Source organism: Cyprinus carpio, chromosome B7 (genome assembly GCF_018340385.1).
Source record: "Cyprinus carpio isolate SPL01 chromosome B7, ASM1834038v1, whole genome shotgun sequence".
NCBI classification, from domain to species: domain Eukaryota; kingdom Metazoa; phylum Chordata; class Actinopteri; order Cypriniformes; family Cyprinidae; genus Cyprinus; species Cyprinus carpio.
Window position 1 is genome coordinate 39,357,631 of NC_056603.1, and position 63,020 is coordinate 39,420,650.

General features: G+C 36.2%; 2 protein-coding genes across 6 annotated transcripts; both read left to right on the forward strand.

Annotated features, from left to right (window-relative positions):
* Window positions 1–932: 932 nt before the first annotated feature.
* On the forward strand, window positions 933–36,728 carry LOC109092875 (inositol 1,4,5-triphosphate receptor associated 1-like). 5 transcript variants are annotated; one of them, XM_042728610.1, is made up of 22 exons: window positions 2,794–2,914; window positions 9,429–9,636; window positions 19,131–19,237; window positions 19,442–19,506; window positions 19,784–19,957; window positions 22,042–22,119; window positions 22,206–22,252; window positions 22,350–22,406; window positions 23,620–23,664; window positions 23,734–24,102; window positions 24,265–24,343; window positions 25,365–25,488; window positions 25,574–25,604; window positions 26,482–26,622; window positions 26,710–26,841; window positions 31,484–31,637; window positions 31,730–31,779; window positions 32,350–32,469; window positions 32,668–32,735; window positions 34,135–34,254; window positions 35,699–35,830; window positions 35,903–36,728. In XM_042728610.1, exons 2-22 carry the CDS (start codon window positions 9,565–9,567, stop codon window positions 36,129–36,131), a joined length of 2,394 nt encoding a protein of 797 aa, XP_042584544.1. In that variant the 5' UTR covers window positions 2,794–2,914; window positions 9,429–9,564; the 3' UTR covers window positions 36,132–36,728. The 5 variants fall into 5 exon arrangements, with proteins under 5 accessions (XP_042584541.1, XP_042584544.1, XP_042584540.1 ...); XM_042728607.1 differs by lacking the exon at window positions 2,794–2,914 and adding an exon at window positions 933–1,381 and having other exon boundaries at window positions 23,620–24,102; XM_042728606.1 differs by having other exon boundaries at window positions 23,620–24,102.
* Window positions 36,729–39,815: 3,087 nt separating this feature from the next.
* Window positions 39,816–42,736, forward strand: LOC109071178 (lymphatic vessel endothelial hyaluronic acid receptor 1-like). Its single transcript, XM_019087652.2, has 6 exons — window positions 39,816–39,976; window positions 40,164–40,326; window positions 40,462–40,601; window positions 41,795–42,040; window positions 42,146–42,224; window positions 42,388–42,736. Exons 1-6 carry the CDS (start codon window positions 39,886–39,888, stop codon window positions 42,551–42,553), a joined length of 885 nt encoding a protein of 294 aa, XP_018943197.2. The 5' UTR covers window positions 39,816–39,885; the 3' UTR covers window positions 42,554–42,736.
* The last annotated feature ends 20,284 nt before the right edge of the window (window positions 42,737–63,020 follow it).

Here is a 63,020-nt window from a genome sequence, read left to right on the forward strand (position 1 = left end):
TGTGTGTGTGTGTGTGTGTAATTTTCTTATACATTTTAGATACAATATTATACGCCATTTAAAAGTAACTGCCGTTACTGTATATAGGAAAAGGGTTAGGGTTAGTCTGTGTTTTTGGACAGTAATGTTGTTCCAGGATCAACAAAAGATGTTGATTCAGGAACATGTCTCGCCCACCAGTCCTCGCCCACCTTTTTTGCATATTCTGTGGGTGGGAATTATTTAAATGAGTGACTCTATAATGTCACAATATCTGGAAGGAGTGTGTTGTAGCCGTTTGTTGTAGTTTATGAAAAGTGTTTTCTGATGAAGAGAATATATTCTTTTAGAGTGGAGTTTTTTTGTAACCTTGCAGATCTTTTTTTTCTTTTCTCAAATAGCAACATCACACACCCTTTTAGGACCCTTTTAATACCTACTAAGCAACCACCGGGACACCTCAATACATATTTTCAGACCCTAAAACTCCACCAGGACACCCTAATGACCACCTACTACTCACCCAAACATCTTAGGAACCATCCAGATATCAAAATATGCACCTAATTAAAAGGATTCTAGTTAAAGGGATACTCCACCCTCAAGTTGTTTCAAACTTGCATGAGTTTCTTTCTTCTGTTGAGCTTAAAATAAGATATTTTGAAGAATGTTGGTTACCAAATAGCTCCTGATTCCCATTGACCTCCAAGGTATGGAAAAAGTACTGTGGAAGTCAGTGGGCCTGGTTTCATTGTGCCAAGTTTGGCATGGGCAAACACCACTCACATTTTCTTTCATATAATGTAAAAATCTGGTTCTATTGTATTAATAAGCAGTATATTGGTATGCTACATTGTTCTAGATTGTGCATAGGTTATGGAAAGTGAGTGAGTTGTTTTGATCTTTGTTTTCCTTTAGGTTAGGCCGGACAGCAAGCAATGACATCTTCCTCTCAGAGTCGGAGGCTATTACGAACACCTTAAATGTAAACGAGGAAACGTGCAGGAGTCTAAATATAGTAGAGACTGGATGTGCAGGAACTGAGCTAGAAAACAGCAGAGGACAAACAGAGAGTTCTGGGAAGTGCCACAAATCAGAAAATAGCAGCAGGACAGAGGCCTTAAAACTTCTGAACCAAGGGCAGCCTTCCAAGTCAGCGGACGTCTGGGATATTCAAGGATTCAATTCATCAGGGGAGACCCAAGTAGAGGATACTGGGAGTTGTCAAGAGGGAAGAGAGGATTCAGATTGCACTGGGTGGAGTCAAGAGGAATCTGAGAGCAGTGGACAGAGTCAAGCAAGGACAGGGAACAGTGAAACTCAAGAGGAACCCAAAACAAGTGACTCAGAAACATCAAAGAATCCGAGTGTCCAAGGTGAAGATCTAACTGACATTCCAGGGGTGAGTTAAATCCATTATCAAACAGTTTGTTGAACCATATTTCATTTGGTACGATTCACCGTCCACAATGAGCCATGCACCTTGGATATATTTATTGATAAAACATTGTTTACTGAGAATTCCTTCATTCAATTCTCTGTATGTCTCTGTAATCAATTGCCTTTTTTAAAAAAAAAAAAAAAAAAAAAAAAACCTTGAGGTAGGATCTGGAGCAACTTTACCACTCATAAGGTGCATGAAAACAACTGGCTGCAAGAATGAGGAAAGATTCCAGCACTGCTTGTGATAATGAGATTTTAATTATTTTAACATACCGATGTGTTTTAGCCTAAAGGCCTTCCTCAGGGTATTAAATACACATATCTCCATATTGGATTGCACATTCACAAATTAGCAACAGCTGACAAGCTTAATTCAAGTCATCACACTAATTAATAGGCGTTAACTATGCACAGATAATAATCACCCAATCAGAGCAGGTTCATATCAGATCAACACACACACCCAATCAGAGCAGGTTTATGTTAGATAAACACACATGAAACTAAGAAAAGTTAAGGTTCAGAAAATATCCTTACAGATCAGGTTTCATTGGGTTATTTTGTGTGTTGAAATTGTGTTTATTGTTAATTTTAAAAAAAAAATAAAAAAATAAAAAATGATATTATAATTATATTTTTTTTTTTTTTTTTTTTTAAGAGTTTTGTAAGAATTATGAGGTTTATTTTGTTTTGTGTAATTGTGTTTAAATGTGTTTTGGTGAAACACCCTGTTCATTAAAGGAAAGGATTACAGAACATAGAAGTGCAATGAATAGAAAGGATCTAAAGAGTCCTGTTGCAAGACATTTTTGTGAATGTAACCATAAAATGTCATCTTTCTTTTTTTCTTGGAATTGAAAAGATTAAGCAGGTGGTAACATTAATTGCATAAGAAAGAAGCGGGAAGCTTTTTCAAAAAGGCTGTTTCCAAAAGGTATGAATGAGGATTTTTCTTTTACTGTAGGCTACGTCCACATGAAGCCAGAGCTTTCCCTATCCAATCTTTTTTTTCCCCCTCGTCTCAAGAAATATCTGCGTCCACACAAAACCGACATGTGGGCTGATGATATCATCGTTTCAGAAAATGCAAGGGTGGCATTTTCAGATTGATCCACTCGGGGAATTCAAAAAATATCAGTTTCATTCTCCCAAAACGCCAAATCTGTCTGGATGAAATGCCTATATGATATAAAATGTATGTGTGTACAGCTAAACGCATCTCCGTGTGGACTGGGCCTTAAAGAGTTTCTGTGATGGCGGTATTACATGTGTTTCTGCAGTGTATGTTTTCTGATGTGAATCTGCTCTGATTGGGTGATTATTATCTGTGGATAGTTAACTCCTATTAATTAGTGTGATGACTTGAGTTAAGCTTGTCAGCTGCTTCTAATTTGTGAATGTGCAATCCAATATGGAGATATACCTTGAAAAAATTCAGTAATATTATATCCTTCTTTTTAACCTGGACTCGAGAATGTTTTTCCCATTTAAGGTATGCATCCTTCCCAGTGTTTTGGTTCTAATATAACCCCAATTGGGGGAGGGTTGTTGAGTATTTTTGTATCATCTAGGATGGGGTAGGTCATTCTGTTCTTGCAGGTCCACCTTCCTGCAGAGTTTATGGCAAGCTCCCACTACAGGATTTTTGGCTGGATTATTATTTATTTTATTTTTTTGGACGTTTCATTGTATTGTTTAATTATCTCGAACTCTTTCTGCAGTACTGACAGTCCTTGTTGTCCATGTCTTCCAAGCCATTGTTTCTGCCATTTTCTCTTTTGTCGTGGTTTGTTCTTCCTTTTGGATAAAATAACTGCACAGACCAATTAAAGGGCCAGTTGATTGTCCATGCTTGAGGAGATGGCCTATAATCGTTGTAATTTCTCACGAGAATTTATGTGAGAAAACATTTTCGCTGATGGTCGGGAACGCCTCTTCACTGAATGTTTTGTAGTGTGTACACCTCGTTAAAATTGTGTTGTGTAGTATGCGTGCAGCTATGACAAGACAACGACAGATGAGAAGAAATCTTGCTGCGTAGTGTGAGCAACACAGTGATTCACTAGTCTTTCAATCATGAAGTGTGAGCTTGCCATTAGCTGCAACCTATTTAGGCATAGCTGAACCAGCCAATCAAAGTCCTCAGGATGAATCAAAACTTCCAAGCAGGTGTATTAGGGTGGGTTGAAGCTAAATTCTGCAGGATTTAAATTCCTTCAGGACCATGATTAGACCTCCCTGAGGTAGGAGCAAGAATAGCACATCTCAGACTGGCTTGTGCTTCCATTGATGCCATTTTAAACATTTAATGATGCTTGTTTGATCAAAATCAGTTTTACTAATAATTTTAAGTGTTAAAATGAAATGAAATAATATCCCATTTGTGCTACAAACATGATTGACGCCTCAAAATGTGCACCTGGCTGAAATGAGGTACTCGCTTTAAAAAAATAAATAATTAAAAGCAAAGCATCCTAAACCATTTTAAGGACCAGGATCAATTAGTTATGTCATCATTTCAGTGCAGCTTTTGGGATATTGTTAGTTGGAAACCTGTGAGATGTGAATAAAAGATGTGAATAAAATATCCAAAATGCATTAAAACATAAGCTCGTTTGACAGAATTTTATATTCTGTGGTAAGATGTACATAAACTATGGACTCACATTTACAGAAAAATAAATCCTTGATGCGCATGAAAACGTTATGTGACTGAATCATTTGTTAGAGATAACGGGAGTCCAATCCTGGTCCTAGAGGGCCAATGTCCTGCAGACTTCAGCTCCAACTGGTCCCAACATACCTTCCTGGAAGATTCTAGTAATCTTGAAAACCATGATTACTTTGGCTCAGGTGTGTTTAATTGGGGTTGGAGTCAGGGTCAGAAATGAATTTTCCATTAAGGGGCTAATTTTACCCCCTAGAATTGATTTCCAGGGGCATTTTTTACAATCGTTAGGGCAATTTTATAACCACCTTAATAATTGTATTTGTGTTGTCTTTAATGTCAAATACTTGAATTTAACCAATTACTTCAATCAAAAATACTTAAAACTGTTGCCAATAACAAGTGACTGTTTAAAATTGTATCTAAATTAGATATTTAAAAACAGGAGCTAATATGGCTGCAGTATTATGACTGAAATCATTTTTGCCTATTTTTGTGCTTGATATTGTAATTAGAGGTCAACCGCTAGTGGATTTTACCGATAGCTAGGTTGAACCACACTGGCCAATACGATTAATCAGCCAATATTTTTTTTTTTTCAAATGGATAATAAACAAAAACAAAAATAGTGTTTTACTATTTAAAAAAAAAATGTACTGAACCATACTTTGTAAATGAATACAAATATTTATATTAATTATATACTGATCATTAAATTTAGTTCATGGTTTATTAATGTTAACAAAAGTAACTTCAAAATTTAAAAATATATCAGTAAATGTTGAAATTCATGCACTCCTATTCTACTGCTTTTATCAATCTTAGTTAATGTTACAGATGGACTCCTGTTGTAAAATGTTAACATTTCATATCAACATGCTAAATATGGCCATCTTTAAATATGTACACAAAAGACAGAGTATTGCAATTATATGGACATTGTATGTATACTCTTACAGTTTAACTGCTTCTATTCTAGAACAATTGATGATTATCTTGCTTTCTCACGCCATTAGCTTTAAAGGCATACTCCACCCCAAAATGAAAATTGTCATTAATCGCTTACCCCCATGTCGTTCCAAACCCATAAAAGCTTTGTTCATCTTCGGAACACAATAAGATATTTTGGATGAAAACTGGGAGGCTTCTGACTGTCCCATAGACTGCCAAGTAAACTTAGAATACTGTGTTTAACACAAACAAGAGCGATGATCAGGTCAACCCACAGAAGTATAGAAATTCTACATTGATTTAAAAAAAAAAAAACTGCTCTGGGATCGGATCGGAATTGGCCGATACTCAGAATTTTTGGGATTGGATTGGTTCTGAAAAATGGTATCGTTGCATCCCTAAGTGTGAGCGAATCAAAATGTGATTTCATGAACTGACACTTTGCATTTATTTTCACATTTCTGTTCAGTTGCGACAGCTGTAATTGATTGTTTAAATGTGCAGGGGCACACATTTGTAGCCCCTTTTTTGCCCCTTTAACTTGAATATGTGGGTCATTTTTGTTCATTTTGGTAGCATTTTTCCACAAGCCCCCGTTAAATTCTGACCCTGGTTGGAGCTAAATTGCAGGTCAGTAGCCTTCCAGGATCAGGAATGGACACCCATGAGAGATACCCTGAAAATATCAGATGACCAATATCTTTGCATAGCGTCCCAAACATATGGAACTGTTGCTGATTGCTTGCAAACTCAAGGTTCATGACAACATTTTGTGTGTGAGCTCCAAGTTGCAACAAAATCATAAAAGCAGTTTATTATATTGAACAATTGAATATTTTACTATCCGGATATGATGGTTCTGTTCTCTTGACCCCATTGAATGGGAAGGCTATTTTATCTGCAAATAGCTTTGCAAAATTTCAGTAGTTCACATAAATAAAATTCACAGCTTTAGAGGAAACCCGTCCATTTGGTACTTGTGGATAGGATCTTTTGACTGAATACCCTACCGACTACCCAGAACAAATTAGCAACCACAAAACCACTCAGAACCACATAGTAACACCCTGGCAACATCCACTCACCCTAGCATTGTGGTGGTGAGCACATTTTCGTGATGCAGCTGTAAATCCAGTGACATTTCCAGCCAATATTTCAGTAGTCATTTAGTTGATTCTTACGTGATAGAGGTGTGTGGGATGAGTGATGAAGGGTTTATTTGTGCTCGTTACTTGTGAGGAGTCTGTTTTCTTCTGTACAATCAAGGTCCAGTTTATAATGACTCCAATGTGAATTTGCTGCTGTGTGAACACTCTTGAGTTTCTCTTCCCTTATAAGACATTCACTATAATAGGATTTGTCTCTGAAATTGTATCTTATTTTGTTTGGGTGTACAGGAAGCCAAAGATGGCCTTTGTAGCATTCAGATGAGATTTAATGGAAATTGAAATGCATTCCTTTTGGGAGAATGCAGGTTTCTCCTTTCTCCTCGATCTGTATCTTGAGACCAAGCCGTGTTTATACCACAACTCGACAGACAAATGGTTTTACACAAGTGAAACAGCCCCATTACGATTTGCTGCATTAATGACTCATGTATATTTTTAGACATTTGTTTATGATAGAGATAAGCTGTTAGAGGTAATATAAATAGGCAAATACTCCACTGTCATTGGCTGTTGATGTTGGTCCCATATTTATTCTGCAAATAAGAGATTTTCTTCTCCTGATGATGACACTTTCAGATGATGTTTTTGTTGGCAGTTCTCATCACTGTAGCAGTATTTCTGTATATGAGATGCCATCAGTAACTGTTATTTTGCTGTAGGGAAACATTTCCTCTTGAACCTCTCTGAGAGGCAGGAACATGAGATGGGTTTTGTGATAGGAAAAATACCAGTGGGGGGAAACATGAATATATTTTGCCAAGCAAATTTCAGGAATAGAGGTTCCTATTCCTATATATATTGTTTGCTTGCTTCTATTGTCCTCATTTGTTAGTCGCTTTGGACAAAAGCATCTGCTATAAACGATTAAATATAATTTGTAAATGCGATTTGCTGCACTTTCTGGTATTCTTCCCCCCGAAGAATTCCAATGTTAAAGACTTTTTTTATTTATTTATTTATTTTTTTTTTTTTTTTTTTTTTTTTTTTAAATAAGTTGAAATAATGCAAAGAGTAGGCTTCAACAAAAGTATGTCATCGAACAACCTGGAAACTCGCAACAGGTCTGTCTTTAAGGTTTTTTATACTTATCATTTCCCTATGAAGATTTTATAATTTTACATGACATTTCCAGGTCTTGAACACTTTTAAAATTGGGCTACCTCCTATATCCAGGGTTTTCTAGACAGTGAGAATCCTAGTTCTTTAGAGAAAATAAAACAGTTGTTAAGGGGATAAATTTAAAATAAGTTTCTTGATTTTTATTTTGTTTGGACTTATTTCAATGCTTGTTTTGTTATATTGTAAACCATTTTAAGTAATCTCGAGGCCTTCTTGGAAGCATGGCTTGAAAACGAAAAAAAAAAAAAATCCAATCTGCAGCCAATACAGCATCTTTTCTAGATTTTGGCCAAATTATATTTAGACTACTAAACAAACGAAAAAAAAAAATGTTAATGATTTAAAGAGATTAAAGTACTTTAAGATATTTAAAAATGTTAGCTGTATTGTTAAAAAATGCTACTCGTATAAAAAAAGTTGCGTAGGCTCACATCGCATTTTATTATTAGGCTACATTCAGAAATAATGTGCTAAAATGAGGGTAAAGAAAAATTGTTTACAAACATTATAAACACTACACACACACACACACACACACACACACACACACACACACACACACACACATAGGCTATCTATGATAAACAGTTATTAGTTTTCTTCTCTCCACAACAAATCCTCTAGAGTTAAGGCTATGTGTTTAGGCTACAAAAACGTCAATCCAAAAACAAATTAATTTAAGGTGAAACTGATGCCTACCTCGATAAGTACGAATCCAAATGTTTCCATATTTGCAACGTATCTGCATGCTAAAATATTATTTATGTAGGCTAATAGGCTTTGTACTTCACTTGCATCAACATCATCTTTCACATCGGCTATATCAGCACAGTGAGGCAGTGGTCACGCTGAACGCAACAGATTGTACACGGAAGCAGTGCAAATTTTTATGTTTCTTTAACTGTATTTTATTTTGATAATGAACAGGCTGCAGTGTCACAAAATATGTTGTGGCTTTGTACATGTGAGGCGTCGGCGCGATATGATCATACCATCGCTGGTTGGTTATAAAGATAGAAGCAAAACATCATTCAAAATTGTCAAGATTTGCAAAATAAATGAAACTCTAAAGCTTTTGCAAAATAAAGAAAACTCTTTCCTGCCGTCTCGTTTTCCTTTCCCTGAACTTTGGCTCGCATCACAATAAACAAACTCAGTACATATATTTTTTTTTGTTGTTGTTGTTGTTTTTTTTCTTTGTCAATGATTTAAGTGAAATACATTTTGTGTATAGGCCAATATAGGCTATTCCTTTTTATGTAAGCCTATAGTTTGATTCTGTTTTTTTCATTCACAAGTGCTGCAGGTGTGCGTGATCTTTTGAATCCATCTATCCTCGGTTAAACTGCAATTGTGACTTACCTATGATGAATTTACAGCTGAGCGCTGGCATTTTACTGGCTGGATGCATCAGCTTCACATTTGCATAGGCCATACTACTTGAATTCCTGATTGGTTGATAGCAAATTTCAAATATTAAATGAAACGATAGAATAAAGTTATTAACTGGTTAATGGTCATTTCAAATTTTCAATTCTGTTCGCAACTATAAAATTTATTTTGTTTCTGGTTCTGTTCTTGTCAGTTTTTTTTTTTTTTTTTTTTTTTTTTTTCATTCATTGAACCGGTTCAGAGCCCTGCTTGGAAGTTTTTCAGCCCCTCTGTTTGAGAACCACTGATCTAGTGAGAAGCATGATAGCAAAATGCCAGAATTTGTATAATACAATTTTAAAAACAGCAACTTGAGTTGAACGCTTATTTTACGTATTATATTTATTCAATTATCACATCAAAAATTCTACAGAAATGGGTTATTTTCCATGAAAAATTCTGATGAAGCTGAATCACTATCAGAAGGGTCTTTCACTATTCTTGTTGTATTCATTACAGTGCTTTGGAGTTCAGTAACAAGTAAGAATATGCTAATTGTACAGTACCAGGATATTACCTTCAGTGTACCATGGCACTAGTGAAGACTGTACTGTTCTGTGACCGTATAAGCTTGTTTCCTCATACGTGTGTGTGTGTGTGTGTGTGTGTGTGTGTGTGTGTGTGTGTGTGTGTGTGTGTGTGTGTGTGTGTGTGTTGTGTCTGTACAGGATCCCTCTACTGTATGTCAGTTCACACACTCACAGAGTGAGCAGACTTCACTAAAGGGAGCTCATAGTTTTGTGACCGAGTCGGTCACTCGTTTTATCTTCCCTCACACACGTTCTCGGCCCGCTCATCCCCACCATGCCCACCCTTCCTGAGGAAGAGGAAGATTCCCCAGAGGAGCTCAACAGTACATCCAGCTCGCCCTGCACAGTGAGTCAAACTATCTATCACATCAGGCTACATTCACGCTGTCAGTCCAAATCTGAATATTTATGTATCCATTTCAAACTTTCCTTCTCCGTGTTCTGCGTTGGTTTCTATGGCAATGGCGTTGCATTATTATGCCTATTCTAGAAATGGATTTGTAAAAGTTGCATTTCATCTTTGTTGTTGTTTTTTTTTTTACTAAATGTCTGATATGCAAAAAAAAAAAAAAATGATTTGGACCAAAAATTGGGATTTGGCCTGCATGAAAATGCATTTTCACTTTCTGACAGTAGGTGGCACTTACGAAAAAGCAGAAATGCAGAGGTACACAAGGGAAGCATGTGCTACTTTCTGACTTCTGCATGGCAAGTTAAAAAAGGGAGCAAAAGATTATTTACATGGTTTCAAAGAGCTGTTCAAATTTTTGGTCTAACAGTCCCACCATGGATTGATGTATAGCTGACCCAATCTGGCTAATCAAACACAGATTGAGTCAATTTAATTTTGTGACTTGCAGTGCAAAAATTACTCTCTTCACCTTCAAACACGTGCCCTAACCACATTACATCTGACACATGATTCTTTTAAAGATGTTCATCTGAGGAGGAAGAAAATGCATATAATCTTTTCCCGAAAGACAACATTCCACTCTCTATCAAGATTCAGATATTATCAGTACCCTAATGCCACAGAATGGATATTTGAAATCCTACTAGTTTAATGTCACGTTACACAGTTAGGGCCCCAATGCCAAAGTTCTTTTTTTATTTTATTTTTTTTATTCTTTGCTTAAGGGTAGAAGAGCAAAAAGAAGTTTGAAATACATGAGCAGTGTATATACACTGTGTATATCTGCTGGGAGCAGAATTTAGATGAATATGTACATACATTTGTTCTGCACACTTTTCTCTCGATAACAAAATGAACACACAACAAAATGCGAAAACAGTAGTTAAGAAAGCATTTGATCAGTGGATATGTTTGCAGCAGCTCTGCAATTCAGTCAAGTCACGTCACATTTATTTATATTGCACTTTATACAATAGATTACTTTAAAGTATGCAGCTTTAAAGTATTATTAAACAGTATTACACTATTCAACATGGAAAAAACAATGCCAGGGTCGTTTTCAGTTTACTTACAATTGATACTATAAAGCAGATCTGCATTTTGTGTGTAAAGAAGGCGGAGCCCAGGAGCACACCTATCTGTTATGTAATTGCCATGGACCAATGGTAGTTTGAAGGTGTTCACCAGCTGGAGCTAATTTTTTTTTTCCAGAAAGTTCGTTTTGGCGAGTTGTTTTGAACTCCCAAAATGAACTTCGTTTTGGCATGATTTAGTTTGAAATGACATCACACCAGTTTGTTCTTCGATTTCGCTTGAAGTATATTAGGCGCTTTACGAATGTCTCTCTATCATGGCCTATGAGTGAGAAGAGCTATTGCTTCACTTACGACAAGCTTCAGGATTTACTGTTCTGTTTTCCTTTTGGAGATCACAGATCATTTCAACATCAAAGCCTGTCAGGGGTTGTTGTTTCATTATAGCCATTATGTTATTCTTGAGTGAGTACAATCCACTCATGCTGTGACTCATAAAAGGTTGGCATTCAGATAAGACCACTCTTTAAAATCATATTACACTTCAGTAATCTAATCCCAGAATAAAAGCCAAACAAATAAAGCTTCCACTTTGTACTGAAGTACTAAACTCAAGAACCTTTAGCATGGCGTGATAGTTCTTGTGTATAGAAGTGTGACAGCACTTGATAGTATGTGGCATGTTGTAAATCTCTGTCAGAGAGCACTTCCTGATGCTATTTGAATGTTTTTTTTTTTTTTTTTTTTTTTTTTTTTTTTTGCTCATAGACTGTAACTATGGAGAGTTTTATTACACGTTTTTTATTGGAAGGAAGTTTTGAGAATTACATAAATATTGGAAATTGGAAAAGTTGCTGCTTAAGTTTTTATAATAGCAATTTGCATATACTCCAGAATGTTATGAAGAGTGATCAGATGAATTGCATAGTCCTTCTTTGCCATGAAAATTAACTTAATCCCAAAAAAACCTTTCCACTGCATTTCATTGCTGTCATTAAAGGACCTGCTGAGATCATTTCAGTAATCATCTTGTTAACTCAGGTGAGAATGTTGACGAGCACAAGGCTGGAGATCATTATGTCAGGCTGATTGGGTTTAGAATGGCAGACTTGACATGTTAAAAGGAGGGTGATGCTTGAAATCATTGTTCTTCCATTGTTAACCATGGTGACCTGCAAAGAAACGCGTGCAGCCATCATTGCGTTGCATAAAAATGGCTTCACAGGCAAGGATATTGTGGCTACTAAGATTGCACCTAAATCAACAATTTATAGGTTCATCAAGAACTTCAAGGAAAGAGGTTCAATTCTTGTAAAGAAGGCTTCAGGGCATCCAAGAAAGTCCAGCAAGCGCCATTATCGTCTCCTAAAGAGGATTCAGCTGCGGGATCAGAGTGCCACCAGTGCAGAGCTTGCTCAGGAATGGCAGCAGGCAGGTGTGAGCGCATCTGCACGCACAGTGAGGCGAAGACTTTTGGAAGATGGCCTGGTGTCAAGAAGGGCAGCAAAGAAGCCACTTCTCTCCAAAAAAAACATCAGGGACAGATTGATCTTCTGCGGAAAGTATAGTGAATGGACTGCTGAGGACTGGGGCAAAGTCCAATTCTCCGATGAAGCCCCTTTCCGATTGTTTGGGGCATCTGGAAAAAGGCTTGTCCGGAGAAGAAAAGTGTGAGCGCTACCATCAGTCCTGTGTCATGCCAACAGTAAAGCATCCTGGCACCATTCATGTGTGGGGTTGCTTCTCATCCAAGGGAGGGGGGCTCACTCACAATTCTGCCCAAAAACAGAGCCATGAATAAAGAATGGTACCAAAACACCCTCCAACAGCAACTTCTTCCAACAACAGTTTGGTGAAGAACAATGCATTTTCCAGCACGTGCCATAAGGCAAAAGTGATAACTAAGTGGCTCGGGGACCAGAATGTTGAAATTTTGGGTCCATGGCCTGGAAACTCCCCAGATCTTAATCCCATTGAGAACTTGTGGTCAATCCTCAAGAGGCACGTGGACAAACAAAAACCCACTAATTCTGACAAACTCCAAGAAGTTATTATGAAAGAATGGGTTGCTATCAGTCAGGATTTGGCCCAGAAGTTGATTGAGAGCATGCCCAGTCGAATTGCAGAGCGGTCCTGAAAAAGAAGGGCCAGCACTGCAAATACTGACTCTTTGCATAAATGTCATGTAATTGTCGATAAAAGCATTTGAAAACGTATGAAGTGCTTGTAATTATATTTCAGTACATCACTGAAACAACTGAAACAAAGATCTAAAAGCAGTTTAGCAGCAAACTTTTTGAAAACTAATATTTATGTAATTCTCAAAACTTTTGGCCACAACTGTTTTTATGTATGATGTATATAATGAATTTAAAAATGATTATATTTTAATTATGTATTGTTGGTGAGTTGTTGTGGGGAAATGTTGTGGGAGAATTTTTAGTGAGTTTTTTAAGTGTGTTATTTGAATTTGATTTCTAGGTCTGATTATTATTTATTTTATTCTTTCACTGGGATAGGATTTATGAACGCACACTGGCATGAAGTTAGTAGATATTGCATGTTTTCATGGCAGCTCCGTTCAGCAAACGAGGTGGCAAAGAGACGTGGGCTAACATGGCCGACTCAAGAGGTACTCACGAGGGGGAGTCACTCTCAGCTGAAATGTTCAAACAATCACTCGAATCCATGAAAACGGTGTTAAAATAGAGCTGACTTCGACTGTTGCCACAATACAGCAATCTCTTAGCTCGCATAAGGTGCAGCTGCGAGCTGTTGAGGACTCTGCGACGGCTGTGAGTGACACTCTCGCGCATCTCCAAACTACAGTGGCCAAACTTCAGACTAAGGTTAACTCTCTGTCTCTCAAGTGTGAGGATCTCGAAAGCAGATCAAGGAGAAATGACATCAGACTGATCAGAATCGACGAGGGAGAAGAGGGCAACCATCCAACGGAATGAACTTGGAAGAGAAGCCGCTGCTCGGTCGAGCTCATAGGTCACTCCAGCCAAACCTGGTCAACCACCCAGGCCCTTCTTTATCAGGGTCCACTTCTACCACATTCGTGAACAGATTCTCAAAAGGGCACATCAAAATGGAAGGCTGACCTATAAGGGAAAACCTGTCTTTCTCTTCCCTGATCTTACAGTAAATGAAGCCAAGAAAAGAGCACGTTTCGTGAAGTGTGCAAATATCTGTGGAATGTTCAAGGTGCTCGATTCGGCTTTCCCGATTTCAGTTCACTCTGCCAGGTAACACAGAACAGCTTTTCACGGATCCACAGAAAGCGATGGAGTAGCTACATAAACACTCCAACAATTGACATGAATGGAACAGCAATTAGCTGGGAACAATGTTTTTTCTGCCATCTTTTAAGGACGTTGTCCATCCTGCAATCTCACAAGGTACCTTATCTTTGTGATAATCTGAAAGGATTACACTTGTTTTGTTTTTGTTTTTTTCTAAAAATCTACATGCATTGAACTGTAGACTACAGTTTGATTTGAAACTGATTTGATTTGTTTTTGCCACTTTGCCACTTTTTTTTTTTTTTTTTTTTTTTTTTTTTTTTTTTTTTTTTTAAGTGTTTAACTGGATAGGCACTTACACTGTGGTCTGTGTACTTAATTGATGTTTGTTCACCCGATGATGTGCTTAGTTTAGTTCTTGCTAGCGTATCCTAGACTAGAAGTAGGTCACCTGTGTTTTCTTGCCTTATGGGGTTTTGCATACACCTGGTTCAGGGAGGTGCTCAAGTGGGTGGGGGCACAGGTTTGTTGGTTTTTCTCTCTCTCCTTTTTCCTCATGTTGTGGCTATATACTGTACAATGCACAATCCAAAAATATTTTTTGTTAATTTTCCACATCTCTGTATATATCTTCAATAGTTTTCCCTCACTTTTATATCTGTAAGCAGGGTCATTCATTTTGTAAGCTAGAATGTTAAAGGTCTTGATCATCCTTCTAAGCTTAAAGTTATAATTCACCTTGATGGCTTACAAGCTAAAATAGTCTTTTTGCAGGAAACGCATTTCAATGTCTCTGATCACACTAAATTACACAGAAGATGGGCCTCACAATCTTTTCACTCCTTATTTTCTAGTAGAGCAATGGGTGTTGCTATCCTTTTTCATAAAGATATTTATTTTAATCCCTCAGATAATGGTAGATACATCACAGTATCTGGGCTACTGTTTAACACTCCTGTGGTATTGGCAAATTTCTATGTGCCTAACTTTGATGATAATTTTAAGTTCTTTTCTGTCTTACCAAATTTACATTAGAGTTATTTGATTATTGGGGGAGATTTCAAGATTTAATTTTTGCCTAAATCCTCAACGTGACAAGAGTGTTTCAAAGAGGAACAACCCTCTCAAAGTCAGCAAAAATAATACATTCTTTTCTTAATGATTATGCTGTCACAGATGTTTGGCCAGATTTAATTTTTTTCTAACCCATCTATGTGCAGCTATTCCTTCTTTTGCCACATCCACACCCAGACTTCTTCTTGCATTGATAATGTTTTTTAATTGATGACAAGTTCTTAACATGAGTTCAGCATTGTACTTATAACGCAATTATTTCAGATCATTCTCCTCTTACTTTAGGCCTGAGCCTGGAGGCTGAATCTTCGCCTACTAACTATTGAGGATTTTGTCCAGACAATTTCTTTCCAAACAGACTTTTTTTTATCAGCATGAATGCTACCCCAGATATAACACACAGCACCCTTTGGGAAACATTCAAGTCTATATTAGAGGTCAAATTATATCTTATGTCATTTAAAAAAAAACAAACAGAAGATCTATGGCAGATCTGAACGATCGTATCCCCCAGTTAGAAAATCAACATGTAAATAACCCTTCACCCAATTTACTTAAAGAACGTCTTCTATTAAAAACTGATTTTGACACTCTCTCTACTGTTACCACTGAGGAGATGCTGATTAAATCAAGCCATTCTTATTATGAGTATGGAGAGAAGGCAAACAAGCTTTTAGCCCACCAGCTTAGACAATCCTCTGCTTCCCATATCATCCCAGCTAATGAAGTATACAATAACCTACTGTCAGATCATTATGAAATTAATCATTCATTTTTGGAATTGTATCGGTTATTGTATTCTTCTGAACAAACAGCAGTTTCTGGACAGCCCTATTTCTTTAAATTAGGTTCATGATGCCATTTCAGCCATGCAAAGTGGCAAGAGCCCTGGGCCAGATGGCCTTCCAGCTGATTTTTTTTAAGAAATTTTCTAGACCATTAGCTCCCCTTTTGTTAAATATTTACAATGAATCATTTGATCTAGCGTGTCTTCCCCAAACTCTGCGAGAAGCCTCAATTTCCTTAATTCTGAAAAAGAACAAAGATCCCCATATGTGTAGTTCATATCGCCCAATATCTCTTTTAAATATTGATGTAACAATTTTAGCCAAAAATCTTGCTTTTGCAAACTGGCTTCATTAAAAACAGACTCTCATTCTTTAATGTCAGACAGTTATTCAACATTCTCTATCATCCCGTGTCTTCATCTGAACCTGAAGTTTTGATCTCAGTCGATGCAGAAAAGGCATTTGAACGGGTGGAGTGGGATTACTGATTTCTCACTCTTCAGATGTTTGGTTTTGGACGGAGCCCCACTTGCCTCTGAAAATATGTAGAGGAAATAATGTTGGTATGAACAGATTAATCGAGGTACAAGACAGGGTTGGCCCCTCTCGCCTATAATTTAAATTTACAGAAAAGTGAAATGTTTCCCATCAACAATGCTGCCCAGGCATTCGCTTTCTCTTCTCTCCCATTTAAGGTTGCCAGCTCATTTACATACCTTGGTATACGTGTATCTAATACTTTTTCTAAACGTTTTACTGAAAACTTCACCCGTTTATTAGAGCGAGTTGAACAGGACTTAAAGTGCTGGGCCTCACTTTCTTTATCAGTCGCAGATCGAATAAATTCTGTCAAAATAAATGTGCTGCCTAAGTTTACCTATCTGTTCCAGTGTATCCCAGTGTTTATTCCCAACTCATTTTTTCGTAGGCTGGATAGCGCTTTCACCTCATTTATATGGAATGGCAAACCTGCTAGAATGAGTAAAAGTCTCCTTCATCGTCCTAAGCCACTGGGCGGAATGTCTTTGCCTAATTTTCAATGTTGTTGTTATTATTGGGCTTCAAATATTCGCCCGATACTGCACTGCCTCTACGAAGATTCTGGAGCTGATGCCCTTTCATGGGTAGCAGTTGAGTCTTCCTCATGCTTACCTTCTTCCCTAGCAGCTTTAGTTTATGCTCCTCTTTCCTTTCCCTGCGACAAATTCCCTAAAAACCTACTTGTACGATCTATGCTTAAAATCTGGAAACAGGTGAGATGTCATTTTGGCTGGCAAACGGTCACCTAAATCCCCTGTTTATTCTAATCATGTCTTTAACCCCTCAATTTTATTATTTGGTTATTATTATTGGTTATTTCGGATGAGGACTGGGAATCAGTCCTATACAGAATACACAAATCTTCAGTCTGTGCAAGACATGGACTTCTGCGGACAAGCACTTTCAGCATATAGATCCTGCTTGTAATCGCTATAGATTTACCCCAGCATCTCATGCACATATGTTTTGGTCCTGTATAAAGCTTAGGGGCTTCTGGGCCACTGTTTTTGGGACGGTGTCTGGTTTCTTGGGATTAATATCTTGCCTTGCCCGCTGATAGCCATTTTTGGAATTACTCCTGTATCATATAATCGTACAAAGATACAATCTGATTGTATAGCTTTAATCATGCTCTTAGCCAGACGATTAATATTGCTGAAATGGAAAGATCATAGGCCTCCAACCCCAACACAATGGATTTGTGATGTTCTCTTTTTCCTAGAGTTGGAAAAAATCAAACATTCTATAAGAGGTTCATCTAGTTTAATAAAGCTTGGGACCCCTTTAAGCAATATTTTATGGAACCTGTTTTATTGTCGGACATGAAGGCTGAGTCTTGAAGGCTGCAACAACCCCATCCCCCCCCCCGCCCCCCCCATTCCAGAATGCACTTTAATTTTTTTGCTAATCCACAATTTTGATTACTTGATTTTTTTGTTTTTTGTATCAAGTTGAACTTGTCTTTTTTGGTTTTCTTATTTGTAATTGACCTAAAACTCATAAATAAAGCTTAGAAAAAATAATAATAATCAGTAGTTACAGAATTTCACAATAATGGGAAAAAAAAAGAAAAACAACAGTGTAGTTGGACTATTGCAAAGACTAACATTTTGCTTCCTCTCGTAAAGGGGATGTTATCGCAACATAATGTTTTTCCCCATGGGATAAAGCTAGGGTTTTGAGCTGGCATGTGTGAAATTGTTTGTACAGGGACTTGCTGCACAGTACAGTTGGGAAATTTCCCATACTGCCTCAGGGTTGAATGCTGTGGTTGAAAAATCATCACATCTTACTGATTGCTCTTAATTAGTCTTGTTTTCTGGTCAAAATTCGCACTTACAGCAAGTAAGCATAGTCTGCATACAATATTAAGAATTGTTTTCAGGTGTGTATATATACGTATATTGAATTAAGATTGGATTTTTGTCTTGGCCTTTTTCAAGCACAAATCTACTACAGTTCGCTAGATTTATGGCTAAAATAACAACAAAAAAGCAATAAGTTAAAGACATTCAAAATATACTGTCTTAAGGTTGATATGTCAGTATTTAAATTTTAATTAGACAAAAACAATTAAATATTGACTCTTAAAAATATCCAGTATCGGCCACTACTGAAACTGCTGAATTAAAAAAAAAAAACTATGATATTGTCCTGTAAACGATATAGTGCTGATATGCCATGCATTTCTGACATCCCCTGTCATATTTTCTGACACAAAAACACATTAGTGCCAAAAATCAAAATAGTCATTTACTCACCTTCCAAACCTGTGAGTTTCTTCCTTATATTGTACACAAAAGAAGATATTTTGAAGAAAGTTGGTAACCAAACAGTTGCTGCAACCCTTTGACTTCCATAGTATAGGAAAAAACTGTTTGGTCACCTGTTCTTCAAAATATCATCTTTTGTGTTCAAAAGTTTGTTTGTTATGTGCAAGTTCAAGTTTTTGTCACTTTTGCCTTTTTATTCCACATTTCTGTTTGTATCACGTCAGTGAGTTAAAACAGGAACAGGCCGGATCACATTTACTTTAATGGGAACATTCCCCAGTTCTTATTGAATTAACATTATCATGCCGAATGTGAATATTTAGCAAAATATTTTGAACTCTGCAAAGTAAAAGTGTCAGTTTGAAAAATGTAAAACCCTCAGCCTCACTGCTCTCCAAGAATGTGACCAAAAACATTACAGCCAGCCAGTGAAGCATCCTTTTTTTTTTTTTTTTTTTTTTTTTTTTGCAGTACGCTCCAGTTGAAAGCAAGATGGTGAATGTAACCATGACTCCACCAGCTATTGTGCTTCCAAGACAAGTCAGCAAGCAAGAGCCATGTCCACTTGAGAAAGCAAGGTATTCATGTCAAGACCCATTAAAAGATTACCAAAAAATCTTTATTTTCCAATCTTTAAACAGCAGTTTTAGTAATTCAGACAGTGTAAAATCTCATAAAGAGTCACTATTTGTACTTGAGCTGAATATAAACCTGCTCAGTTATGATAAATGTGTTGGTTAAATGTTGTTTTTTTTTGTTGTTGTTTTTTAAATCCATATCAGACCACACAGCCCTAGGCCTCGTCTCTCCCGAAACTCTGCATCTTCATGTCCCATGACGACAGTGGGTATGTTCAGCTACACACTCCAATGTGAAAAGATACTGTTTAGATATTTAGTTAGTATCTAGAGACATTTGTTTTCAAATGGCACGTTATAAGATAAAATGTATGTAACTTTGTTTAAATTTGGTTAAAGTATTAAAGCTGCAGTAGGGAAGCTTAAAATAACATTTGTGAAATGGAGTCGTTTCCACATTGATTTCTGTATACATTCTTCCTATTTGAGATGAGTTGGTGAGTGTTACAGCTGTGTTTAGGTTGTGTGTGTGTATTTGTGTTTGAGATGATGATGGGCACGTGATAGACCTGGTGAAGGATCAGCTTCCTGAGCTGCAGTTATCTGAAGAGGATCGTCAGAAGAATCTGGAGCTGCTCGAGGAGGCCAAGAAAGTCAGCGGTCACTTCCTGCAGCGCAGAGGCCGACGCTCCACCTGTAGCCTCACTGAATCTCCAACAGGTACAACAGAAACATGACTACTTTCCCGTCTAGGACAGTGGTTCTCAACCGGGGGCTGTAGGGGGCCTTTTTATCTTTTTTCAACTTGATTCATTTAAACATACAAACAAAAAAACATAATTTACACAGTCAATTACACTTAAATGATATTTATTTGTTTTTATTTCCTTATTTATGATTGAATTTGTAATAAAATATTCTAACTTAATTAAAACATGTATAAAATATTCCAACTTAATTAAAAATGTAATGGGGAAAAAATGTAAACTACATACACATACACATGTATATATGTGTAGTTTACATTTTTTCCCCATTACATTTGGCATTTTAATAAAGTTTATAAATAAAATTTAATAAAACATTTAATAAAAATGTTTATAATAAATTTAGCATTTGTTGGTAATGATAGCTTCAAGAAGCCTCTTGTATGGAGAAGCTAGTGGCATGCATTGCTCGATTTTGGCCCATTCTTCCACACAGTCTTCAAATCTTGAAGGTTCTTTGTGCCTCTTCTGTGAATCTTTAGTTCTTATTTTCTATTGGATTCAAGTCATGTGATTGCTGGGTCATACTAGCAGCTTTATTTTCTTATTCTGAAACCAATTGAGAGTTTTCTTGGCTGTGTTTGGGATCATTATCTTGCTGAAATGTCCACCCTTGTTTCATCTTCATCATCCTGGTACTGTAGGTGTTGGGACTGAACCAGCTAATATTAATTTCCACTGACTACAGGGGCAGGATTGCTTTCTAATTACTGATAGATTTCAGCTGGTGTCGTGGCTTTCCATGCCTTTTTGTACCTCCCTTTCTTCATGTGTTCAATACTTTTTTCCCAGTGTTATTCCATTTTATTACACATGATTTAACTTCTGAACTTATTTGTTTTGTTTTATTTGTATGTATGGATTATTTTAAAGTCAACAACACCTTTAAAAATATATTTACTGAGAAAAATTGATACCCGCAGTTTGTGTGTGTGTGTGTATATATCTATATGTATATATATATATATATATATATATATATATATATATATATATATATATATATATATATATATATATATATATATATTACACACACACTACTTTTTTTTTTTTTTTTTTTTATTTTAAAGATTTTTTTTTTTTTTAAAACTACTAGTTTTTGATACTACTATAATCACAAAATTAATTGTGGTTGGTTTAATATATCTCCCAGTCAAATATTACACCAGAAGTAGGGCTGTGCAAATAATCAAATGCAATGATCATGTGCATCTCGTCACTAAAGCCGGTTCTGTGATTAGTAGTAAATCTCCATCACCTGCTTTCAGATGGAGCACCATTTACTACACAGAGCCGTAGTTCACTGACAAGCTCAAACATATTGCATAATCATCGCATTCGATTATTTGCACAGCCCTAACCAGAAGAAAGAAATAGTTTAGCCTAAATGGGGGGCCTTTGCTTATTGTGTTAGACGATAAGGGGGGGTTGAGTTAAACCATTGATCTGGGATCTTTTTATTATTTTTATTTAACATTTTGAAGCTTAACAAAACTAATCTTTCAGGTTTAATCATGCAGAGCTTTTCTAGGCAGTTAGACATTTTCAGTTCTTTTTGTATACAGCCTTTTCTAGTATCTTTTTTGTGCATATCATGTGCATCTCAAAATAATTTTGTTAACTGATAGCATATTGTCAACTAAACAAATGAAGAACAACTGAAGATTTTTTTTTATATAAACAATTTTTCGTTGATATTAATAATGAGGAAAACTTCTTCCAAGTGGTGAATGCCATTGTTTTTGTTTCACTGTGTCCATGTTTTTGAAATGTTTATTTCAGAAGCAGCTTGTTTATTTGTAGCTTTTGCAACTTCCTTGCTTATCAGACTGTAACATCATGTACATGTCCGCATGTCCTCAAATGTCTTGCGCACCAGCCAAAATTCCTCCTTTATCCTGCACACCAGCTTCAGCTTACTGACTTGAGCGTATTCACAGGCCGATGAGAGATGAAGCAAAGTGATATCCAAACTTTGAAATCATGATGGTCAGTGCATGTCCAAAAATGGGTAACAGTGTCTTTGGGTTACAGCTCTCTCTCCGAACCCAACGCCATGCTCCTCCCCCAGACCATCCAGAAGCAGTTCCCTCTCCTCACCCCCACAGCTAGGTACCATGCTGTGCTTTCAGTCACGTTTGCCCACAGAGATCCCAGCCATGGTTGGTCTAAGCTAAGTGGTTTTGTTTCTCCACCAGGTCCTGAGGTCACCTCAACTCCTCCAGCTAGCCCCTCCATAGCTAAGGTGAGCACCACTGCAGATTCCCTTCTGTATAGTGTTGATGTTGTGTCCTCCTGGTGATGATAAATATTGGTTTGTTTGTGTTTGTGTATGTGCTCAGCATCTGGAGGTACCATCTACCCATGACCAAGGGGACCCCAGTAAACCAGAGCAGGAGGTTTGTGTAAAAATCTTGTATCTTTGGCTCTTCTTGCTTGAATCTTCCTACTTCAGTCTTTCAGATATAAAAAAAAACCATTAGTAAATGTGTGTGAATTTACATTAAATTGTCCATATTCTTCTTTTTTTATTTTATTTTTTACTTAGAATCTTATTTAAGGTTTTTTTGCACCAAAAACAGTCACAATGTATTTGATAGTGGCCATTTCTGTTCTCATGTTTATGTTGTTGGATCAAAATGATCAGAGCCTTCGTGAAAAAGTAATCTGTAATTTTTAATTTACTTTAAAAGAATATACTTAAATGTAAACTTGTGTAAACTGAATGTTTTTTGGACACTTCAATGCATGTTAACTGCATTAAATTAAAATGTATAATAGTTTATTTACATTAGGTAGCAGTTAGCTGAACTTTTACAGTGCTTTTTTGACCCACTTAAGTACATCTTTATATGTAATTTCTGAATTCCTTTTTTTTGTCTTTGAAATATGGTTAAAGTTTACTTCCGAATACCGACAAAGCATTTAGCTGTATTAAAACACATTTAAAAGTAATTTCCAATTAAATACATTTATAATATATTCTAAATTACAGCATATTTTAATATATATTTGTTATTGCACATTTAATGAATTAGTGCATTTACAATATCAACTTCAAATCAAATAAACAAAACGGGTCAAATTATAATCAAGTACTTCTGCTTTAATATATTTAATATATAATAAGCACAATAAAAGATGATCTTTTACAATGTTTACAACCATTTAAAATGTATAAACAATGTAAAATAGTCTTATTTTAAATAATACAATTATTTGACCCCTTGATAATACTCTAGAGTAAATTTCAATGCGTTAACGTAGTTTTTAAATGGTAGTTTTACATAAACACTTTATGTACTATTGTTTTCTATACACAGTTTTGTTTAAACTAGAAATTAGCATAAGTATATTTTAATAAACATGATTTAACAATATATTATATGTGTTTAATGTATACACAATACAATATAAATAATATAAAACAAGTTTTGCATTATATTATATTAACAATAACCTAGATAAATGTACACTTGATTTAATTTCATGCTTTAACGAATAGAACTGTTATAAACTGAACTTTATTGAAATGTTGTTCTGACTTTTTTTAATGCACTTGTTCTTTCTCTTAATCATTAAACTCACTCTCTTGTTCTTGTTCTTTCTCAGACCTTCACAAGGCTAGTAGATTGGATGCCCAGTGACAAGCGAAAGGTATCTTCAGGGACTTTAACACCACGTTATGCCACCGCTGTACCAGCCAGAGATCCTGCTGTGTTTCAGAAGGAGAAGCCAGACCATCATGCACCAGCGGACAAGGGGAATAACTCTGAACATGCGGCCCAGAAGAAGGAAGAGACTTCTGGCTGTGGCATCAGTCAACCTCCAGCTACAGGGGTAGCCAAACCCGTCCCCAGGCCACCCACACAGCAAGCCCCGTGCACAGCCGAAATCAAAACAATAGGGGCCTTCCCTCCTCTGATGAGAGCCGTCTCCTGGGACACGGTGGGCTCTATGAACATGAGGAATGCAGCTCCCAAAGAGGAGGACAATCTCTCTGAGCAATCAAGGGAGTCTCTGTTTAAGTCCTCCGGGTACAAGGACTTCCCTGTGCCACCTGGGAATGTTCAAAAACTGTCCAAATTACGTGAGGTAACGCTTTGTTGTCTTTGGCCAACCTGGTAACCAGCTATGTTAGTAGTTTTTAATGTTCCTTTTATGGCTTTCTCTGAGGTCTGAGGCCAGCTGGCAGAGTAAAGGGAATGATATGTCCCCGATCTAGTAAAATCACTAGATTTTTCATTCCTTCTCTAGGAGCACAAACTGATGCGTAACCAGAGCATCTCCAGCTCAAAGCTTCCTGACCTGAATGAAACGACCGAGCAGGAGCGAGGTATGTTCATCCTCAAGTCAATCCAGATCTGCATGACTTTCTTCTTTGCAACACAAAATATGATTTTGAAGTCCAAACAACATTGGAACCCATTTTGTTGTATGTACAAAAACTTTTTGTGTGTGTGTTCCGTAGAAAGTAAGTCAAACTATTTTTGGAATGACAATTAGTGAGTAAATAATGACAGAAATTTCATTTTTGGGTGAAATACTTCTGGCTGTAGGTGTTGTTCTGCTCTTTGACACTTTCTTTAACATCCCTCTGCTCAGGGTTATTGTCGTAAACTAAAACTAAAATTTAAATCTAGAAATAAAACTATCAAATTTATATTAAGATAAATATGAACTGAAATAAAATTATATATATATATATATATATATATATATATATATATATATATATATATATATATATATATATATTATTTTATATTTTTTTAATAAAAAAAACTTAAACTTGTTTTATTTCAGCTAGTTGTCAAGTTGTCAAGACAGAATTTTTCATTTTCTGATTACTAAAAATGAATAACTGCCTCTGCTCAAGTTCAACTGGCAGCATCTGTGGCACTGTGTGGGTTACAACTAATTTTGATTCGTCTATCAGTTTTTAAAAACAAAGCAGATTTTTTTTTTAATTAAAATTTTGTATTTTATTTCTGGTTGCATGTTACTGACAAAATTTATGTAAACTGTCCCTTTCTTACATCTCACATGTATCGTGCAGAAGTTGCTGGGTTTATTTGAAAAATGTGCACAACTTTATAGAGACAAAATCAGAAAGACTTTCCATCTTTCAGGTTTCCACACCCATATTTTATGGGATTTAATTTTTATAGACATCTGTTTCAATGTGTTATCTTTTTGTTTTTACATTGTGTGAAATACATATGCAATGTAACTATATTCTTATACCGCTAGGTGGCGCCATATGTGTCACAATTAGCACATAGTGCTGGTAATGATTTTCTTTTACAGTTCTCTGAAATGTGCTGTTAAACCTTAGTTACTGGTTTATCTCTCAGGTCCATCCTCTCCGCTCACCAGCTCTCCCAGTGAAGAGGAGGCCAAAGAGAAGCCTGGCTCTATGCCCAACATTTCAGACATCATGCTACGCAAACTCAAACTGCACAGAGGTCTACCTGGAAGGTGTTCACAAAACAATAACTTGATCATAGATTGATTACTATTAATACTCCTCAAAAAGACCAACTCCTCTCTTTTTTTGTTGCAGCGCACCCCCGCTCTCAGAGAAGGAAGTTGAGGTGTGTATATTCTTAAGTTTCATTTTAATAAAAAAAAATAAAAACGAAATGATGCTTTTGTTGTAAAGACAAAAATTCAAATTACTGTATTTATTCGTTCATTCTTGTGCTTTATCCCAAGAACTTACTTTTTTGTTTTGCTTCATAAGTTGAAATTGTGTGCTTAATACAATTGTATTTATGACAATGAGTGTATTATTCAGCAATTTCACTTGCATTTGGTCCTTGTTAATTTTGGTCCCGTATATAATTTAAAAAAATGCATTATAATTGCATCACAGCTGCACTAGTTTAATACAGTGTTTTCCAGAATAAGGCTTTTTTAATGTGTCTGTGAAGGCCATGGCTGTCTGTGCTGTTGAGCCTGGCTTAGGACATGGCAATTTGATGGGTTTTAGTGAGTTCCTGTCCCCTGTGAGGAAACAAACATGCCGTTGTGAATACAGTCTGCTCCCAGGATGACGCTAGTGAGGGTCAAGGGCTGGATGTATTTTCCTCTCTAATATTCAGACAATACTGGCTGTACTGCCGCTGCACTCTTTGATCCTGACAGTAAAGTTCCCATAAAAGTGCTGCTTTGCGCCGTCTTTCTCTTTCTCATGAATCCAGAATTCATGTCAAGTTATTTATCTGTCATGTAGAAGTTAGTGTATTAAAACCTACAAACAACAAATCAAATGAATACTATTTTTTCAAAAGTGTAGGTTCTGTAAGATTTGTTTTACTCTTTAAATATCTTTAAAAATGAATATTGAAAACTAAACAGTCAAATGAAATAATGTGACTAAATTTAATAATTATATCTGACATAGCATTGTCCACTGTGCCTGAGGCTTATTGTTTTTAAACTGATGGATGTTGCTGTTTTTCCCTGCAGAACGCTTTTGTGCAGCTTTCCCTGGCATACCGCAATGACAATTACACGCTGGAGTCGCGGCTGAAACAGGCGGAAAGGGAGCGCAACCTGACTGAGGAAAACGCGGAGAAGGAACTGGAAGAGTTTAAAAGCGCTCTCAAGGTCAGACCCCAATGTAAACAGCCCACAAAAACACACATGTTGGGAATAGCTGGAATGTAACTAATTGTTGTTGGCGTCCCATTTCAGAACACTGTGTCACTGTGGCAGAACATTGAGCAGCGGGAGTTTTACCAGCACCTCTTAGAAACGTTCGCCGTGTTGCACCGCCTGACCAACCGCCTCTCCAGCCGGGCTGAAATGGTGGGAGCTGTGAGACAGGTGAGATGCTCATCATAGCTGCATCCTGTCAACCAGTAAATGTGTGGTCACATTAACAAAACTTCAGGGAAATTTCACAAGCAAAAAAGCACTTGTCTTTTGTCAATAGTGTTGCGAGGTATGACGCACAGCTCACACAGAAATCTGCTTTCCGTCAAAGTGGGGAATTCGCATGACCAAGTGAACCGGATGCAAAATCTGCATGAGGAAATCTCACACAAAACACCTGATCATGCAGATTTCTATTGAAATTAAACAATTTTGTAAACACCAATAACCGTGTAGTTACACTGCAGCACAAAAAAAACGCACAGTGCTGCTCAATGCTTCTGCTTTGAGTTTTGGGTGTGTGTTTTGTTTTATGTAGTGATTTTTTGTTTTTTTTTTTTTTCAGAAATAATAGATGATAATCATATGTTATTAAAGTTGTTATGATGTTTTGTTTTTTTTACTTTTGTAAACACAGTCTATTCTCTTCTATCCAAACTGGAATCTTTAACACACACACACAAACACAAGGGCGAAGCGTTTAATGTGTAAACAGTATAATTTCCCCCAATTAAATTCAACAGAAACAATTAACAGATTCTGAAACACACAGATGTCACTTAAAGGGATACCCCACCCCAAAATGAAAATTGTGTCATTAATCACTTACCCCCATGTCGTTCCAAACCCGTAAAAGCTTAGTTAGTCTTCGGAACACAATTTAATATATTTTGGATGAAAATCGGGAGGCTTGTGACTGTCCCATTAACCGGTAAGTAAATTGCACTGTCAAGGTTCAGAAAAGTATGAAAGACATTGTCAGAATAGTCAATCTGCCGTCAGTGGTTCAACCTTAACAATATGAAGCGATGAGAATATTTTTTTGTACGTGAAAAAAAAAAAAAAAAAAAAAAGACTTCATACAACAATTTGTCTCCTCTGTGTCTCTCCGCGTCACTGCATGCGCCATTTTGGAGAATATCCGCTGAACGCAAGCAATGTATGCTCTTCTGTGTCAGCCACAAGGATACGTTTTCCAGGTGTATTTACATTTTGATTTGAATGAAAACAGCTCATCCAGCGTGGCTTACACAGAAGATCGTACACTGCTTGTGTTTAGCTCATTCTCCAAAATGGCACTACAGTGATGCAGATAGACACAGAGAAGACGAATTGTTGAATAAAGTCATTATTTTTGTTTTCTTTGCGTACAAAAAGTATTTTCGTCGCTTCATAACGTTACAGTTGAACTACTGATGGCAGATGGACTATTCTGACGATGTCTTTCATACCTTTCTGGATCTTGACAGTGTAATTTACTTGCCAGTCTATGGGATTAATAACAACATTTTCATTTTGGGGTGGAGTATCCATTTAATGCACCTTATTGCGATTGGCTGCTGGCCAACATTTTCTGCTTGGTATTTGCATAAAGTCAATAATTTCTCAACTTTTTCCACACAATGTCTGTCTTGATAACCAATCACATCACAGACTTGACGTCACTGAATTTGTGTCAGACATTCAGAAACTCTTTGCAGATACCTTAGAATTTAATGAAGTGCCATGAACTGAATCCTACTTGTCACAAAATTGACTGATTTATCTTATAAAACAGAATTTTTGAATGTGTAAACTTTTAAAAATAGATCAGTTCAAGAGGTTTAATGGCAAACATGTTTAAATTAACCACTGTCCATTCATTTCATGGTAAGCTGTTTTCCCACAAAAGCAGTTTATTCAGCATAAAGCCTCTTCTCCACTGACACCTTTTCAGAATTTACTCTGGTCTGCAAAGCAGCTTTGACCACAACTTTACTGTTGCTCGCTGAAATTGAGGCTAAAATCCATTCGTTTCTGGATCTGCGCAATTGTTGTTGTTGTTGTTTTTTTTAAATATGAGGGCGTAGAAGCTTTCCATGCAGGTGGAACACCTCTTCAAGTTTGTGATGCAAATTCACTCCACTGACAACAGAGTTGCTTGCTTTGAAGGTGACTTCTGTGGGGGATGTTTCATACTGTACATCTCAATGCTATTGAAAGAGGACCTTCTTGCACACAAAACTATGTTACATTTTGTTAATGTGACTGCAGGTCACGCTCAGCCCCCCATTTGAAGTGCTCAGTTTTCATGAGAAAACTGTCCCTTGTCTTGGTGCTGTAGAGGGGCCACTAGCTGGGAATGTTTATTTTCCAGCAGATAAGATATGTTTGTGATAGATTTAGCCAAGTGTCATGCCTGCCCTTAGGTTTAATGTGCAAGCCAAAGTAAACCAAGTGAACGGAGAAGGACTCAGTGGTACATCTGTAGCAAGTGGCGACACTATTAATAATAGGCCCTACATGAGTTCACTGCAAGTACTGTATCATTACCTCAGTTTGCCATGCCTTTCTTTAGCATCCCATAATTTAATAATGACTGGTGATACAAATATTTTTGTGGTTGTTGTTACTGCCTTAGAATGATCCTCTTGTTAACATCCTGAAAACTCATCATGTTTCTTTTAACAACAAATGCAGTTTAAAGTTCCCCTATTATGGGTAATGAAAGGTCCTTATTTTGGTTTTGGGAGTCCCCAACTAGGGCTGGGCGATGTATCGCATGCAATTGTCACGCGCATTTCGTCAGTAAAGCCGGTTCCCTGATTACCGCTAAATCGCCATCACCTGCTTTCAAATGGAGCGGCATTTAATATACAGAGCCGTAGATCACTGAAAAGCTATGCAATATCGCGTTCATTATTGAAGGCGATTCATCTGCGATAATGAACACGATATTGCGTAGCTTTTCAGTGATCTACGGCTCTGTATAGGCTATTAAATGCCGCTCCATTTGACATCAGGTGATGGAGATTTAGCGGTAATCAGGGAACCGGCTTTACTGACGAAATGCGCGTGACAATTGCATGCGATACATCGCCCAGCCCTATCCCCAACAACAGGTTGACATGCATGCAAGGTCAGAAAACACTTTCATTGTCTTATAATATGCATTTATTTTTACCTTACTTGCTCAACGACTCCCAAATGATTCGCCCAACGATTCATTTTTCCAAACCCCTCCTTTGCGTGATGCTAATCTGCGGTGATTGGTCAGATTAATGTCATCATGATTGTAATGCCTGATGAAGCAGTGTTTGTGAGCGCAGTGCTGCTTTACTGGGGAAACCACTATTTTTTTGGCTCCAAAAGTGGCACCTAGTGGCAAAGAATGAATTTGCATTAATCTGAATTTTCATTCAGACTAGAAAAGACCGACAAGTGGGCGGGCAATATGCTAATGTTTTATGTTGACATGGGCTTAGGATTCGTTTTAAAAACGACTCGTTTCAATGATTCAGAGTCGACTCTTTCTTTTGAGAGACAATAACTTTATATTTAACTTTTATTCAACTTCATATTTAAAACTTTGCAGGATGTTTTAATTCAATTAGAGCTGTGTTACACACTGCATGAAAAGTAATTTTCAAAAATCCATAACAGGGGCACTTTGTCTAAGTTTAGTAACCTGCTAGTCCTGTTGGCCTAAAGTGTCTGAGTGGGTGACACTGATTAAATGTTTGACTGATAATTGACTTAACGTCATTTAAGACATGTCCCTGAATCAACATCCTTGCTGCTCCAAAAACAACATTAACCAGAAACGTAGCTGCTAATATGGCATTTTTTGGGAGATAATTTTTATTTTAAAAATATCATCTTGTTTGGCCACAGTGTGAAGAAAGCAATTTTTGTTAAATCTAGGCCATGAAAAATGATGACTTTGATACCAACCAGAAGCCTCTGCCAACTGGTATTAATAGAATAGTACCAGAATTAATAGAATAGCATATTAAAGTATTGCATCAGAAACATATGATGGAAATGCCAATTAAAAAAACAAAATCCCTTAATTTGCAAAATAAGTTTGTTCGCTTGGGTCAAAAAGGGTTGATGCGAATAATGAGAGATGCTGAATAAATTCCTCCATATGCATCAAAAAAAGTCATGTGACTTTACGTTATGGGGCAGCATGAACCAACAGACCGATCTCATTCCACAGCATCTGAAATGTTATGGTCATCTTGAAATGCCCGAGCAAAGTCTGTCATCAAAGTGTTTCTGTATAATTGCCTCCCAGAACTGTCCTACACGACTGGGTTCTCAAACAGCAGGCAGAAGCCTCCGGATACAATGACCGCATTTTGTGTTTCATCTGCTTGCTCTGAGGTGCAAGTGATTTATTGTATATGAAAATTCTTATATTCAGTGGCTTCTCCTACTTTTATAGTGCCAGATTATCAAGAAGGGACTATTTTGTTCTCTTTGACTCATTGGACGGAAACTGTGCTTATTTGCAAATGTTTTATGCGATATTCCAATTTTCCACACGTTAAATCTGCAAATTTGGATGGAAACCTGGCTACTGTGCCCCTACCAAACCGGTCAGATTTTAGGATTAGGCTTGAGTTTTGGTTATTTCCCTCTGATTATACAGGGTATGTTATGAATAGTTCAGCAGGTTTAGATGTCATTGTTCTTTGAAGGATGTTGATCCAGGACATGTCCTACTGCCACTGTTAGTGAGACCCAAAAAAACTAGTGTCCTAGAGCTTAAGAGTACACTGTGGATTGTGCATATGATAATGTGTAACCCTTGCTTTGTCCGTGGCAGGAGAAGAGAATGAACAAGGCCACTGAGGTGATGATGCAGTATGTGGAGAATCTGAAGCGGACATATGAGAAGGACCATGCTGAGCTGATGGAGTTTAAGAAGCTTGCCAGCCAGAACTCCAGCCGCTGCTATGCAGGATCAGTGGACACTGGAGGTAAACAAACATCAAAACCACAGTTGCCCCCCCCCCACAAGACATGCCTGCTTATGTTTCATCTCTTACCATCTCTTATGTGTTTCGCACAGAGGATGGTGTTCCACGTACATCAAGATCCATGTCTGTGCAATTGGGAAAGGTAGGCAAAAGTCTGTGGCTAAAGGATTAAAAATAACCCAACACAAATTTAATTTGCTGCTCAGGAATTATTTCTTGTTATTATCAGTGACAAATAAATGAAACATAATTTCACTGACCCCAAACATTTGAAGTTTTGTAGATGACTTCAAAGCTTGAACCCAAACATGGACTAAAAGCAACAAATTTTGGATTCTCTACTTCTATGGTTCTTAAGAAAACCTGTAATACTGATAAAAAAATAAAAATAAAAATCTTGTTTGGGTTCACTTTTCCTCTGTAAACCGATACAACAATCTGAAGAACCTGTAACATAAAGAACCTTTTAAAAATGTAACATCAAAAACCTTTTTAATCTCCAGAGAATCATATAGCTAGCTCAAGAACCCATATATTACTGTGAAATATATTATTGCTGAACCTAAGGTGCTGCAAACAGCCATTTAAAATCCTGTCTTTTTGTAATATTGTACCAATAACATCCATAACACAGATCAGAGATGCAGAGAATGAGTCTATCTACAGATCAAATGTGTTTAGTTTCAGAGAGTGTGTTTTTTCTCTCTCTAAGGCATTGCCCAGACGAAGAGTCAGTGTGGCTGTAGTTCCCAAGTTTAATCTACTGAACATCCCCGGGCAGACGCCAGCCGCCGCTGGCCCTAATGTTGCACCCGGTGCACTTCCTGTGGTGGTGAGTCTTATCTCACACACACTGCCTAGTCAGCTGTTATGTTGTAGCCTGTCAGCAGCCTCATGTTATTAATGATGCTTTATCTTTAAGTTTCCTACATGTGGCATTTTATCAAGGTGACCATTTCAGGCCAAAGCCATTCATCAGAATGAGACCTTGAGGATTTTTTTACTGAGTGTATTCTACTGTTGTTTTTAGTGTGAGTCGAACACCATTAAGAACGGCAGTTCCTCAGACCCTACACAACAAGATGTGCCGGACAAATCGTAAGTAACTGCCTTTCTCGACTCCACATTCCTCAAACTGTGTACATGAGCTAACATTCATCAAATAATGCTTCAAAATTCGATCTTTGACATCCTCAGTTTTCTTAAAACAATGGATCCATTTGAGCCTTATCAAAAGATATGTATCTGGAGAATGTTGCATGTTTACGTGGCAGATAGGAAACCCATCTAAATACATTTATTCGTCAACAATCTTTAAAATAGAGGTTTTTAAAGGGGATTTTCACACTGATGCCATAGAAGAGCCAGTTTTGATACTCAAAAGAACCTTTCTGCGAACTGTTCTTAAAAGAACCATTTTTATGTGAAGAACTTAATTACACCACCCATTACAGTATCTTATTTTCTTAATGAAATCCAAAGTTTTTTATTTTCATTCTAATTTTGGAGTGCTGATTCCAAAAATAGTACCGGTTTTGATGAAGCATGTCACACTTTCTCACAAAATGTTATGTGCATTTAATAGCATATCTGCTTTCGACAACTATTCATATGTATTGTATTTTCTTTTAAACATCAGAAAAACTGCCACAAAGAAGTGATTCCTATCTTGCTTTGAGCAAAGATACAACTATGCTTTTTACTACAACTACTAGCAACTAGTTAAGAGACCCTAAAATAAAGTGTTACCATATATTTTGAAATTTTTTTTTTTTTTTTTTTTTTTTTTTAAATTAGCAGATACAGGGCTATGCAATATATAGTTGTTTTTTGTTTTTTTCATTATAAAGAACCTTTTGTGCAGTGGAAAGGTTGCCTGTATGTTAAAGGTTCTTCATGGAACCACAGATGCCAATAAAGTACCTTTTATTTTTAAGAGAGTACACCAAGAAGTATGGCCCTTTTGGAGGATTATAACTTAAACAACCTTCTCGTTTTTCTGTGTGCTTAAAATAACACAAGAATCCCATCTGCAGTCAATTTTACATCCTATTTTGTGATTAAATCTAAACATTTGGACAGGAAGGTTTGACAAAAACCAGTCATCAGTGTCTGACCATACTGTTTTTTTTTTTTTTTTTAAGCAAGATAAGGCAAAGAGATTGTCACCGTACTGTCAAATCTAAATACCAGGCTTTAACTCAAAGACAGACAGACAATAACAATCTAGTAATGTGTGTGTGCTATTCTAAAGCGAGTGATGTTTAAAGACCTCCCAAAGGACCTGTTTAAACATCTCATGTCTCACTTCTGTCAGAGCTGCAGTGGCATGTGTGCCATGTGACATTTAAGTCTCTCCAAGAGGGCAGAGGTTATTATTGTTATCACTCGTGGTTATGAACGGAGAGAGACAATTCTGTAGTTCACACACATCTGCGTAATGGCAATTTTTTTTATTGTTCCATCCCTGTCTCTTCTTTTCCTATGTGAAACAAAGCAGTGGAAACCCTCTGACGGAGCAGGAAAGTGAAGCAACGCCAGCCAAAGTTGTCTGCAGTCCAGAGAAGATTACAGAAGAGATAAAAGCCAAGATTGAAGAAGCAGCGTATAACAAAGGGTAACACCCTTGGCCCTACTGAACGCTTAAATGAACCTGTGTGACCACACACATCAAACAACAAACTGTTGTTTAAGTCTAGATAACTAGTTATATCATGCAAGTTTCATAATTGCAAAAACATTCTCAGGAAATTGCCTTTTTTAAAAACCAAGGTAACAATCCTTGGGAAACATTGGTGACCAACATAGTAAAATGCTTTCTGCACAATATTCAGATTAGTTGTCAACAAATATGGGTTTTCCAAAAGAGTGATTTTAAAACCATATACCCTCATCCTAAACACTTTAGATTAGGGATTACTTATAGGGTAGGATTAAGGGATCTAAAATATGTTCATGCAGAATAAGGCATTCATATGTGCTTTATAAGTACTAATAAACAGCCAATATGCTAGTAATATGCATGCTAATAAGCAACTAGTGAATGGTGTTTCCTAATCTAAAGTGTTACCAACATTTAAAAATAAATGGCATAAAGAGAATGGGATTTCCCCAATATTCAGATTAGCGGTCAACAAATAATTTGTTACATTTTTATATAGCTCTTTTCTTGACACTCGTCACACACAATATGTGACCCTGGACCACAAAACCACAAGGGTAAATTTTTCGAAATTGAGATTTATACATCATGCATCAAAGCTGAATAAATAAGCTTTCCGTTGATGTATGGTTTGTTAGGATAGGACAGTATTTGGTCGAGATGCAACTATTTGAAAATCTGGAATCTGAAGGTGCAAAAAAATCAAAATATTGAGAAATCGCCTTTAAAATTGTCCAAATGAAGTTCTTAGCAAAGCATATTACTAATTAAAAATTAGGTTTAGATATATTTATAGTAGGAAATTTACAAAATATCTTCATGGAACATGATCTTTACTTAATATCCTAATGATTTTTTGCATAAAAGAAAAATCTATAATTTTGACCCATACAATATATTTTTGGCTATTGATACAAATATACAGCAGCAACTTAAGATTGGTTTTGTGCTCCAGGGTCACATATACTGTAAGATTTTTTGTACTTAAATGTTTTTGAGTCTCTAATGCCTCCCCAAGGCTGCATTTATTTGATCAAAACTACCGTAAAACAATAATATTTTAAAATTTTCTAAAAGTGTTTTGATTCAATATATTTTCACATTCATTTTTTCTGTGAAATAAATAATCGAATGTGCTGATTTGCTGCGCAAGAAACGTATCAGTGTTGAAAGTTGTGCTGTGTAATATTTGTATTTTTTCAAATCTTTTTTGATAAACTGAAAGTAAAAATACAGCTTTTATTTGAAACCATAATCTTTTCTTTTTTGTAAAAATGTGAATAGACATTCTTGAAAATGATTTTATGCAAAAAAATATTTTTAAAGCCTTATAAAAGCTTTTAGAAAACAAATTCAGCTTCTGCTGTATATGAAGTGACAGAAATTAACTTCACTGTAGATACCAAGAAGGACTTAAGAGGTCTAAAGAACTTCAGGAGCTGAAGGAGGAGGAAGAGAAAGCAGAAGAGAAGCAGAAGGACTCCGAGGAGGAAACCAGAGGAAATGGTGATAAAGACAGGAAGACTAATAGGTAATTGACTTCAAAGTGTCTGCCTGTCAAATGATTGTTAATGAATCAGTAGTCATGTCTTTGTCCTTGCAGCAGGTTTGAAGAGTCATTAGAGGTCCTTGACCGGATATTTCCAAAATTCTTCCAACGAAATCGAGTTCTTTGGATCATCCTCACTCTGTTTTTTGCTTCATTCATTCTTGTTAATGTCATAAGCTTCTTCAGCAACCGCTACAGCGAGAGCGGAGACACGTCTGCCATCCCAGGCAAGAAGACGTTTTTCGGACTGAATGTAGGGTCAAAGACCCCTGCCCCAGAATGACTTTATTCTCATCCATCACGGAGAGACAGATTAACACAGCTCATATTGTTTCTACCAGTCTTTCACACTGCATTTAGAAAATAGCAGAACTACTTGTTATTGTTTAGGGACCAAGTGTGCTTAAATGAGAAATCAGATTTGCTTTGTAAACTAAATTGATAAGTTATATTACTTGAGGTTGGGAAAGTTGTGATTTCTTGTTATTGCAGAGAAACGTTTTCTGAGACTGTCACGGTTGATATGATTATACCACTCGAACCTTATGATTAAACTTCTCAGGTTTTGTGAAATATATATTTGATATATTTAGTACAATATTTAATACAAAATTTGGTACAGTATGTTTTAAAGTCTTTGCAGTTGTTTGTTGTTTATTTGAATTGACATTCCAAGGTAGATCCTAAAGTGCAATATTTTGCGACTGGTAGTTGACGGTTGTGTGGGGTTGTGCCTTCAGAGCACTGGTTTTAATAGTTCAGAATTTTTCACAATTTTGAAGAGCACTTTTAACTAGCATGAAAGATCTCATATTTGCACATGTGTGCTTGTGTTTACTGTTGTGCCACTTCACCTTGTAATAAAGGTGTTTGAAAATCACATGTTTTTTCTAGAGTACAGTTCCTGTTTATTGCATGGTAGAAAATAAAGACTTATCTCATAAATTTACCAAAGCATTTTTTCCTGTGTAGTGGAAATGGGCCTACGTCTTGATCAGTTAGGGTTAGGTTATAGTTATAGGTTTGTTTGTTTTTTTTCTTTATCATAATTTTTATTTACCATAATACCATAATTTTTACCATAATTTTTTTTCCCCCATATGGTGGGAATAAGCTTCCGTAGTGATTAGTTTATATTACAATTTCAACTTTTTATGAGTTTATCTAATATTTTTATCTTTTAATGTCATAATTATGGATTTTCATCTATTAATTTTGACGACATAACTATGACTTAGTATCTCATCATTTTGACTTGTCATAATTCTCATCAAAATTTTGACATCTCATTTAACTGTCATTTTTGGGACAATCAAGATTGTTGGCATTATGTCATTTTCATGACTTTTAAATACATTTCTTCTGCAAATTCATATTTCTGTAATAAAGAGTTAAGTGCAATAAATGGTACCATTATTATATGAATATTTAAAAAATAACATTAAACAATTAAATATGTTTTCTCAGTAATGAAAGAAAATTCTGATTTTGCCAATTAATGAGAATAAATTATGTTATTAAATCTTATTGCGGAACCCAACAATTCAACAAACATTGTAACATACATCTTATGATTCCACATTACCTAATGAGAATAAATCATTAAAATTATGTCAGTAATGTCAAGGTGCAAAAAAGTTTATATATGTGTGTGTGTGTATATATATATATATATATATATATATATATATATATATATATATATATATATATATATATATATATATGCATGGATTACTTTCCCAAACTATTCAAAAATACAAAATACTTTAAAATATGATTATTTTCTATTTATTGGGACAAAATGTTCTTGACAAGTTTCATATATTTCAAAGTATGGTCATCACAGTCACACACTTGACACAATATGAACCAATATTAATCTAATAAAATGTACTTTCCAGAGAAATTTCACATTTCACTTTCACATTTTTTTTTTCATAGTCATTTCCAGGCAGTGAGATGATGATGTTGTGCCTGTGTGTGTGTGTGTGTGTGTGTGTGTGTGTGTGTGTGTGTGTGTGTGTTTGTTTGAGAGATGTTTTGCCGGAAGTGGGATATAGCTGTGTCTGCGTTCTTTCACAGGAAGTTAGATGGACATCAGCCTGTTAATAAGAAAGCACAAGGGAACAGGAGGAAATTGTCCATTTAAGAGACCAAAGCCGAACAAACAACCCAAGAAGTCACGGAGATCTGAGCACATCATCTATCTAGTAATCTTCATAAACAACAGGGAATCAATCCAACTTGACAGTGATCATAGACTTGCTTTCCCACAGACTCCCTGCTGCAAATTGATGAATGTCACATATATAAAAAGTCACTGAAAATACCATTAATTACTAAGTGTTCTATCACTTAACCTGTAAATATATATTTAATTGGTTTTAAATCAAAGAATTTTAAAGAAATAACGTAATCTGAATATGTCTGATGAAACAACAATAAAAATAATTTACACAGAAATTAATAATTACAACAAACATTACATGCTTAATTATTTGCTTTAGTGAACTGCATTAAGTGAACTGCAATGTCTGTCATTGTGTTTGTTTATTTTATAGACTGCACTGGGAGACTTTAGCTTGTCCCCTCCTTCTTCAATTGTTCTGTCAAGAAATTTCATTTCATGTCATCTCTAGTGTTACAGAAAAAATCTCAATATCTCAGACTTGGCCATTGTATCGGAATAAGAAGTCCGAGATTTCAAAATGAACTCAAATATTTTGAGCTGCTCTGTGATCTATTATATGAAAGCCTGTTTCCACCACATAAGATAAAGTATACTTTCTCCCAACATAACTGACATAAAAAGTTACAATTATGAGAGACCCACTCAAAGTTATAAAACAAAATTCAAAATGAAAAAGTCCAAATTATGAGATAAAACTTCATAATTGTCAGAAGTAATGATTTTGTCTTGAGCTTTTATCTTAGCGTTTTTACTTTGATCTAACAATTATATCTCATAATTAATACTTTTCTCTCAAGTATTAAATTTTATCTTATGATATTTTATCTCATAAATATGACTGTGTTATTTAGACTATCATAATTATGACTTTGTATCTCAATTTTGTTTTTATGTCATAATTGACTTTTTATCTCATAATTTCTTTTACATTAGAATTTTGACTCATTTAAAAAGGAGTTATTTTGTTGTTGTTTTGGCGTAGAAAATGTGTTTCCATAAAGTTTGCATTGAGTTTACATCTTAATGACTTTTTGTCATTATTTCAACTTTTTGTCTTGTCATTTCAAATTTATCATAATGACTTATAATGTCACAAAGCATGATTTTTTTGGTATGTGGTGGAATTGGCCTTTGATGGTGATATGATCAGTTTATTTTATAATTTAGCCTTTTTATGTCATAATTATGACTTTTTATCTCATTATTGTTTGTCATAATTATGATTTACCAAAGCATAATTTTTTTCTTATGTGTTGGACACTTCCCTTGTGATCATCTCATAATTGTGACTCTTTATGTCATCATTTCAATTTCATATTTTGTCATGATTTGACTTTTTATGATTTACCAAAACATGATTTAAAAAAAAAAAAAATTATGTGTGGGAAATTGGCTTCCAGTGATCAGTTGTTTCAGGAACTTAGAAAAGAGCCTGGAACATTGCTCTGGCTTTTGGATTTCCTGTCATAGGTTATGGATTTTTACTAAGCTTGCTATGACACAAAGGATGGAAACATTGACCGTGTGGTGCAGTGCGTCAGCAGGTCTTGTGTCATCACCAGGTGTTTTCATGGTGAAAACATTCTCGCCTTGGCCTGAACCAGACTCCTGAAGAGCACAGTCCCTCATCAGAGATGCCAGCGCACCTCCTGTTTCCTCTTCCCCACTGCGGCGGCTTGGTCATGACACTTTGTACGGGTCATTTATGGAATAACCGCCCCCTCTACGCACGGGCCGCAGCCCTGGGGAGTTTAGCCTCCCTATAACCTCTCCACTTGGCACTCAGGCACACATCACCGATCACACTTTGCTCAGAGGCTCAGAGAAAGCAGACTTCACCACCATGGCAAGAGTCTGGATGAGGATGATGATGATGATGCTTTTCAGTAGTTTATTCATGTCTAGCCTAACTTTTGACATCCAGTCAGTAAAAGGTATGTCCCTCATGGGCATTTATTTATCTTTAATATCTGTGGATCTATATGACTTTGTAGAAATTAATTGGAATGTTTGGCTGTTTCCTAATAAGTACTAAAAATGTGACTAATATATTTGACTCACCTTTAACAGTGTGTTAAAACTAATTAAATTCTATTTCTTTTTTCTTCCTCTGATGAACAGTGAACCCTAAACGAGCCATCTCCGGTGTGTTTGAAGTTTCCATCGGAAATACATACGCCTTAAGTGCATCAGCAGCCAGAGATCTTTGTGAGCATCTAGGTTTGACTATTGCAAGCAAAGCACAGGTAGCAGAGGCCCAGAAACACGGTCTGGAGACATGCAGGTCAAAACGAAATCAAATACAAATTATATCCGCATTATACATTGATACAAATCAATGTATAATGCGGAATTAACCAATTAATACTTTAAATTGTAAATGAGGAAAATGAACATCGTTTTTCTTTTTAAATCTCAGGTTCGGATGGGTAGATGAGCAAATAGCTGTTGTTCCCCGAATTCAGGTCAAATCGATCTGTGGCAATGGTCAGACTGGGGTTGTCGTGTGGCGTGCAGACCCCAGTAAAGAGTTTGATGCCTTCTGCTTCAATTTAACAGGTAAAATATTTTGATAATTTTATACACTCTGGTTGCATATCCATAATTGGATTCTTAAATGCACATTAATTATTTGTTAAGCTTTATTCAAGGTAAATGAATGTGTCATATTTGATGTGAGACTACAATGCCTGTGATAGTAATTAGCATTAAACACGCCCTAATCATTTCCATATATGGGATTTCCATACAACAACACCTACTACTAAGTGCATTCAAAACTGTTTTATATAGGATCGCAGACCTAAGTTATATGTTATATTTTTATTTGATTATTGCTCATAAATAATTCTTAATTTTTTTAAGTGAATTAAATTTATTTTGTTGTTGTTGATATGTGTTTTTGTTATTTGGCTTTTAAAAATGTCTAGCTTCTAAAGCCACTGAGTGTGTGATTTTTGTGTACATGTGGTTTCAGTTGGTGCTTAATTGTAGAACAAATTTAGAATTTCAGTTTTTTTATTGAAAATTTATTTTTAATGATTATTATTATTAAGTAGATTTTTTTCACAAATATATGCATATATGTGTGGTTAGTAAATGATAGTAAAAAAATACCCAGGTTATTAATACAAGAAACTTCCTGATACATGTTTTCTATTGTTTTGTGTGTCACTTGGCTGAACTAAGTATTTATAATTGAATTTATAAGTATTTATAAATGCTTCATTTTGTAAAGTCACATCGTTATTACATTGCTATATGTTTTTAGAAAATGGTTTATTATAATGTATAATTGTAATGTATTTTTTTTTTTTTTTGTATGTGTATTGATTTTTTTTTTTTTTTGCATGTATTGAATTAAATTTGAATGCAAACCTAATAGCAAATCATTAAGATTCATACACAGATTTTATGCACAAATATGTGTATGATTATAATGAATGAGTCCCACTGATTGCAAAGTCATACTTATTTACAAGCCTGATACAGATTTTTGTATGAACTCCTTTCCAAGTTTGTGTGTTAGTTGGCATCAAATCAGCACAAACTGTTAGTGTGCCAAAGAAATAGGAAATTCTGGATGTGACATCATCACAGATTGGTTTCCTATGAGGGTCAGGGATGTGGTGAAATGGAAGGAAGTGAGTGGGATGAATTGGCAAATGCCTGATCAGGGCAAACGTAACCGTTGAGATTTGTTTGATTGTCATGTCTGTTATGTAACAAGCCTGAATCGGTTCTGTTTGCAGATTTTGAGGCACAAAACCAGGCTTCCATGGCCGCACACCAAACGACAACAAGAAAGCCAACCACAACACATTCATCTGTTTTTCCCACTGCTCAAACTGGAGTTCATCTGAGGAAAACCCCATTTTCTAAACTCCCTTCCCCATCATCTTCCTCTGTTCCTTTTTCTTCAACATCTCACAGTCCCTCTGTTAACGATATGGATGATGAAGGGAAACATCTGCCCATGAGTGAAACCTCGATTGAGAGTATGATCATCCAGTTTTCATAATATGAGCGTATAAGAGCAGCTATTGTTTGATTAAACACAGAGGCTTGCTTGTATTTACTGTTTTCTCTTTTGTGGTTTGCAGCTGTTCCAGCTGTCTTACTGATCACAGTCACCTTCACAGTCATGCTTGCTGTCTTTCTAGCACTTTATTATTTCAAAACGTAAGTTATGTTCCTCTGTTTATCCAAATGTTTTCAAATATAAAGTTAAATCTTAGAGCAAATCTCTGGGATTCCAGAGCTGATTTTAATTCAACTCACTTTTTACTTTTTAATTCAGCTGAATTTTTTAATTAAGCTGATCATTGAAATTTGTGCACTACAGGAACAGACCCTGCAGGACGCAGTGTGACAGCGAGCAGCAGAAGGAGTACATTGAGACGGAGGATTTGGAGTACTGTAGTAAAAAAGACGTGCAGAAACCACAGGAGGAGCATGTGGAGGAGAACGAGGAAGAAAACAACAACAGCAGTTCTACAGAAAAGGAGTGACTTCTCTATTTGTCAAGACATCTTGGGATGACTGAGACTGAAGTGTTTGTGTGTCACAATGTCGTAGTTTTGTAATGAAGTACAAAATGACACAGATGAGTTTATTTATATGGAAGTTGGCTTTTTATCATGCTTTTTTAATAATAATTTTATTACATTAAATATTTTACTGATTTTGCTAAATGTCTGGGCATTCAATATTCAATTCAAATGGTTTGCTCTGAAAATAATTGAACTGAAAAGTGTTGCTTGAGAAAATACAGGTCCTTCTCAAAAAATTAGCATATTGTGAAAAAGTTCATTATTTTCCATAATGTAATGATAAAAATTAAACTTTCATATATTTTAGATTCATTGCACACCAACTGAAATATTTCAGGTCTTTTATTGTTTTAATACTGATGATTTTGGCATACAGCTCATGAAAACCCAAAATTCCTATCTCAAAAAATTAGCATATTTCATCCGACCAATAAAAGAAAAGTGTTTTTAATACAAAAAAGTCAACCTTCACATAATTATGTTCAGTTATGCACTCAATACTTGGTCGGGAATCCTTTTGCAGAAATGACTGCTTCAGTGCAGCGTGGCATGGAGGCAGTCAGCCTGTTGCACTGCTGAGGTGTTATGGAGGCCCAGGATGCTTCGATAGCGGCCTTAAGCTCATCCAGAGTGTTGGGTCTTGCGTCTCTCAACTTTCTCTTCACAATATCCCACAGATTCTCTATGGGGTTCAGGTCAGGAGAGTTGGCAGGCCAATTGAGCAAAGTAATACCATGTCACGGAAGAGAAGACTGGATGCAATTGCAAGTTAATTATCTCTTTTAATAGAGCTTCACGCCAGATAAAGTCAGATGTACATGAAATGACGAGACAAATAAGCAGCAGGGAGAGATGGTAACACAGACTTTGATGGGCGATGGTGTCCGTGGTGAGTGGTGATCCGTGAGTCCAACGTGGCTGAAGTGATGAACGAGGATTTCCAGAATGATAATCCACAGGAACAGACAGGCAAACAGGAACAGCGACGAGAAATCCAGAGCAGGTACAACAAACACGAGAGACACGAACAAACACCAGGACCTCCAAACAACCATCTGACAACATGAGACGAAAGACAAGGCGTTAAATAGGCAAGATGTAATAAGCCGCAGCTGCCGCTGATCAGTAATCAGCGGCGACGCCCACACAGAACAATCAGGTGATACACCCCGCAACCTACACACAGACAACAAGATGACACCATAGATCTATGAACCGTGACATACCATGGTCAGTTAACCATTTACCAGTGGTTTTGGCACTGTGAGCAGGTGCCAGGTCGTGCTGAAAAACGAAATCTTCATCTCCATAAAGCTTTTCAGCAGATGGAAGCATGAAGTGCTCCAAAATCTCCTGATAGCTAGCTGCATTGACCCTGCCCTTGATAAAACACAGTGGACCAACACCAGCAGCTGACATGGCACCCCAGACCATCACTGACTGTGGTACTTGACACTGGACTTCAGGCATTTTGGCATTTCCTTCTCCCCAGTCTTCCTCCAGATTCTGGCACCTTGATTTCCGAATGACATGCAAAATTTGCTTTCATCCGAAAAAAGTACTTTTGGACCACTGAGCAACAGTCCAGTGCTGCTTCTCTGTAGCCCAGGTCAGGCGCTTCTGCCGCTGTTTCTGGTTCAAAAGCACACGCCTGTGCACGGTGGCTCTGGATGTTTCTACTCCAGACTCAGTCCACTCTTTCCGCAGGTCCCCCAAGGTCTGGAATCGGTCCTTTCTCCACAATCTTCCTCAGGGTCCGGTCACTCTTCTCTTCTCGTTGTGCAGCGTTTTTTGCCACACTTTTTCCTTCCCACAGACTTCCCCACTGAGGTGCCTTTGATACAGCACTCTGGGAACAGCCTATTCGTTCAGAAATTTCTTTCTGTGTCTTACCCTCGTGCTCCTCGCTTGAGGGTGTCAATGATGGCCTTCTGGACAGCAGTCAGGTCGGCAGTCTTACCCATGATTGCGGTTTTGAGTAAGTGCTCCTGCTCACCTCATCTTAAAAGCCTCAGGAATCTTTTGCAGGTGTTTAGAGTTAATTAGTTGATTCAGATGATTAGGTTAATAGCTCGTTTAGAGAACCTTTTCATGATATGCTAATTTTTTGAGATAGGATTTTGGGGTTTTCATGAGCTGTATGCCAAAATCATCAGTATTAAAACAATAAAAGACCTGAAATATTTCAGTTGGTGTGCAATGAATCTAAAATATATGAAAGTTTAATTTTTATCATTACATTATGGAAAAAAATGAACTTTTTCACAATATGCTAATTTTTTGAGAAGGACCTGTATATGTATATATACATCCGTACATACACATATATACATCCATACATATAATGAAATATATATATTTATTTATATATGTGTGTTTATGCATATATATGTATTTTTGTATTTACTATATTTTGGTGTATTCAACCATCATAGTCTGTAATGCATATAAAAAGGTCAACAAAACTGCATGGAGTCATTAAGATTTTAATCTGGAACATATTTATTTTTTATGTTTTTCAACCTTACCGCAACCTCGCAATAACGTTCATTGTATACAAATGTAATATTTCAATAGCTTTCAAATTTTGTGCAGTTTTCTAAATACTGATATTAATTAATAAATAAATAAATAAATAAATAAATAAAGCAGAGCTGTTAAAGTGCCATGAAATCAAAAACAGGCTACTGTACAGAACAACAGTAAAACAAACAGAAATCAGGAGGTACTGCATGTGTAAGATATGGTAGTAGTTTTGCAGTAAAGAACTCAACCTGTTTTTCATGTTTAAAAAAATATTATCTTTAAAAGATGATGTATTTGTTGCAAAAAAAACTGTTTTTAGGCAAGCAGTATTTTGTGTTTTGCCCTCTGGTTTCTTTTATTTATCCTCTACTGCCTTCTTTTCAAATTTTTTTCTCTTTTTGTTAGCTGGGAGACACTCTTTTTCTGCCCATTTTCCTTTCTCTCTTTGTAACATTCTTTCTCCTGCTGCAGATACTCTGCATACCTCTCTGGGTCGTTTCTCATTTCCTCTCTGCATTTCTTTGATCTTATTGTTGATGAATTTGGTCTCATCTAGGGTTACAAAGTGTTATGTTTAAATATGATTTACAATAGACTGAATATCTGTAATTTAATATACAGTAAACCTTGAACTTGTCTCTACCACAACACCAGGTCTTTACCGCAACACTTAAATTTAAGGCTTATTGGCAGCTAGCAAGGTCTGCTACATTAGTTTTGACTCTTAGCATCTTAATATTCATGAATTAAACCGTAATATACAATAATTTTTAAAATGTAGTTGAAAGTACAGAATTACTAAGCTGTGTGGTAAGGACACACAATAAATACTGACACAGAAAAGATGATATTTACCTTATTTTTGGGGGGTCAATGTGTCAGCATTGTGCTCACGTGCTAATTTCTGTTTGCATAGAAACTAGACTTGTTTGTCTTTGATAAAATGTGATAATAAAAGCCTTTTTTCATTGTTGTGGTAAGGACTCAAAAGTGTGGGACAGGCACAGTTAGTTCCAAAAATCATAAAAATTATCAGTAAAAAATTAAATAAAAATTTAAGATGCTATAAATGAATATGTATATTAAACAATTCCATTTGAAATAATGTCAAATTTGAATTCAATTAGCTTATTTTACGTATCTCAACATTGTGACCAGAGTTGTGGGACATGAACAAAAATGGTGTTTGGACCTAAAAATGCTTCATAATTTTGTATTAAATCACATTAATTATTAATTATATTTTTGTCAAGGTGTTTAATGACACTGTGAATATATTTATAAAGCATCATATGACAAATTTTAACATAAATCTAAAATTGCACTGCTGGGACTTAAAAGCGCCTGTAGTTGCAGAAACACCCGTACAGTATATATATATATATATATGGGTGTTTCTGCAACTACAGGCATCTGTGTGTGTGTGTGTGGTTTATTCCTGTGATGGAAGGAATATATGTGTAGAATGTTTTCATATAATGGAAAAGATTATATGACAAGTTGGGCACTGATGAAAAGCACACAAAATACAGGGAGAAATTATCGATTAATTACTCTTTTAGTCATTTACAAAATTGTTTTCTACACACATGAAACATAAAAAGAAAAAGAAAATAACTGGGTTAAAGTTAATTCAATGAATAAATATGCTGTCCTCAGAAAACAGACAGTACACTACAGGCACTGCATTTAACCAATGTACAGTACCACACATTACAAATATTCTCAAAGAAATAAAATCAAACACTAATATTTTTTTCCCTTTTTACAAACATTATGTGATGCATTAATTAAAACTTTCAGTCTTTTGTTCCATTTAATTATGTTTTGAATGCACAGGAAATGATGGGAAATGATGCTCTACCTGACAAACTACAGCTCTGACCCTAAACCAAAATTTTGAGGTGGTATGAATATCTAAGCTAATCCTGAGGGTTTTTTTTCTTTGCATGTTCTGCCGAGCAGTGGCGGAACGTTCCAGACATTTTTCTTTGCCAGAGAAGAATCTCGATGTCTGCCTATTTCTGCTGCACATACAGGTGCATCTCAATAAATTAGAATGTCGTGGAAAAGTTCAATTCAGTAATTCAACTCAAATTGTGAAACTCATGTATTAAATTCAATGCACACAGACTAAAGTAGTATATGAATTCGAATTTATAGTATATGTGCATTGAATTTATTTAATACACGAGTTTCACAATTTGAGTTGAATTACTTAAATAAACGAACTTTTCCACGACATTCTAATTTATTGAGATGCACCTGTAAATATTTTGAGGATATAGCTCACAAATCTCCACAGGAGGGAGACACTGCCCATGTAATGTAATGTCAAGTATGCCAAACCCTTTTCAAGTCGTTGCATAGGCAGACAGTGTTTACGAGAAGGCTGGATATTAGAAAAATCTGAGAAGCAGAGCAAGACTAGATATAAACAACTTTACATTTGGGTCCCTGTGTATTCATTTCTACGGTTTATAAAAATAGCAATCATACATATATGGGCACAGAGGGCTCACTGGACAGCTACTGTGACCCAACAACCTCTGACTTTACTCCATCTACCAGGAAGCTTAGTTCATTACACAGTGTCTCGTGTCTGTAGGCCATGCGGATCTGAGGTACATTTGTCCGCCGAATGTCATTCCCCTCAGGTCCATCTTTCAGGTAATTGACCACAAGGAAATGCTTTTTCTCCTGAAGAAAATGGCAAAGAGGCTTCAGTGTTGTGCTGAATAAATATTTACACAATGTTATGAACTGAGCATATGCACTACCTCATGGGAAAGGCCACTCTGCAGAACGCTGTTCCTAGCGATCTCACACACGTCACATGTGCTCAACTACTACAGTTGGGCTGCAATAGCGTACTCCTCCATTAAAGCCTCCTGCAGTAGTAAAACAATTACAATACTGTATATCTGTATACACATATTATATATTTTAAAAAAAATGTGCAGTTGCATTTTCTCAGGGGAAATTGTCTAGCCTAACTCAAATTAAAATGCATAAAGTAAATATAATTGACCCAAAAATTGATTTTATAAATGTTTTGCAAATTTTTATAAGAGTCAGTGCATTAATTTTGGGGTATTTCTATTGAGATTTTTTGCAAGGTCATCACTCAGCCACTAGGTGGCGACAAGTGTGAGTGTAATTGATTCATTCATTCAAGCAATTCGCTCAAAAACTGATTCGGCCAGGAATAAAACACCACTTCAAGTCACTTCAATTCAGTGCTTGGATATTAAATTTTATATTGTATTAATATTTGTGACCCTGGACCACAACACCAGTCACATGTAGCACGGGTATATTTGTAGCAATATCCAAAAATACATTGTATGGGTAAAAATTCTTGATTTTTCTTTTATGTCAAAAATTATTACTATATTAAGCAAGGATCAGTAAGTAAAGATTCATGTTCCATGAAGATATTTTGTAAATTTCCTACTGTAAATATATCAAACAACAACTTTAAAGGCGATATTCTCAATATTTTTTGCACCCTCACATTCCATATTTTCAAATAGTTGTATCTCGGCCAAATATTGTTCTATCCTAACAAACCATACATCAATGGAAAGCTTATTTATTCAGCTTTCAGATGATGAATAAATCTCAATTACAAAAAAATGGACCATTATGGCTGGTTTTGTGGTCCATGGACACATTTAATTTATTAATAGGGAAACAATAATAATATTTATGTATTATATATTTAAATATTCTCTTTAATAGGAAAATGGACACACTATTGGTTTAAATTGTTTTCTGCTAGTTTTCTCTAAATTAGCAAAAATAAGTTAATGCATCCTCTTATTTATAAAAGATAAACACTTGATCTGGTTTGTGAAGCTGGGCCGCATTCAGCCCCAACAAAATGGTGCAAAACGTTTTTTAAACGGAAACGGTGGTGCGTTGAACACCGTGTTCAGATGATGCAAGAGCTGCAACTATGGCAGCTGAGAATGCTGCAAAATACACTGAATGTTACAGTCACTGCCCTTGCCATCCAAAATAAAAGAGAACATCCCAATCGAGTGAAGGGATTTGTGGAAACTGTGGTTCATAATTATTGTGATCCAACATTTGCTTCGCATTTCAGGATGAAAAGACAAACATTTTCAGGTGAAGGATAATCCACTACCTCCGAGACTGTGTTATGAGCTAACCTTATTATTTTGATTTTTATTGTGAGTATTAGGCTTTCATTATTGCTGATCACTGTTGTTGTGCTATGCTATTGTAATATTTACCATTATATAATCAGATGAGTATAGAAAAGTTTATGAAAGTGTCACTCCACAATACAATAGCAAAATATATAAATATTAATCAGTGTCTAGCACACCTTCCTTAAGAAAGGATATCGACCAGAAGACATTGTAATTACTAAATTATATTTAGACAGACTTCCAGATCTATACTTGTGCTCTTATTATTACAGTTATTTTGCCTTTAATGTAAATAAACATGTGCAAACAATATACTTGCTCTTGTGAATGTATTTTGACTTTAATTACATTGTGCCAGCTGTCTCTTTAATATCGCGCGGTTTATACAAGTTGCTGCTAATTGACATTTTTGACACACCCACCAAGAGAAAACGTATCTCAAACCCCGTTGAACACCGTTTCCAGAAAACATGTAACGTTCGTCAATATGTTCGAGATGGCCAATCAAATCCAAGTAGGCGGGGTTTACCGTTCAAAGAAAAAGAGCGCGAATTCCAGTCAGCGTGACACCAAGCGACAGTTGAAGAGAGCGAGGTAAGATGAAAGTAGTATTTGAGAAATGTTTTACGATAGAAATGTTAAACGACGACAGTATATCCAGGGATGCAAACTTATAAAAAAAATTTTTATCTCAAAGTGCGCAATTTAGAATGAAAAATGTGGTATCATTTAGGTGATGTAATTCTTAACTGAATGTGACAAGACATGAAACGTTTTGCGTTTTCGACATAGGCCTGTTGGGAATACAAGTGAATGTGTGAATATTTAAAAATATTATTTGGAAATAGTTCCAAATGATTACTCCCCGACTAAGATTAGAGGTAGAATTAGTCTATTTCTTTTAACTTTACATGCATACCTGTTGCTGCCATAATAATAGCACATTTCACATGTTTAAGGTCACATGTCTTTCCTCATTTTGTTCTTAACAGTTGTAGAGGAGTGGTGATGAAATATTGTTCTTGTAAATACTTTACAGCATTTTAGTATTGAAAAGTTTTCATCTTTAAAATACACGCAAATACAGCAAATCGTAACAGTTACTTTACAGTGGTTGGCATTGGTCAAAAGGGATTTATAAAACAACTTTTGGATTTATCCCCTCGTGTATAAACTCAGAAATGTGGATTCTACCTTTGGTTTTTGTCCAAAAAAAAAGGGTTATTCAGCTGGGAATCTTTAGGCAGGTTGTGGGAGAAAAACATTCTGGATTCGGACTGCAATAGCCTCAGCAAATGTTGAAAATACCTTACGCCCCATGAGAAACAATTATCATCTGAATAGGGCTTCAGAATTACTTATTGTTACTGTATTATTATTATTATTATTATTATTATTATTACTCACTATATCATATTATAGGACCATATAGGCCTGATGTAAATAAAAAAATCTGCCTATTATATAGGCAGGCTTTACGGGGTTAAAATCCATTACTGAGTTTATTTATTGAAAGGTTAGAGCATTTTAGGGTGTACTTTGGGAACATTTAGGAAATTGGGGTCCAGCTGTAAGATGGTTGTATGAGTCTGACCTTGGTGTAGTGGAACTGCATGGGATCATCAGTGGAGAGCGACACACACAAGCCTTTGTGTAGGAACTCTCCCCGGGTTTTTTGGAGTATTCCAGGAACAGACTGTTGTTACTCAGTGGGGACATGGCAATGGCCACTTGCACAAGATAATACAGGTACTGCAGCACTGGACTCTTGAAACACACACACACACACGTTTTATGTTTGATAGCTTGTTCAGTTTGATCATAAGACCAAAGTCTCTGATCAGACTCATAGGCCTGTCTGCTTCCTTTTACCTGTTTCTGTACAGCATCAGAGGCTCCATTGACTCTGGACTAACAAGTACATAATCAAATGAAGTAGTAATAAACACACATCTGCAACTTCATGAATAGAATAGACTTGGGCTGAAGATCTGAACTCTGAATCCATTTTCTTTGCCACCAACATCAATTAAAATACAAGATATTTGGTAATTTGACTAAGCTCTTTCTGAGTTATCTTTCATGTTTTTAGAATTATATTGCATTGCAAAAAGTGCACTGCCCATTTTTCCTAATTTTTAAGTGCGACTGAGCGCTATAGTTTGGACTAATCTTGTACTTTTCACCTTTTCCAGGTTTAAGCCATAAGAAATGTTGTCTGCAGTGAGGAAAGCTGAAACCAGGTGGGTGATAGAACCAGCTTCTCCACAGTGTGGACGGAACTGAAAGGTACTAAGACCGCGTTCCCTGTGAAAACACACATATAAAAACAGAAAATTATAGAACTTGTTTTGTTGCAGATATAATGTCCAGATATTAAGAAATTATAGCAAATGAGAAAAATAAAGTTTCAGTTTGAAGAATGAATAGACTATTGATTAACAGACAAAATGTACTATGGCTAGCATACAACATCACAGTTGCTATTACAGGCACTCAGAGGCAAAGATGGGTAGATTACTTACAAATTGCAGTCCATTGCTGCTTACAGATTATATTATAAAAATTGTAGTTAGTAATGTAATCTAGAATACTCATTTCAGGTAATGTATTTTGACTACTATTTAGATTGCTTTTTTTAATCTAGTTTGTTTTACCATTAAACATACCATACTGATATACAAAAGTAAACATCATAAAATGCATTACACATTACATTAAATCAGGGCTTCCCAATCTGGTCTTAATGTAACAACTGTAGTGGGTTTGTGAGTTGATAAAAAGCTAATAATTAATTAAATCATAAAAATATAAAATAAACTATTTAAACCCTTGAAAACTAAAAATCGAAATATTTAATTTGTTTACCTGCAGGCCAATGTGATCATTAAGTGACATCGAACTATAAACATGCAAATGTGTATTATTAACTTCCTCAGAGATATTTCATGTAAATATTTCATGTCATAGGGGTCTGGCTGAAAAAAAAAAAAAAAATAGGATTCTCTTTGTGGGGATCCTTTGCATGGATTGCAAAATTATTGACATAACATTTAACTTGGCCATTTTAAATTGTGAATATAGTCAAAGCTAAATGGTGTGATACACAGCAGGATTTTTAGAAAGGCAGATTTGAAAGAGAAAAAAAAAGTATCAGATCACCATCCAGATCCATCAGTTGACCAGAGAGCTTAGATACAACAGCTTTAGAGCCAATCAGAATTACCTCAGTTTTGTCAGAGTTAAATGTAAGGTAATTTGCCTCCTGCCAAAGCTTGAGTTCCTTGATGCAATTTGTTAATGCAGGCAGAGGAAACACTGAGGTGGAAGGTGCACTAAAATAAGTGGAAGTTAAACCCATAGCGTTTGATTATTTGTCCAATTGGTAGCATATAAATGGTGAAGCACATATGAAGCACATATGGCGCCATGTGCCTTTTTAAAGGGGTCATATGATGCGATTTCAAGTTTTCCTTTGTCTTTGAAGTGTTACAAGCTGTTCGTGAATAGATAAGATCCCTAAAGTTGCAGAGACTAAAGTCTCAAACCCAAAGAGATATTCTTTATAAAAGTTAAGACTAGTCCACGCCCTCCTAAAACGCCTCGTTTAAACACACCCCCACATGTCTACGTCACTGTGTTGGAAAATTTGTATAATGCCGCCCAAATGTTGACGCAAAGAAAGAAGGCGTAACCTTGGATTCTCGCTGTTGCCGCCACTGCCATGTTGTGAACATGCTATGTATATACATATAGATAACTAAAACTATATGCAGTAGGCTACGCTGCTTTCATAGACGCACACGCACACATTATTACACACACAACACAACACAACAACACAGCAAGGAAACTTTTGTTAGTAAAATAACTTCGACAGGCTACCGACTCGCAACGTTATATTTTCCTGCAATGAGGGGGTAAAATCACTGTTTTTGAAGTAACTAAGCCTCATTGCTTGTAGAGAGAGACGCAGAGGCAGGTTCACACACACACACACAGACACACAACTTTCATCTCTCTATCTCTCTCTCTCTCTCTTTCTCTCGCTAATTCAAATGAATGATATAATTAATTAATTCAAATAAATGCGATCTATGTGTCTGATTTAAAGCAGACTGGATGCTAACGAGCCTTAACTGATGAAAATGACCATTGTGTATACAACCATTTAAAAACTCAGCAGAATTTATGTGACCGCTGCACCTGATGTTCATAAACTTTCATAACTGGTAAGTGTTTCTTCTTTTGCCTTGTGAACTGGCCGAGCTTTAATGATTCTGTTTCTTTATATGTATTTGTTTACTGACCATTGCATGCAATTGTGAAATACAGCATTATTTTTTTATTGGCTATTCATTGTGGAGAAAAAAAAAAGATTTTGTGTCCAGGCCGGGTTCAGGCTTCAGTTTAAAGCCTGTGCAGACATCTATAAAGAGGTCATATGATGCGATTTCTATTTTTCCTTTTCTTTAGTGTGTTATGTAGCCATTTGTACATGAATTAGATATGCAGAGTTACAAAGCTCAAAGTCTCCCACAAAATTTATTTATTCAATCTAAAAGAGAATGCTGATCCAGACCGGGCTAAAATGCCTCATTCAAACATGCCCCCACATGTCTATGTCATGATGTGGAAATATTTGCGAAATGCTGCCCAAATGTTCATGCAAAGAAAGAAGGTGTGATTTCAGGAAGCTCAGTAGTGTTGATGCAGACATGTAGAGAGATGCTGTGTGTTTCTGTGCCAAAGCAAAAGCACTTTATTTGGCCTTCCGGAAGTAGATGCAATGAGGAATCATTGGTTAAGATTTATTTACAACAGAACAGCACAAGCCAGATGGTCGAATTTGTGCAACGCATTTTTTGGACGACAGGTTTGTGAACCTAGGAAAGTAGCCTACAAGGCTGGCTGTGCAAATCTATTTCTAAAAAAAATTTGTCAATTCCGACTTTGCTATGACAATCTGGCACTTATTCTGAATCAGCTACTGTAAGTATGTTTTCTTAGTTTAAAGGTGCCATAGAATGCATTGATACAACATTTTAAATTGTTCTCTGATGTCCCTAGAGTGTGTATGCACATTTTTATCTCGAAATACCCCACAGATAATTTTTATAGCTTGCTGAAATTGCCACTTTTAGGGTATGAGCCAAAACGCTCTGTGTATGTCCCCTTTAAATCAGAATGTGCTGGTGCTCTTGTGTCCTTCCAGTGTTGCTAAGTCCACAGTTTTCCCGCGGAATTGGGCTACTTTAACACTGTTGCAGCGGGTTGCTTTTCAACCCTGCTCCCTTCTCAGAAGAATGCGGAGCTTCAAGAGCTCATGCTTGCGGGCATACCGGTGTTAAGGTGACCGTGTTACTGACCTCACACATTGCTTGCAAATGCAATTTTTAACTACCACATTCCTTGTGATGAGAGTGTAAAATCTTAGCACAAATTATAGGACTTTTGCTTTTTTACCGGGACATTTCCTTCGAAAATGAAAGTTAACCACCATGTCCTCAGCGGTCTGTGGAGACTCCTATGTTCGTTGGTGCATCCCAATACACGACACTTTTAATAGCTCTTTGGCGCCGACATTGTATCCAGCTCCAGAAGCTACAGCAAGAGAACAGTAATGATGGACTGCAGCTTCTCACTCAGGGCTGTGTATATGCTAATAGGGCAGAGAGTGTCACAAATGGGCTGGACTTTCACCGACTATGTCATCATAGTCTGGAACTGCTCATTTGAAGACTGTTTATGATTTTTTTGGTATTATAAAACAATGAGTGAGTGGATTTTTACCATTATAGGCTGGTTGTTTTCACACACTGTGGCCACACAACTGTGTTCAGACACCTTATAAAAGTGTTTTTTGCATTCTATGGCACCTTTAAGTATTTGCTATTGACTGTTCAAATGCTGAGTTTTGCGCCATGTAGAGTATCGCGTCGTGTGTGTGTGTGAGAGAGAGACAGTTCACATCACAGTGGAGTCAGCTGTCTTAAAACTGTTGTCTGTTTTAGGGTTTGCTGGTGCATTTCAGGATCTTCCTGCAGCTGTAAAAGGAAAATATAATATACAGGTGCTGGTCATATAATTAGAATATCATCAAAAAGTTGATTTATTTCATTAATTCCATTCAAAAAGTGAAACTTGTATATTATATTCATTCATTGCACACAGACTGATATATTTCAAATGTTTATTTCTTTTAATTTTGATGATTATAACTGACAACTAAGGAAAATCCCAAATTCAGTATTTGCATTCCAGGGGCTTACTGTCACGTTATTGGAGTTGTTTTTCAACCTGCGGACATGAAAAACAACCCGCAGCAATAGTGTTAAAGTAGCCCAATTCCGCAGGAAAACGATGGACTTGGCAACACTGGAAAAGGATAGCTTTCGTATAGCACATCAAGAACTGGGTAGACCGGGTACTCTAAACCACCAGTACTTAAGATAACCTGGTACCATAACATTTTAATTTTTTTATTACCAACTTGGCACCAAAATACCGGGTCTTTTGACAACACTACTGAGGACATTATTTACTGTCTTTACATTTATGTTGAAAGCTGAAGCTCGCGATTATGGAAAGGGGTGTTACATTTCCGACGCATGCTTGTGGTGTTCACAGTGCACTGGTTCAACTTGCCAATTAGAGCAGACTGTGCATTAAAGCATGTCAACATATTCTGTTACACCAAATACACAAAATAATGATCTTTAAAATAGCATCATATGACCTTTTAACCACAAATCAGACAGGAGAATAGATTAACTTCGGCGAACTTTAACTTGAAAAATGGTTTGTTCCTAGGCTGAATTTAAATATTTAATTCATTTTCATTTCATGGTTTATGTAAATATGAAAAGACAATTGTTTTACGTGTTTGAACTGAGGCAATACAGTGATCTGTTATGACACATTAAAGAGCCACAAAACAGTTTTTATATTTGGATTTTTTTTTTTTTATTATTACAAAATTTGCTAGCTGAGAGTTCTGAGACCTTGTTTCATACCAGAAGTAACCTGCTCTGTCTTGTATGTTGGCACATTGTCAGTTTCCTCTTTGCTCTGCGATGTATTTTTTCACTGTGTGAGAAAATGTGTGTAGTGTGAGAGTGGCTTTGTTTGTCGGGTATAGCAACAGTATCTAAGAGTGGGCGGGTCTTTGCGAACGGTCAGTTGTTTAGATTTTTAGAAGGCACATTAACTTCTTTCACATTTATAACTGTGTTTGCTGTGTAAAAACATGGGTCGATATTCACACTGATCTGAACATAAACAGCAGAAAGGCTGATTGGAAATGCAAAATTATTCTCTGCCACAAGGTGGCACTTTAGCACATTCACTGCTATAGAAGTATTATCCAAGTATGATGACTTCCACTGCTGGGACACATGGAAATGTGAAAGGTCCATTCACTGCAATACAGTGGCAGGATGGTTTTAATGGCATATTAATTGATTTAAATGGTCTCAGGATTATAGTTTTTATGAGGTAATATTGTTTTCCCCACCAAAGGTTTTTTTTTTTTTTCTTGATCAAGCTGCTTGATTTTGCATTAAATTCCATGCTTATGTAATTGTGAAATCCTGGGACTGACTTTTAATGTTAGGATAGGAAATGTCTTGGTATGGTATGTCTTTGTTTAATGTCAATGACGTACGTTCAAGTGCAGTTTATCTGTCCATAGGTTACATCTACAATGGGGCATAATGGGTATCTCAACTCGAGACCTCTGGCCAGCAAAAATCCTAGGGTGGCATACTAAAACATAAATTGAAAAAAGCGAAAGCTTGTGGATATCCCCTAAAATGACATCCTTTTATGTAATTTGTCATATTGATTTAATCAGATTCAATTACTTTTTTGACGTAAATCCAGTGCATTTAGATGTCATCAAATAAAGCATACTATTTAGGCTATCTGAAACTTTTTCTGTTGCATTTACTGTAATTCCAATGCAAATACATTTATACCCCTTCAATGCATTCAAAGGCCCTGGGAGACTGACCCCATTGGCCTAGTCCATAATCCATCCTTTATATAGTGGAAAGATGACGTCAGTTTGTTCTACTGACAGTATTCCATAGGCTTTAACAGTATCTCAATTGTAACCCAATATGCGTGTATTACTGATACAGTGGTATTTATAGATGTCCTGGTGCATAGTGAAACACTCACACATGCAACTGGAAACCTTTTCTTCCTGAATACCTTCCAGTACTTATTCAAGGTTTATTAAAGCCTGGGGGTATCGTGGAAGATCTTTATTGCAAATATTAAGTAATCTCCATTTACTTCCTCCTTCAGTGCAGACGTTTTCCCTATTTGTATGGGAAATGTTGCCTTTCCCTTCAACTAATGGAATTTTCCAGTTAGTGTGTGGAACAGATATAATGGAGCACACACTTCCTGAGGTTGTTGAGCACCATGATGTTGGCATACATGTGGAAGAGATAGTTGCTGTAGGGTGGGTTGTCATCTGTTGTCCAGTGCTCAAGCTTGGGGCTCTTGTAAGAGAACATGTGATCACTATGTTTGGATTCATCATCCACACTGTCAAAACCAGTCACCTGTGAAAGAGGGGACATCCTATGAGTAAAGTCTAGAAAAAAATAGCAAAGGTTTTTGTCAATCTGAAGTGCACCCTGTGATTTTAAATAATGTTCTAACTAGGGCTGCCCCCAAATAGTCGACTAAACGTTAGTCGATATGAAGAGGGCTTGGTCGAATACATTTTCATTAGGTGGTTAGTCGCAAAAAAAATCACGTGAAAAAATTACGCAATCAGGGGCTGCGCAGTCAGTAGCCGCATTTCCACTGTTGGGCCAGTGCGAGCCAGGGCTTAAAACGGGCCGGGCGGGGCTTATAGCCTTGGGCCAGTAGCACGAGGCCAGAATAGCGCAGCGTTTCCACAGTCGGTCCAGAAGCTCCGCTGCGCGTCACTAAAACCCGCCCTTTACACGCCTCTCAGGAACAACGTCATGCAACCCCATCAACAAAGAGAAGTTATCAGAAAACTAATGAGAAATAAGTCACTGGAACTAGCGCGATCACAAAACGAACACGAAAAGAGCGGCCTTTTGTTTGCATGCTTTGTTAAATATTTAATACATTGATTCAATACATTGATCATAATGATTCAATTATCAGGACTCAAAATTAATCACACAGAAATAAATGTACTATTTCTATTTTATTTTTTTTATTTTTAACGCTTATGAAAATGAGCCTGCTTATTCAGTCGAGTCTGTTTCTGTTTATTTTTAGCCACAGTAGCCTATATACGTCACATTTAGAATGAATGATAATAACTCTATTTTTATAAAAGCTCCCAAACAAAAAACATTATTATATTTTGATGACATGCTAGGCGGAGCTAAACTCTCGAGACGTGACTTATGACAGATAAAATATGTTACTAAATAAATACACAATTGTGATAGAGAATAAGAAGCTGACGTCTGATTTCTCCAAGTGGTTGCATTTACCATTTATTCATGTATGACATGACATCAAAGCAACGAGAGATCAACGAGATCTCGTGCCTCGCGGTATACCAAAGCGCACTTCAGAGCGCATCTTTTCAAAGGCCGGCTTCATTGTGAACAAGTCGAGAAGCTCCCTTCTTCCCAACAATGTGGACAAGCTGGTGTTCCTCTCACATAATATGAAAAAAATTAAATCGAATTGAAAGCTTAGGTAAGAATGCTTAATTTCCTTTTTGTAGTGTTTCTGTTTGCTATCTGTTAGGCTATATTAAAAAAACGGGTATTTTTATAACGGGTAGGCTATACAAATAAATAAATACATATTATTTTTATTTATTCGTTTTTATATAATGCAGAAGTTGTTTTTTCTTCTGTAAGAAAAATTAGTCTGATGTTTGCAATTTGTTGTTTCAGGTCAAGTATCATCCGTCGTCTAAATGGCAGTTTGCGGCTTTGCTCTGATATTTTTGATTTGTAGCCTATTAGTGTTCTTTAAATTATTTGTTCCACATTTTGTCTTAAATATAGTTGTTCTAAACAATTTAATCAAATACTTAGGCTGTTGATTTGTTTGCCGCCTTCTTTTTTATTCTAAGTTTTGGCGTTGTGCGATGTGCCATGTGCATTTATTAAATTGTTCGTTTTTGTTAATTTTCCTTTTGAACAATATACAAATTATATTAATTTTCCACTGTATTTTACTATTTTTATACCAAACAGCGTTTTTGCTACAGTATTTATTTGTTTTGTTTTTTTGCTTTGTTTTGTACTAGGCCTAAGTTACTAAGTTTATTTAATGTATTTTAAAGAACGAATTTTAGTTTTTTTATTCAAAACTTTTTTTTTTTTTTTTGACATGTTACTGTTACAGTTTGTATTTTTGATAATAAATTATTTAAAATGCACAGGCAGTCTGATTGCTGTTTTTATGTTATAATTAGCCTATAACGTTCCGGCCACTGATTTTTGTGTCCATAAGCGCTGTATACTTTAAAAGCTTTACTATTCTGTTTTAAGCGCTTCATTTTCATTTCGAACGCGCTAATATCATGCTTTAGCATTTTCTGTCATATAGACGTGTTAAACTTCAACATGGACTATACCTTTCCTTGTATATACGCAAGTTTTTATATTAATATCATAAATGAACGATTATTCGACTAATCGCTAAAATGCAGGAGTGTTAGTCGACTAGGAATATCTTTAGTCGGGGGCAGCCCTAGTTCTAACATTGCAACAACTTTGATCATGAATTAATCAAAGCAAACATATAAAATACACTATATGGACAAAAGAATGTGGACAGCATCTTCCACACTTCTGGAAATGTTACACTAGATGTACATGGACATGGATGCAGGAATTTGCTCCTATTCAGACACAAGCATTAGTGAGGTCAGACACTGGTCAGAGGTCAGGCATTGGCTAATGGGGCCTGACTTGTGGTTGTCATTTTAATTAATTCTTAAATATGTTGAGTGGGGTTTAAATTTGGCCTTTGTGCAGACTAGTCATGTTTTTCATGCTGGAGTAAAATAGTCCCTCCTCAAACTTTTTGAAATGTTGAAAGCACACAATTCTCAAGAATGTAACTGTATGCTGACACATTAATTTGAATTCACTGGAATTACTGTAATATTCAAACTTGTCAAGAAAAAGGGAATGTCCACATACATCTGGCCATGAGGTGTTTAAATAAATTACATGAATTTTACACAAGTTTATTACATTTATTTACATCTATTATGATCCATGAACTTACATATTTTAGAAATACATGGAGCTCTTTGTGCTTCTGGGGATTCACTGTAGCCTCAAACAGAGGAAGAAAAATGTTCTCCAGCATCTTGGCAAAATTAGGAATCAACTTGCTTGACTTGAAAATGTCACTGAAAGAAATAAGCATAACATAATTGTAAAATAAGAAATGAATACTTACTGAAAATTTTGAATTAATGTAGCTGCTTATTTAGGGTGGCCATATGTGTCATTTATATTGGACACGTCCTGGCCAGGATTTTTTTATTGCCTAAAACTGTCAGAGAACAGACTTTAAAATTCTCCTCTTTGTATATAAATCCCTACATAACAAAGCTCCTGTCTATTTATCTGAACTTCTTATCTTTATACTCCGTCTAGAAGCCTACGATCCTGTGACCAGGCTTTGTTGGTGGTCCCTCGCGTTAGGCTAAAGTGTAGAGAGGAGCGTGCATTTCTGGTGGTAGGGCCACGACTCTGGAATACCCTGCCTTTAGAGATTAGAATGGCCCCTTCCTTGTCTATTTTTAAGTCCTTGCCAAAAACCTATTTGTTTTCTTTAGTGTATTGACTACTGTGATTGTTAAATTTTTAAATGAGTGGTTTTAAATTTTTGTCTGGTCTGTTTTCTGTGTATGTGGTAAAATTCTTGCTCTTCTGTAAAGCACCAAACCTGGTGGCTGTTGTAAATGCGCTATACAAATAAAATTGAAATTGAAATTGAAATAAAACATCCAAAGTAGTTTGACCAATAACATGCAAGCATTGTGCATAATCGACAAAGTTTGGCGCGTGAGAAGTGGGGATCTACAGAGAATGTTCAAAGTGATGCACATTTTTATTGCATTTGTAAATATTTTAAATATTGTAGTTGTAGTACATGACTATGTATAATGTTAGCTGGTTAACTTAATTTATTAAATAGATACAGTCAAGCTGAAATTTATTCAGACACCTTCAACATTTCTCACATTATCACAGTTTATTCTCTATAGTTTAGAAGAAAGAAATAAAATATGACAAGAACTCAGAGTTAAACTGTGTCAGAACAAATTCAGCTTGATAATGTTTAGATAACTTTGATATATAGGTATGTAATGGATTACAATCCAAAAATTATTCAGACAGCTGTTAGTATGACAGTATTTACACAACTATCAATACTTAGTCTGGCAACCCTTAGCCTTAATGACAGCCTGTAGTCTCCTGGGCATGCTGTCAGCCAGGTTCATTTTTTTCCCAGACTCGGTCTGAATAATTTTTGGTCCCAAATTTGTATCAGTTTTACTGGTAGTCCAATGTATGAAGAATTTTGGGGTATAATTTGTCACAGTTTACTTTATTTTGCTATCCTCACTTACATAAATGAACTACAGTATCCTGCCCCCACTTGTAATAAAATATAAATAATTATATCTGGTCTTTGAATAATTTTTGTATATAATCTGTATATCCTTTGGTTATTTTCACACTTAGTTATGCCTATTAAAATGTATTTTACAAGTTTTTGTTACTTTCTTTGTTAATTTTTTTTGCTCTATGGTTCCTCATCTTTAATTTAATAGTATTAGAGCTGCTCCATTGCAGCGGCTTAGTGTTGTAACCATGCGCTTTGGTGTAACAATGCAGGGAACCACTCGTTATAAATCTCCTAACTGTGATATTTTCACAAATGCAAGTCACATTTTTTTTTATCTGAAACGTGCTGCGATTTATATTTAGAAGCCATTCATATAATGCAGAAACACTCAAGCAAGCAAAACACGCGCAACACGTGCACATATTTGTACTGGTGCAGAATGAGAGGGACAAGTAGTAACAGCCTAGTGCAAATCACACAGGCTGCTAGATTCACTTTTGCCAGAAAGTCGTGTATGCCTAAGGTTGAAAATAAATTGTTTATATTGAATGCCCCTATATATGGTCTTATTTTTTACAATTTAGTTTTAATCCAAATGATGCGTGTGCTAAGTGAGTGAACACACAAAATCACACAAAAGCAGTGCGTGAGCACTCTCTCTCTCTCCCTCTCTCTCTCTCTCTCTCTCTCTCTCTCTATTTCCCTACCGTTAAGTAACTTGTGCATGGTTGTACTTACTTGTTTTTGACATATCCGACAAGCTCTCGCATCTCCGCCGCTGCACGCTCAATCCACTCAGTGTGCTTTATCAGCTCGCTCACGTCAGCTATACAGTCGTACATATAGCCTACTTCGTAGACATCCTTAATCTCTAATAACTCCATTCTGCTGTCTGTTGTCAGTGTTTCTTTGTCTAAATAGGGCACTTATCACATGCTGTGTGGTATCAGGGTTTGGTATCGGGGCTTTTTAATGAGTACGAGTACAGGAGCTCAGTATCGGGCCTGATACCAGTATCGTATCGGTGCATCCCTAGTCTCTACGTTTTTGACACAAAACTGTGCTCTTAGAGTTTCAAAATGTTCACTTTTACACTGGAAAAACAT

Bases quoted from the DNA above. Each gene is read 5' to 3' on its own strand.
- LOC109092875 (XM_042728607.1), top strand. From the start codon at position 9,565: ATGCCCACCCTTCCTGAGGAAGAGGAAGATTCCCCAGAGGAGCTCAAC. The intron at 19,238-19,441 runs GTATTCATGTCA...AATCCATATCAG, and splicing joins TGTCCACTTGAGAAAGCAAG to ACCACACAGCCCTAGGCCTC. The intron at 25,489-25,573 runs GTGTTCACAAAA...TTTTTGTTGCAG, and splicing joins CACAGAGGTCTACCTGGAAG to CGCACCCCCGCTCTCAGAGA.
- LOC109071178 (XM_019087652.2), top strand. From the start codon at position 39,886: ATGGCAAGAGTCTGGATGAGGATGATGATGATGATGCTTTTCAGTAGT. The intron at 39,977-40,163 runs GTATGTCCCTCA...TCTGATGAACAG, and splicing joins TGACATCCAGTCAGTAAAAG to TGAACCCTAAACGAGCCATC. The intron at 40,602-41,794 runs GTAAAATATTTT...TTCTGTTTGCAG, and splicing joins CTTCTGCTTCAATTTAACAG to ATTTTGAGGCACAAAACCAG.